The 69,580-nt window shown below is 47.1% G+C and overlaps 6 protein-coding genes across 11 annotated transcripts; 3 read left to right on the plus strand and 3 right to left on the minus strand.

Moving 5' to 3' along the window:
- The first annotated feature begins 7,891 nt into the window (after positions 1-7,891).
- On the plus strand, positions 7,892-13,508 carry LOC125536764 (54S ribosomal protein L24, mitochondrial-like). Of its 2 annotated transcripts, XM_048700019.1 has the most exons (3): positions 7,893-8,223; positions 12,024-12,488; positions 13,155-13,508. In XM_048700019.1, the coding sequence occupies exons 1-2, from the start codon at positions 8,024-8,026 to the stop codon at positions 12,460-12,462; spliced, it is 639 nt and encodes a 212-aa protein (XP_048555976.1). In that variant the 5' UTR covers positions 7,893-8,023; the 3' UTR covers positions 12,463-12,488; positions 13,155-13,508. The 2 variants fall into 2 exon arrangements, with proteins under 2 accessions (XP_048555977.1, XP_048555976.1); XM_048700020.1 differs by lacking the exon at positions 13,155-13,508 and having other exon boundaries at positions 7,892-8,223; positions 12,024-12,742.
- Positions 13,509-13,924: 416 nt separating this feature from the next.
- LOC125536765 (oxygen-evolving enhancer protein 3, chloroplastic-like) lies at positions 13,925-15,044 on the minus strand. Its single transcript, XM_048700021.1, has 3 exons — positions 14,723-15,044; positions 14,305-14,603; positions 13,925-14,155 (listed from the first exon to the last, which is right to left on the minus strand). Exons 1-3 carry the CDS (start codon positions 14,967-14,969, stop codon positions 14,057-14,059), a joined length of 645 nt encoding a protein of 214 aa, XP_048555978.1. The 5' UTR covers positions 14,970-15,044; the 3' UTR covers positions 13,925-14,056.
- Positions 15,045-17,158: 2,114 nt separating this feature from the next.
- LOC125536768 (protein MAINTENANCE OF MERISTEMS-like) lies at positions 17,159-28,254 on the plus strand. 5 transcript variants are annotated; one of them, XR_007295218.1, is made up of 7 exons: positions 17,159-17,522; positions 18,330-18,360; positions 19,071-19,945; positions 20,117-20,353; positions 26,919-27,016; positions 27,521-27,590; positions 27,671-28,197. XR_007295218.1 is itself a non-coding variant. In XM_048700023.1 (4 exons), exons 3-4 carry the CDS (start codon positions 27,522-27,524, stop codon positions 28,235-28,237), a joined length of 636 nt encoding a protein of 211 aa, XP_048555980.1. In that variant the 5' UTR covers positions 20,144-20,353; positions 26,919-27,016; position 27,521; the 3' UTR covers positions 28,238-28,254. The 5 variants fall into 5 exon arrangements, 1 of the variants encoding a protein (XP_048555980.1); XR_007295215.1 differs by lacking the exon at positions 18,330-18,360; XR_007295217.1 differs by lacking the exon at positions 17,159-17,522 and having other exon boundaries at positions 17,529-18,360.
- On the minus strand, positions 18,807-21,899 carry LOC125536766 (beta-amylase Tri a 17). The gene is made up of 7 exons (XM_048700022.1): positions 21,764-21,899; positions 21,201-21,599; positions 20,910-21,074; positions 20,105-20,368; positions 19,687-19,896; positions 19,350-19,589; positions 18,807-19,267 (listed from the first exon to the last, which is right to left on the minus strand). The coding sequence occupies exons 1-7, from the start codon at positions 21,812-21,814 to the stop codon at positions 19,085-19,087; spliced, it is 1,512 nt and encodes a 503-aa protein (XP_048555979.1). The 5' UTR covers positions 21,815-21,899; the 3' UTR covers positions 18,807-19,084.
- An 8,492-nt stretch (positions 28,255-36,746) lies between the features above and the next one.
- Positions 36,747-38,218, plus strand: LOC125535754 (serine/threonine-protein phosphatase 7 long form homolog). The gene is made up of 6 exons (XM_048698829.1): positions 36,747-36,899; positions 36,988-37,248; positions 37,330-37,550; positions 37,627-37,924; positions 38,023-38,124; positions 38,168-38,218. The coding sequence occupies exons 1-6, from the start codon at positions 36,762-36,764 to the stop codon at positions 38,216-38,218; spliced, it is 1,071 nt and encodes a 356-aa protein (XP_048554786.1). The 5' UTR covers positions 36,747-36,761.
- A 7,911-nt stretch (positions 38,219-46,129) lies between these two features.
- On the minus strand, positions 46,130-49,079 carry LOC125536769 (beta-amylase-like). Its single transcript, XM_048700024.1, has 7 exons — positions 48,741-49,079; positions 48,578-48,646; positions 48,096-48,494; positions 47,495-47,659; positions 47,134-47,406; positions 46,612-47,064; positions 46,130-46,512 (listed from the first exon to the last, which is right to left on the minus strand). Exons 1-7 carry the CDS (start codon positions 48,942-48,944, stop codon positions 46,306-46,308), a joined length of 1,770 nt encoding a protein of 589 aa, XP_048555981.1. The 5' UTR covers positions 48,945-49,079; the 3' UTR covers positions 46,130-46,305.
- Positions 49,080-69,580: the final 20,501 nt, after the last annotated feature.

A 69,580-nucleotide genomic window follows, 5' to 3' on the forward strand; every position in this document is an offset into this window, starting at 1 on the left:
TTCAACCTCTGGTCTTCTTGCTCCAGCCGCCCAAACCAGCGTCGGTCGTGCCGCGTGCTCCTGCTTCCCGTGGCCGGCTGTGATGCCGCGGAGGCCTCACCTCCCCCTACTACTCCCACCGCTGGCCAGGCCATCCCTCTACTCACCCACACCCCCTGTTATTCTGCGCCGACAGCAGCCACACACCGCAGTCGAACCAGTGAACCCTCGTACTCCTCTTCGCGTGGGCATCCACTGCTGCGTCTTCCCCGGCTCCGAGTCGTCCCCTTCCTAGTCCTCACCGTCGTCCACCGTCATGGTGCTCTCGGCGTGGCATGGTCAACGTGGTCAAGGAACGACTTCCATCGAACATGGACTGTACGTGGAGAGGCTGACAGTTGGGTCCACGGCCGCAGCAAGGAAGTGCCTCCTTATTACGTGCAAAATAATGATTCCTCCACCTGACAGCGAGGACCCACCGGACGGGCCACCGTGTTTCACGAAAAAATGTTTCCCCCTGACTGCTGGGACCCACCAGCTACATCTTCGCACGCAAGGAAGTGCATCCGGGCAAAGCAAAAATGATTCGCCCCCCTGACTACTGGGACCCACCAGCTACATCTTCGCACGCAAGGAAGTGCGTCCGGGCAAAAAAACGATTCGCCCCCCTGACTGCTGGGACCCACTAGCTACATCTTCGCACGCAAGGAAGTGCCTGACAGTCAGGACCCACCTGGTCGAAGCGTATGTAGCGTTGTCATTCTGGTCGCGAACGTGTATGTACATATATACTGGTGGATGTAGAGGCATGCACGTGTCGTAGTAGAGGCGCGTACGTGTCGTAGTAGAGGCACGTACGTGTCGTAGTAGAGGCGCGCATGTAGCATGTACACGTACGTACAACGGCCAGGGTGCAAGAAAGAAAATACAGCCACGTATGTGTACATACGGGCGGGGTCTCGAACGCCTACTCGTGCATATGTATGGCCAGGGCTCGTGTACATGGCTGGGTCGGAATGGAGAAACAACATCGTCGTCGTGTTCATGAGGAGGCAACGGAATGCGTCGTGTTCATGGGGAGGCAACATAATGCGTCGTGTTCATCGAGAGGGAACGGAACGCGTGGGAGCCAACCGGCTGGGTCGAAACGGAATGCGTGGTCGTGTTCATCGGGAGGGCTTGGACGGAACAGGCGATGAAAACGAGGTCTGGCATACCGCAAAACGGAGGAAACGGCCTTGTGTTCGACCGGCCACGTTCGAAACGGGATCCTGTTCATCGGGAGGGGTCTGGTGTACCGCAAAACGGAGGAAACGGACCTCCTACGGTCGAAACGGGGGTCCTGTTGATCGGGAGGGGTGTGGCGTACCGCAAAACGGAGGAAACGGACCTCCTACGGTCGAAACGGGGGTCTTGTTGATCGGGAGGGGTGTGGCGTACCGCAAAACGGATGAAACAGACTTGTGTTGGAGCGCTACGGTCGAAACGGGGGTCCTGTTCATCCGGAGGGGTGTGGCGTTCCGCAAAACGGGACTCCACGGGATACTGTTCATCTCCACCGTCGACCTCCTCCAGCCTCCACGGGCTACCATCTACCTCCTCTAGCCTCCACGGGCTCCTGTTCATCCAACCTCCACCGCGCGCTACTCCACCGGCTGCTGTTCAACCACCCCTCCACGGGCACCCCTCCACCGTCTACTGTTCATCCAGCCCTCCACCACACCACGGGGTCCTGTTCATCCAGAGGCAACACCACCGCTCACTGTTCATCCCAGAGGCAGCATCGATCGGCTTCAGTTAGCAGCAGTAGCGAAGGAATCGCTTGATCGGGTTCAGTTAACATCCATCGATCGATCGCTCGAGTTCAGTAACGCGTAGCCTGCAGTGCAATCGCTCGGGTTCACTTAGAAACCAACGCCTCGCTCGGGTTTAATTAGAGCCAACGCTTCGCACACAAGTGCGTACGTGTACGAGAGAAACGCGCATCGCTCGGCCCCCGACCTCCCACCGTAACAGGAAACTCCCCGAAATTTTCCTCCCCCTCGCTTCTACCACGGTTTTTCCGTCATGGACGGCCTAAAGAATGTCATGCGGCTGCGTCTCCGGCCCGCCCAGGACGAAAAGCCCATTTTCTGTCATGATTTTTTGTCATAGAAGTAGGAGCCCACCACATCTATGATGATACCGGGTTTTGTCACAATTATCGTCATAGAAGTGTCATATGTATGACAGAAATTTTTTTCGTTCGGCCCAAAATGTCACGGATGTGTCTTTTTTTTGTAGTGAGTGCTATGTCCATGGCTCACGCTCATGTATTGCGTGAAGATTGAAAAAGTTTGAGAACATCAAAAGTATGAAACAATTACTTGGATTGTCATCAGGGTTGTGCATGATTTAAACATTTTGTGTGATGAAGATAGAGCATAGCCAGACTATATGATTTTGTAGGGATAGCTTTCTTTAGCCATGTTATTTTGAGAAGACATAACTGCTTGGTTAGTATGCTTGAAGTATTATTATTATTATTATTATTATTATTATTATTATTATTATATTAAACTTTTATCTTGAATCTTATGGATCTGAATATTCTTGCCACAATAAAGAGAACTACATGGATAAATATGTTAGGTAGCATTCCACATCAAAAAATCTGTTTTTATCATTTACCTACTCGAGGACGAGCATGAATTAAGCTTGGAGATGCTTGATACGTCTCCAACGTATCTATAATTTTTGATTGTTCCATGCTATTATATTATCTGTTTTGGATGTTTATGGGCTTTATTATACACTTTTATATTATTTTTGGGACTAACTATTAACCGGAGGCCCAGCCCAAATTGTTGTTTTCTTGCCTATTTCAGTGTTTCGAAAAAAAGGAATATCAAACGGAGTCCAAACGGAATGAAACCTTCGGGAAAGTTATTTTTGGAACGGAAGCAATCCAGGAGACTTGGAGTAGACGTCAGGGAAGCTTTGAGGTGGCCACGAGGCAAGAAGGCGTGCCTGCCCCCTGGGCGCGCCCCCACCCTCATGGGCCCCTCGTGGCTCCCCTGACTGACTTCTTTCGCCTATATATATATATATCAATATACCCTAAAAACATCGGGGAGCAGAATAGATCGGGAGTTCTGCCGCCAGAAGCCTCCGTAGCCACCGAAAACCAATCTAGACCCGTTCCGGCACCCTGCCAGAGGGGGGAATCCCTCTCCGGTGGCCATCTTCATCATCCTGACGCTCTCCATGACGAGGAGGGAGTAGTTCACCCTCAGGGCTGAGGGTACGTACTAGTAGCTATGTGTTTGATCTCTCTCTCGTGTTCTTGAGGTGGTCCGATCTTGATGTATCGCAAGCTTTGCTATTATGGTTGGATCTTATAATGTTTCTCCCCCTCTACTCTCTTGTGATGAATTGAGTTTTCCCTTTAAAGTTATCTTATCGGATTGAGTCTTTAAGGATTTGAGAACACTTGATGTATGTCTTGCATGTGCTTATCTGTGGTGACAATGGGATATCACGTGATCCACTTGATGTATGTTTTGGTGATCAACTTGCGAGTTCCGTGACCTCGTGAACTTATGCATAGGGGTTGGCACACGTTTTCGTCTTGACTCTCCAGTAGAAACTTTGGGGCACTCTTTGAAGTTCTTTGTGTTGGTTGAATAGATGAATATGAGATTGTGTGATGCATATCGTATAATCATACCCACAGATACTTGAGGTGACATTGGAGTATCTAGGTGACATTAGGGTTTTGGTTGATTTGTGTCTTAAGGTGTTATTCTAGTACGAACTCTAGGATAGATTGAACGGAAAGAATAGCTTCGCGTTATTTTACTACGAACTCTTGAATAGATCGATCAGAAAGGATAACTTTGAGGTGGTTTCGTACCCTACCATAATATCTTTGTTTGTTCTCTGCTATTAGTGACTTTAGAGTGACTCTTTGTTGCATGTTGAGGAATAGTTATATGATCCAATTATGTTATTATTGTTGAGAGAACTTGCACTAGTGAAAGTATGAACCATAGACCTTGTTTCAATGCATTGCAATACCGTTTACGCTCATTTTTATCATTAGTTACCTTGCTGTTTTTATATTTTCAGATTATAAAAACCTATACCTACCATCCATATTGCACTTGTATCACCATCTCTTTGCCGAACTAGTGCACCTATACAATTTGCCATTGTATTGGGTGTGTTGGGGAAACCAGAGACTCTTTGTTATTTGGTTGCAGGGTTGTTTGAGAGAGACCATCTTCAACCTATGCCTCCCACGGATTGATAAACCTTAGGTCATCCACTTGAGGGAAATTTGCTATTGTCCTACAAACCTCTGCACTTGGAGGCCCAACAACGTCTACAAGAAGAAGGTTGCGTAGTAGACATCAATGCATTGCAGCACCATTGCGAACTGCTGGCGGCGAGCTGCGTTGTAGCGCGCCTTCGACCTCCTCCCCCTTGGGTGCTGCATTGCAGCACCAGTGCGAGCTACCGACAGTGGGTTGCGTTGCAGCACCGACATGGTGCAGCCCCAACTCTGGCCTGCCTCTTCCTGCTGCGTTGCAGCACCGACGCGTGCGGTGGCAGCCGTCGTTCCTCTCGAATTGCAGCAGCGATGGCATGGTGGTCGATGTCTCCTCTCCTAACACTGATGGTTATCCATCACAGCAGCAATGGCAGCAGAGGAAAAAAATCAAGGCCATGGCGAGCAACCGTACGAGAGAAAGCCACGGAGAAGAAAGGGGATTGCGTTGTGAAAGGATAGGGATGGGTGGTTCGCGTGCGATAGGAAAACGATCGTAATCAACCGACTGATTTTCAACTCGTGTAAACTGCTCCCTACACGCGCCACACATCCTTTCACTCTTTCCTTACCACATGCAAACCACCCATCACTCTTTCCTTATCCATGCAGCAGGAAGAGGGAGGCCGGAGTTAGGGCTGCACCCTGCCAGTGGTGCAACGCGGCTCACTGCCGGCAGCTCGCGGTGGTGCTACAACACATCACCCAAGGGAGAGGAGGTCGAAGGCGCGCTGCAACGCAGCTCGCCATCAGCAGTTCGCAACAGTGCTGCATCGCATCACACAAGGAAGAGGAGGCCGGAGGCGTCGGTGCTACAACCCAGCTCGCCGTCGGTGCTGCAAGTGCTGTGACCATGCATCTCGCCGACGACAGAGCTGCCGGTGGTGGAGCTGCAATGTAATGCATGGGGTGTTGCGAGCCTGCGACCAACGGATCTCGCTGGCGGTGAAGCTTCACTTCAATGCCCAAGTTTTTTTCTGCGTGGTGGAGTGGCAACTGCGAGTTAGACGGCGATACATACGACGACGACGGACACGTTGCGTTTGCTGCTGCAAGTGTCCAGAGGTCAGAGGAGAACGAGGCAGAGGCCAGATCGATGCGTTGAGAGCAGATCGAAGCGGCACTGCGTTGACCCATCCAACAGGAACGAGGGACGGATCCGACAGTTCGCTACCCGATTGATTTCCTGGAGAAATCAGTCGGCTGGTTTGTAGCACTCGCCTTTGATAAATCGCAATTACCTAATCATGCGCGCGCTTGTTGGCTAAAACGAGCGGACGCCCTCACAGTCACAGGCATGCATGGAAAAAGATTTGTCTGATAGCGCATGCATGGTGTAGCATTAAATGCGTTTGTACTAGTCACTTTGACTTAGAGAAAACAGATTTACATGCATTTATTTTGGGTTTCTGAATGTTTAAAAAGTCATATATTTCAAACCGTGCATCCGAATTTAGATCCGTTTTCACCATTGGAATCTCCGTGATGAGATCTTTTAAAAGAGATCCCGCATGAGTATGTTTCGACGATTTTTTATACCGACTTTATTGCTATATGGTGTAACTCTGTTACTACACGGTGCATCTTTAGTATTGCATGGTGCAATTTCTTATAAAACCAATTTTTAGAGTTGCATGATCCATTTTCCTATGTGGTTGCAACCTAGCAACCATGGCAACCAACTTTTTGAGTCATGCAACTAGTTTATTGTCCCATCCAACTACCTAGTAGTCGATGTGCAACTCTCCTTCCTACTCATGGATGTGTACTATTTCACTATCTGCACATCCTGCCCCACCCTAGCCTACCAACGATATGTGCAAGTTAGTCTGTTGTTGCAGCCAACTACCTAGTAGTCAATGTGCAACCTTTTTCCCTTCCTACTTGTGAATGTGTAGTTTTAGTTGGCAGTGGAACAGACTAAGTTGCACATAGTCTGCAAGACAGTTGGCCGGGACAATAGGCGAAGTTGCACATCTCACTAGCAGGGATTTGTTGGATGGTAAAAAACTACACATCCATAAGAGAAAAGAAAAGTTGCCTATATGCAGGCCATAAAGTTGGACATCTCACTAACAAGGGGTGATTGGGACTAGGTGCTTGCAGTGAAAACTACACTTCCGTGAGGTACGAGAGAAAATTGCAAGACGACTGTTAGGCAGTTGGTCGTGGTAGCATCCAAAGTTGCACATCCAGTACTAGGTTGTTGGCCAAGGCAACAATAGTGAAAACTACACATTTACAGGTAGGGGAAAAGTTGCACATCAACTACTAGCTAGTTGGACGGGGCAGTAGACGAAGTTGCACATCTCAATGGTAGAGGATATTTTAGGGTGGATGTGGCATTAGTGAAAACTGCATGTCCACGGGGCAGAGGGAAAGTTGCACATCGAGTGTCAGTTAGTTGCACATCAACTACTAGGCACTTGCACCTAACAGGGACTAAATTGCACACAAAAAGTTCGTCGAAACATATCCATACAAGATCTAGTTTTGAAGAGCACGTCACGAGGATGCGTACGGTGAAAGCGAATCTTAATTTTGATGTTCGTTTCAAAATTTATGACTTTTTAAAAAAAATGAAAACCAAAACAAATGTGTTCATACCTGTTTGCATCAGTGAAAAATGCACGCTCACAAGTAGGGGGAGTTGCACATCCACCGCTAGGTAGTTGCACATAGACTACTAGACAGTTGCACGAAACGGAAAATAAATTGCACACACAAAAGTTCGTCGAAACATCACATGCGTGATCTAGTTTTGAAGAGCACGTCGTGAAGATTCCAATGGTGAAAACAGATTGCAATTCCGACGCGCAAATTGAAAGTTATGCCTTTTTAAAATTTTGAAACAAAAAATTAAATGCACAAAAGAATAAAGTGCATGCACCGAAAGATATGGCTATGCTGCTATTTAATACAGTTTTGCTAAAGCACATCTAGATGTGCCATAAGTATTGCACATCTAAGTCATATATCATTGATTTTACGTTGAGATTCGTGTGGGTATTTTTTTTCTTTTTTCTTTTCCTCTTTGTGCTTGATTCACTCACTTAGATGTGCAATAACTAGAGCACATCTAGATGTGTTCTAGACACACCCTATTTAATACGTCACGGGAAAATGACTTAGATGAAAAAGATTTTTTTAATTAGAAAAAGGGACAAAAAGTTTCTTCAAATAACCGACCGCTCACTAACCATACTAGACGGCTGGGCGCCGGCTAGACGCGTCCGGATCTAGCCTCACTAATTTGAGGATTTTTTTTTCTTTTTGAAAATCAGGGGCCTCCCCCGGCTCCAAATTTTCATCATCCAGCGAAAACCACATGGATGGCGTCCGCCTCACGAGGGTTCTTCTGCTGATACTCTAGTGTGCTCCTCCCGCAGTGTGCAGCTCCACGTAGCTTTAGTCCACGACGGGGTCTCCAGCCCTTGCTTGCAGCTCGTTACCCCGGTTCCAGCTCCAGAGGATTTTTTTGTTTTTGTTTTTGGGAACTACGAACAAGGCATCTTGTGTATGGGCCTCGCCTTGTGGACTCGTTCAGACAATGGGCCGTGTGGTCTGGCCCAAAATACTGCGCCTCACATGCCGCAAGATCTCACGGAGCCAAACCACACCCGCACCAGAGTCGTCCCCACCACGCACGGGAAAACCTCGCAGGCAACCGGCCTCCTCCTCCACCGCCGCCGCCGCCGCCGCCGTCGAAGCATCAGAAGCAGCAAGAGTAAGATGTCGTTCCGGGCGCGGGAGATTTACAAGAAGGTGGTGCGCCGCGTGGGCGGGGAGGGGAAGCTGCCGGCGGAGGTGATGGACACAGTGAAGAACATACTCCCGAATAGCAAGGTCGTCATGGGCCGGGCCAAGCGCGGCATCTTCGCCGGCCGCCACATCCAGTTCGGCAACAAGGTCTCCGAGGACGGCGGCAACAAGTATGCAAATTCTCACCCGCCTCTTCCCTCGTGCAATCTCTTCTGATCCATGCGCGCATACATTCCGAACCGTAATGCATATGTTCAGTCGTTGGAATGGGAAAAATGATGCGTTTGACGTTTCTTGAGATCATTTCTATTTGAGTGTGTGTGTGTGTGTGGGGGGGGGGGGGGGGGGGGGGGGGGGTGACGTGACGAGTGTTGCCTATCTTGTTTGGGAATTTGAGTTGCGAAATGCTGCTTTTGTTAGTTCATGTTGCCACAAATCACTATGAAGAATGGAGGAAATGCTGCTGAGGGGGTTATGAGACGAAAGGGAGAGGTGTAGTGAGGCCACCGCTTGTATTCCCTAATAATCATAAGGTGTAGATAGTTAAATCCTACTCCCTCTGTAAACTAATATAAGACGTTTTAGATCATTAAGTAGTGATCTATATTAGTTTACAGAGGTAGTACTAATTGTTCAGTAATAAGGAGTAATATTACATTTTTGATAGGACTGTTCTCTTGGATAGCTTGCACACAAGTTACATTTGCATTAGCATTTCATTCACATGGCTGAGAGCTTTGGACCAATTGGTTTGAATTTTTTATGAATTGATCCAGCTATCTATATCTTCATGTCCACACAAGCACAAATGGACAATCGGAAATTTCCCAATTATTGTTTTGATGCCTGTAGTTTCTACAGTTCTACTTGTATATTTCTCAAGGCACAAATTAATCTAATGTTTGGAGTAAATTCAGCCCTGAGTAAACTCACATTCTTCTATGCCTCATTGTCGCTCATGTTGACCGTGTGGCCGGCTGGCCCTTTCTCCTTCTGGTCCGCGATCTCAGAATCGGCCGGATCGAAACTGCCCTCGTTGATAGGAGGAGGCACGTCGTCGCGTTGAATCCCAGCAGCACATAAACAAACGATCTCACTGTGATGCTAATTGCGTGACTTCTGCCTTTGTTTAGGGGTAGGAGACTTGTGCTAGGTTTCCATGTCCATGGCCTTTTTTCTTCTGATGGTGAGCTTCGGCTTGGGTTTTCTTGGGCCTTTCGGCCTGCTATCTGATTTGGAATCTGATATAGATAGGATAGCCGGTGGCCTGGCAAGTACCCTTTATGTTGCATTAGTGTTACAGGGGGCGGGGGGTAGGCGTGAGAGATGCTAGATTAGCTAGATACGTAATCGCTACCAAGGGTGGGAAAATACGTCAGGGGGGTCTCGCCCCCCCTTGGATCTGTCCCTGATCATATATTAGATTGTTCAGCTCTGTAATTGATGTAGTTTCTTAATCAGCACCGACTTGAGAATTGGATGAGCTGAGGATCAAATCAGGTCTTGTTGGGATTCACTCCATTTTGTACCGGCTTTGATAGTCTTGATCAGAACAAGATGCATGCAATTCTTTGATGATTGGAATGTCAAGAGTCTAGAAGATTAGGCAGGCTTTTATGATGTAACAGCACGCATTATGGTAACACTAGAGTTATATAATTGTCTGCCTTTTTTTTCCTCGAAGAGCATCAAGGATAGAGAGTATGCTCAGCCCCAAGCAACAAATATGGTGGATCGTACGGGTTGATAGCCGCCAATCCCTTGGCGCCAGCCAAAGCGCAGGTTCTGGCCTCCTCCAGAATAGTTTGGATAAGAAGAGTAGAGGAGGGGCGCGTGTTTTCGAAATTACAGGCGTTCCTGTGCTTCCGCAGATGCCATTTGACAAGGACGCCTAGCGAGGCCACACCTTTACACAGAGAAGTTGGAGATGCAGCCTAGAGTCCCACCAGTCATAGAAGCTCTCATCACTCACAGGCAAGAGCGAGGGAAACCTGCAGGCGGCGTATGCCCCATGCCGAACACTATTAGGTCATGAAAACAGAGAAAGGAAGCCCCTTCGTACTCATCAGTGTTATTTCTCAGAAAGCTGGTCAGGGAAGTTAGCAAGCTGTTTACTTGCTTCAGCTACGTTATGCCACACTATTTGGTTCTGTAGCGATAATGACAAATTCAATCAAAGTTCAGTCATATTTAAAATGTGTGAAACAGAAATCGTATAATCTTGCAAAACCTCATTTATCTCCTTCCCGACCTTGCCACCAGGCCCAACACCGTTTTAAGCTGTTAGTGTGGCCTCACGATTCATTTGGTCCTTCATGATCCAATGTTATTAACTTCGCACACCTGTTTTTTGGAAGGAGAAGAGTAGGAGAACGATTCCAGTCACTCGTCTTATTCTTGATACATAAATCCAATTGTTCCTAGCAGGTACTTATTTTGTTGAAAAACTTGCAAACAAGTGTTTGCACATCTTATCATTGAGAGGAGAAGCAAAATAGTTACACTAGTTGGGCAACAAACGCCAAGTCATAGACAGACAACACACATAACATAAACACCCTAGCTACTCATGGCAGTCATGCAGCCGGTAGTTTAAAAGCCCATCGCCACCACTCGGCCTTCTTGATTCCATTGGGCACTGTCAGGATGTCCTTGCTCACCCCTTGGAACACCCTGCTGTTCTGTTCACACCAGATGGACCAAACATTCAGGATGACCATGAAGTTGAAATCCTCTCTTCTAGCTTGGGGGTGCTTGTACATGGTCAGCCACCGTCTCAGGTGGGGTGGCGGAAGTGCGACCTGCCCAGCAGAGGATAAGGCCCCAAAGGTCTGTTGTCCACGAGCAGCTGATTGAGAGATGTTCCGCAGACTCTGATTCCTGTGAGCAGATACTTTTCTTGATGGTGTTACTTGATTCAGTTGTCATGTGGACTAACTCTTAGTTGGTTGATGAACTAAAGCACCGAACCACATTAATTCAGGAACTCCGTGACCTCTGGCCAGTGCAAAGCTGCTAATGATGACTGATCATCCTTGTAACCTTTTGGTTTGCAGCTTTTCATCTTGTCTGTAGCATCACAGTAGGGATGAAAATGGAGTGGAAAGTTTCCGCTTTTCCAGAGGAAAAATGGAAACGGAGAGGAAATATGAAAACGGAAATGGAAATTTGCAAAACGGAAATGGAAATGGAATTTTTTATGCGGAAACGGAAACAAAAACGGATTGGTGTTTTTCTGGTGGGACAGAAGTGGAAATGGAACTTTCCGTTTCCGTCAATATGGAATTTCTGTTTCTACTATGGGCCTATGGCTGCTTTGTAGCCCAACTACCAAACAACACACAATGACACAATGAGTAGAATGAGCAGAATGGATCATTTGGGGGCCAAACACGTACTCAACTTGACCATATACGGAATTGTCATGTACTACTACAATACTATCCTATGTTGCTAACACAACCATATTATTTTGTAGACATGTTAACAATTCCATAATTTGTTTGTTTTTCGTCTATATTTCTCTATTATTCAAGGGTGTTTTAAGTTCTGGTCAGCAAACTGTTTTGTTTCCGTGTCCGCTCTGTATTCGCTCAGTGTCTGTTTCCGTATTCGTTTTCGGGGTTTCTGTATTCGTTTCCGCTTCTACAAAAAAAAATATGAAAACAAATATGATAGCACCCAGTTCCGTCCGTTTCTGCGCCGTTTTCATCCCTGCATCACAGTAGTACTAGCCTACTAGGAGCTGCATTCTTGGATATCTTTAACAAAAGTGATAGTGTTACCATTTATTTTGGATGTCTAATTACGTGCTAGACAACCCAGAAATATCCTGGCAGCTTGCAAATTTTAAACACTGCCTGCTAATTATTTTACCATGTGGCTCAAGCCTTTCTTAAGAATCTCCCTACCTCCTTCCGATCTTTGTATATTGACCACCTTTTGCTTACGGAGCATTTTCTTTGTTCAGGTCAAGGCGAAACTGGAAGCCAAACGTTCAGGAGAAACGTCTTTTCAGTTATATTCATGACCGACACATTAGAGTCAAAGTAACCACTCATGCACTGCGGTGCATTGACAAAGCTGGTGGGATCGATGAATACCTCCTGAAGACACCTTACAACAAAATGGATACTGAGATGGGAATAGCCTGGAAGGCAAAGATTGAGAAGATGTATTCAGAGCTAGCTGGGATGGAAGTTGGCTTCTTCCCTCCTGAGAAAGAGGCTAAGATAGAGCAGGGTTTCGAGGAGATTCGATCGGCCAAGAGAGAGTTCCGCAGCGAATCAAGAAGGGCTTTGGGTGTGGCAAAGCAGAGTCAGCTAGAAGCAACTAAAGCTGATGATGACGAAACAACTGAAGTCGTGGATACAAATGAAGAGGCGTCTGATGTCGCAGAGAAGTCTTAGCTTGGACCTGCGTGCCATTGTTAATGGTAAATGTGGTTCTGTAGCTTTTGTTTCAGGAATAATCATCATCCCTTTGTTGAACTTTACTTTATCCGCCAAATATGCTAACTGTTAGATATTGAAGACTTTGTTGGCATATCGGTGATAAATGACTTGCACAGTTCCACTCTGTTATACCTGAAAGTTTGAAATATGTTACTAGAAAAGGGATGCACAGTTGTTTTATTTAATTTATTTATATTTGACTCATTATTGGTCCATTTGAACCCTCTCCTTGTCATGGCAGACTGAAGTACTTTTAGGATATGCATTGTCTTGATGTCATCTTTCTCTTGTGATTTCAAGTCACATAAGGGCAAAAAATTGTCTGTATAGGTGTTACAACGAATTGTTAAATGTCATTTCCTTCATGCATTTTTTTGTATTGGGTACCTGGGTCTAATTATCTGATTCTCCATAAGACCATCATAAGAAATACTCCCTCTGTTCACTTTTATAAGACCTTGAAGACATTTCAGACAATGTGCAAAACAGCTCATTTTGAGTTGTCTGAAACGACTTACAAAAGTGAACATAGGGAGTACTACATGTTGCACTTATTCACATACGACTACAACTTAAAAAATCAATTTCAGATGGGCCATTTTCTAGCCCAAAGTTATGTTAGAACTGAGATACTCCTTTTCTTGCAGATAAAAAAGGAAGAGAAACATTGATGTCCTTGACAAAACAATGGAAGGTTTTCATTTCATATAAACAGGGGAGAATATCTTGCAAGTCAATGACCCCTTTTTCTCAGAACACTGCAGTGTATCTTAGGCCTAACTGTCAAGGCTACCATCTACCCGGAGCACATCTCGGTGTTGCAATGACTTGTTAATTTCGTGGAAGTTTTGTACAAGCACTGAATTCTTAAGTGTCAGGATTGAGGTGTTCTCTTCTCAAGTCTTTCTAGCCCATTCAACTGAAATGTCGAAATAATATATTCGTGACAGGATAAACACTTATCAGCTGGAGTTGTAGCATTCGGTAGCTGATTTCTGTTACATCTCAAATACTTGGCACGTCATTGTTGTCATTGGTTTGGAACTTGTAGCCCTCTTTTGGAGATGTTGGTAGCTGTGGTTCTAGATTTAAGCCTGGCGGTATGTTTAGCTGGTCTTTGCTGTTCCCGTTGATCAAGCAGTTTGGGATATGTCCCGGATGACTAGGCTGATGCTTGTATGAACTTCTATATGGTTTTCTTAATGAAAATCGTGGGGAAACCCCTCTAAAAAAAAATTTGGCACGGTGTTTACTGACTGGGAATTAATATTAATAACTAAAAAAGCAAAAGAAGATTTGGATGAATTATTTGGTTGGACTAAACTGTGTACTCGTGGCTGTTGAGCTCTAACTGCAAGTTACTATTCGTTGTTACATCGGATTTGTGCGCAGTTTGTCTTAATGTTTACTCTTCATATGACTGATCTCAAGATAGAATCATACTTAAGTGCTTGTTGACATATTATCAACAGGGAAGTTACATTGCCGGCTTCCAAATATGAACAAACATAAAAGGCCTGAAAGCAACACGGCCATTATGCGGATCCATCTAGCCTAGCTTGGCGAGGACATCGCTGAGAACAGTCTTGGTCTCGCCGTAGTACTTCTCGGCCTCGGTGGGGCTCTTGATCTTGGCTGCATGGTCAAGCTGCAAACAAAATGGAGAAGCTCACACCTGTTAGTCCTGCAATTCTTCTTGAGAAAATGTTCAGGTTTGATGCAGTAAGAATTAAGATGGCCATGTTTCTGAAGAGACATAAGGTAATAGCTGAAATTGCGAGATGGTAGGTTTCTTACCCCGTCGAGGGTGGCGAAGAGCTTGCCGGTGAGGTCCTTGAGGTCCTTCTTCTCCTCCTTGGTGGTCTTGGAGGAGATGACGGTCTTGAGGTCGTAGCGCAGGTAGGAGGCCCTGAGGCGGAGGTCGTTCATGACGTACGGCCATTGCTTCTTGTCGATGAGCGGCTTGAGGTTGAGGATGTCCTGGGCCGACTCCTTGGCCCGCACCGCCGCCTCCGCCGGTGGCAGCGGCTGCAGGTAGAACCGGTTCTTCAGGGGCAGGTCGAAGTCCCTTGCCTCGTCCGAGTTGTCCGTTCCGGCTGAACACACACACCCAAATCATCCATCAGATCAGGCGTAAAATTCTACTCCTTGCTATACTATATTATTATTGTGTAAAGCGAGTATAGATGATGTACGAGCGGCTGGAGGCACTCACGGAGTCCACCGGAGAGCGGCGGCGGGGGGCCAACCTTGATGGCCGCGACGGTGCCGGCGTGCACCACCTGAGCGAACGCGCTCCCGACGACTCCGCTGGCCATGAGGCCAAGGACCGCGCGGCGACCGGCGGCCTCGGCCTCCGCCGACGACGCCCTCACGGTGAACCTGCTGGCGCGCCTGCCGGCCGGGCCTGGGAGACGCACGCCCTGCGACAGGCCGGTCATGGACGCCATGGTTTGCGCCATCTCAAGCTTTGCTTCTCTCTTCTCTTCTTGCTCTGTGTTTCTCTCTTATCCCTCTTGAGAAGCTAGCGATCTCTCGATCGACTGCCAAAAATATATGAGGAGGACGTGTAGCGTGTTGCTGTCCTATGCGGCGCGAAACCTTATCTGACTGGATAAGTTCGCGGCCAATGCGCGCGCGCCGTGTGGCACCGGCTTGTGGCATGCTGCGTCGCCTGACCTCCATTTGGATTGCGCCCTGGCCAATGAGTGACAGACATGTGTCGACGGTGCTTGGGCTTCAGTTGGCCAGTAAGATTTCCTTGTTTTGTCACTTTGTTATATCTGGATAATTTCTTTTCCCAGCAAACACCATGGCCGATTTCTTTATCAGCATAGCATTTGAAATTTCACTTCACATCACTGCATTAATCATTGTGATGGATTATAGTAACTCATTAGTCCAACCAAGTTTTATTGAGTTATAAGTTGTTTTAACATATTTTCCCTATATTCAATTGTTGTTTTCTCATGAAAAGACTATAAAAAGTAAGTTTACCACAACACAACTCTAGAGCCGCAGTCTTTTTTGCAGATTTGCGTTGATCTCATCTATGTTTCTCGCCCTATTTCATCGGCGATGTTGCGGACTTGCATCAATCTAATATATCACAATGTGAGCTAGAGAGATCATTCCTCACCCGACTTCCAAAGATTGGCGCCAACACCTGTGCCAATGTCATTGGTATTCTTTTCGCCAGCATCCTATGGGAAAGCTTAGGGTCTTAGGGCTTGCAATGGATTCAACACCAACCTCAGTTGTCTAGGTAGTCATGAAGTTATGGCCTATTAGGGCGCAGTAAGGTAAGAGATTTGTCAACCCGATCAACATTGGCAGGAAGGAGTGAATGAATATGCAATATGTGATAAACAAAACTTTTACGAAATGTTCGGTACAGTGTTAGTCACACAATTGGAAGCAGAGCAGACTAGCGGTGGCTATCAAGAGCATGGTTTTTTGAAATGTGGGTCCAGGCGCACCATTTGTGAACAATAAAATAAAAAATGGTAATTTTTTAAAATAATTCTAAATTACTGCTGACATTGTTCAATCTAGTATCCAAGAATTTATTAAGCTCATCCCGTAAGCACATGTACACATCTTGGTTTTTACCGTTTGAAGATGGAAGAAGATTCGTTCTCTTACCCATTTCAAAGTTAAGCAAGAGATAACTCATAATTTGTTATGCACTCGCACTTGCAGCTTGGGTCACTGAAACTTAATGATAATTACTCACTCCTTCATCCTGAGAAAGGATCCTGGCTATGAAAAAAATGGATCACTAGCTTGCGCAACAAATTGAATGAAACTTCCGTCTGAAGTAAACATTTCAGTCTGGTGTTTGTTATACCATTTAAGGGCACCATCTAAGTTCGAGAACTTTTGATACTTCAAGGCTGCAACACATGCTAAGTGTGACTGAGATTCTTTTTTTTTTCTGACAGGTCCTTTTGTGCTCGAGGTTGAGGTTGAGGATAAACTTTTTCACAAACCACGCTCATGAAAATGCAATACACTTGAATGGTAGATTCTACCACGGAAGTCCATGAATGCTGGCAAATTTGGTTGTAACATACATGACTGCGTGTTCTACTCACGTGTGAAGTTTAACGAAGAAATGACAATTGTGGTATTCTAAAAAAACACCAAAACAAAACTATAAAAAAATCCATGTTTGAACCAATTTGGAGGGCCGATTTTCTTTGTCAAGAATACGACAATTTTCTTTGTCAGGTAGAATGGATAATGTATGTTAACCAAAAATTTAGAATTATTTATTTTTTGCTATTAGATTCTACTATTCAGTTCATCGTATGGTGCCAACCTCAGGTCGAAAGAGCACTGCAATCTGCACATTTTTTAGTAATTATATAAAAAGTCAAACAATTTTAACATTTTTATAGAATCAAATATGATTAAGTATTGTACCGTATAAAATATTTGACCAAGGAATTATTCCTGTTGACTTTAAGGAAAAAAATTATGAGGACAAAGAAGCATAAACAGTACTTGTATATAGCATTTTGATTTGTTTTTTTCTGCCCAAAATAATGTGTACGAGTACAATAATTGATCATATTTAACTTAATTTTTGGGCTTTTTTATAATTACTAAAAAAAATCCGCATATAGGGTGCGCTGGCATCCTGGTTCACCTTGGTATTTCTCACTGCGGAAGCGCCTAAAATCAAACCCTCTGACCCGCCATCAATGGGGGCTCGCCGCGGCCGACGGCGATCTCTCATCTTTCCCTCCGCCACACCGCGTCCTCATTAAGCACACGCGCAAGGTCGCGCCCCCTCGGCATCCAGCAGACGAGCCTCTCTCTCGCCCGCAGGTGCGGCGCCGGCCCATTCCTTCCGCAGTTCCATTCCCACGGGATCTGATCCGGTGACTATTTGCACGCGTCGCCGTCGTCGGGAGCTCGTTCTCGCGGCGCGATTACGATCTTCGGACACCCTTACCCGAGCTTCTCCGCCCGACAACTTCGTCCTCATTCCTCAGCGAGCGCCCTTGGTGAGCTAAATTCTTACTTCAGTCAAACAGAGTTTGCCTGAGCGCGTGTTTCCATCTCATTGCCGGCGAATTTGAGGACTTCTCCTACGCACTTTCTTGGCCAGTTGATTGAAACAGAAGCATGAGAAAGTCACGGATAACTTAACAGCAAGTAGTAATCTCCTAGGAACTCTCATTTTGTTGATTCCTTTCCAAGATTCAAAGAAATGCTGTATTTGGTTGCCTCTTCAGTCTTTGTATACACCTAACTAGATTAACCCGCGGGTTGCTGCAGATGAACTATAAAAAGACTGAAATTGATTGGAGTAGAACCCATAAAGTATACAGGAAAATTAGTTTTGAGGGGATTTTTTCATTGAGTAGAATTCATAAAGTATACAGGAAAGTTAGTTTTGAAGAATCTAAACGGTGTGGCTTTCAAATGAAGAAGATCTGCGGTCCGTTTGGTTTATGCCTCAACTCACCCTACCAAAAAATTGGGCATTCCAAATGCCCTACCACTCAATACACATCAAAATTAAGGTTGAAAACAACAAAGTTGATGTGGCTGAATCATAGAAGAGATAACTAGCAATAACGGCTTTTCAAAAAATAAAATAACTAGCAATAACTGCAGTTAGAGTAGATTAAACTGTATAAGAACATAGGATATGCATGGAAGGAATGTGTCTTGTGTGTATTCATGGGTTTCCGCTTTGATGTTACTTTCCTAGAGTCCAGGGACATCTGTTGCAGCTTTAACCTCGTAGTTTGAGACCGCGGTCTTATCTTTTATGCCGAGTCTTCTCATCACTGCCTTCTTATTAGGGAGCACAGCACATGACGATCCACAGACATGGTATGCCCATAGCCCATTGGAGACATGTTTGATGGTCTCCGCTGGTTGGAAACAGCCTATTTTTTCAGTTATCTGACAGATTTCCATTGTGTTCTGTTAACTACTGCACTACGATTCTCTATTTTTACTGCACCATCACATGAACTGTAGCTATGGGCCATTGTTACTCTGCATCAGAGTAAAACTTAGAAACCAATCATTGTCCAAATCATTTTTCATTTAGGCGCTCTTCGCTTCACCACTCTGATTTTAGGCTCTCATGACATCATTGAATATCAGTTTGTTTAGCTGGATACTTATCTTAATTCCTTTTGTGAATAATTACCGTTTCACAGCTCGCGCTTTCTATTTGTAGTGACCACTCAGTGGATGTAAAATAGTCTGAACGCTTAACAGCAGAAGCCTGGACGGCAGTTCCATTTATACGGCTAAAAACTTCACGATCATTAAGTTACAAGCACAAACTGTTTTATTTATTCACTCAAATACACACAGCAAAGTGGGGCGGAAGTTCCTATGAACTGCAGCTCATCGGAAAAGCATACAACCTCATGTTACCAGTACAATAGTATTGCCACACTATATGGCTATAACATTGTAGCACACAGTTTATTTATCCTCGGCGGCTTATTTCCTGCGCACCTCAATTCTCACAAGTGCCTCTTGACCCTCTCGTAGACTGCATAAGTGATGCACATTATTTTATGAAGGTGGAGAAAGATTTCTACACAGGGGCAAGGAGCACCTCATCCCCGACATCAGTGTGATCTTTAACTGGCAGGTCGGTGTTCTTATCAAAGGGGAATGGCTCCAGTTTTGGCTGCGCTGCTTTCAGGATCATTTCAATTGGCATTTCTGGCTTTGATCTTTCCAAAGGCGCCACTGGATCAACACTTGGGTCATGACCCTGCAAAGAGTTATAGATTATTTAAAATAGGCTTGCAAATGACACATCTGTTTTATTTTAAACATGCATGGGTGGCACTAACCAGGTTAGCATGCATTTTCTCAACAAAAGTTTGGAAAGTGGCATAGTTCTGTCCCTCCAGTAGCTCATTCGATAACCGGAGGTAGGTGAACCCAAACAGTTTGTGCTCAGGAGGGCCATTCTTGTTGATGCCTTTCGGTCTCGCGTTCCTGAGTATTGTGTTGTAAGCAGTGGCATCAAATCGACCGAGTGCGTTTTCGCACGCCACATGTAAACCCTCTCTCCATCCAGCACTCAGCACCTAAGGTTTTTGATGAGAAGTGCTTCAGTGTTTCCGTAAAAGATAATTGTAAATTCCTGAGCCATAAATACTGGGCGGTTGCTAATGCTGTGGTTACCTGTTGGACTAGTTCTTCTGGTGCGCTCTTCGCCTCTTCGCTTTGCTCCGAGTCCCTCATCTCTGCACAAGTGAAGTTCATGCTAGCATGATGCCTTGTGAGCATGCGTGCTATGGTTCTGTAGCCGTCTCTGTCATCTAAGTTGTAGTACCCGGCTGTGAGCTCGGCTGCATGGTTTGGAACCCTGTACCACCAGTGAATGCCAGAGATCTGCAACCAAACATTGGATCATGTCTCATTACATTCTAGATTAAGCAATGTGAGTTGTATATACTTCCTCCTTCCGTAAGCTTATACACTATGTTAGGGTGAATTTGTGCATTTTTTTGTTGTTTATCAGGCACAACTTCTCAACTGAATCATGATTTTTGCAATCTTTTCTACTATAATATACTGAGATCTGTAGGATGGTACTTACTTTTATTGCCAGCTGCACCCTGCATCCCAAGAAGACCTTGTTTGCTTCGTCCAAGACCTTGTCACCGTGCTTGATCAGTTTGTTGGAGTACCATGACAGGAAAAACTTCCCCTTCTCGGTGAGGTATGTTCCGTTGTCCTTGAAGAATTGGGTTTTCTCGGGAGTGTCGTTGTACTCTCCAGCATCGTCTGGCAATTCCCACTCAGGATGGCCAGCCTTTGCCGCTGCTGCTTTGAAGTCTGCTTCCAGGTACTTGTCATAACACTGCAGATTATTATTGTTTTAGTTAAAACAGTTAATTGGAGCCCTTTTGTCTTTACTTGTTATGGTATTATTTTTGCATCCGTTTTAATTCATGCCTGTCTGTTTAGTTGGATGTACATTTGATGTCCACTGCTTTTACCGTTTAATTGTGGGGCCATGGTCTTATGTTTGCTTCTGATACTTTGCTAAAAAAGAGAGCATGATCTCTCAAAAGCCATAAGTTAGTAATGATTTGGAATTGCCATTTTATCCAACATCGCTTATGATCAGAATCACTTTACCACTGGGAGAACCTTTTTCAGTGCAAATCGTCTCTTGGGACAAAGATTAAACTGCCTTTGGTCATCACATGTTACATGTACTCCCTCCGTCCCAAAATTCTTGTCTTAGATTTGTCTAAATATGGATGTATCAAGTCACGTTTTAGTATTAGATACATCCGTATCTAGGCAAATTTAAGACAAGAATTTTGGGACGGAGGAAGTATAAGAGTATTTTGTAAGGACAGAAGAGTATTTGGCAACAAAAAAAAAACACTCACGATGAATTCTCCGACGCCCGGGAAGACCCATCCCTGGCTCTGAGGATAGGATGGGTACCTCATCTCTCCAGCCGGGCCAAGTCCCACTTCAATGTCCACGATGGTACCGGCATCCAAGAACTTTTTCATGTTTTCCCTGAAGCTCGTCATGTAATCAGCATACATCTGTCGCAGCCACAAAGACACACTGGGCCTATCAAAATCATAACTATGCTGTTGCCAAGACTCATCTCAGTCATCTAAATCACCATATATGCAGGAGAACTGGAATGGCGATTTAGCTTAGCTAACCTGGACGGCTGTTCTTCCATGGAAGAGAGGCTGGTCATCCACTCCAAGGGTGAGGTACTCGATGTTCCTCGTCCCGCCGCGGTTGGTGTAGAAAATGTCCGGGTCGGTGGCGCCGACGTCGCGCACCCACTGTGGGATGGGGATGTTGACGATGTCGCCGACGTTGCCACCGCACTGGTGGAACGACATGATGGCCTGCAGCTTGAGCCCGGCCTCGTGCACCAGGTCGAAGACCTGCTTGTAGGCGCTCCAGTCGTACGCCTTGGGGCCCTTGCCCTCCACCAGCCCCCACCAGACGTCTATCATGACGCCGTCCACGCCGGCCTCCGTCAGCTTCTTCAGCTGCGCCCTGGTCTCATCGCCCTTCTCGAACTTGTTGTCGACGCTCACGACGTCCAGCTATTCTCACAGTGGAAGTGAAGACAAGGTTAGTGCAAAATACTGCATCTGAGGTCTCAGATCTTGTTGATAAGTTGGGTATCAGATGCACGATAATCTGAGTTTCTAGATCCTTGCAATGGTTTGTCCGTGCCATGGTGCTTAGCGGGAAGAATGGAGCTTACCGGCAGCATAACGTAGACTTGGACATAGTTGGCTAGCATGTTCCCAGCCATTGCGGCTGCTGGCTACAAACACTGGTTTGCGTGCTCACTCACTCACCGAGCTTGGTTTGCTGGGTGTTGCAGGGGAGCTCGAGGGGTCTATTTATACTGCGAAAGAGGGAGGAGGAGGGCGGGTCCTTCTCCAGCGAGGCGAGGTGAACTGCTTGATTTTGGTTACCGCTCACAGCCCAGCTTCAGGGTTGATATCATATTTTCCTTGTCACTAGGAGAAGATTGGGTATCTGAGTGTTCTGATTCGTTCACGTGTGTTTAGAGCGGCAAGCCAACAGTATGTCAGGTTTAAATACGTTATCCGGGGAAAAAAATACAGGGTCGTCACGTATGTACGACTAGGACAAAGTTCTCATTGTCTCTGGATTATGGCAAAAGCCGAAGCCACGAGCCCATAAAATAGTTCTATGTTTCTTTTTACTTCGCATATAAAATTTGTTTAAAGTCAAATTAAGCAAAATTTGACCAAATTTATCTTTAAAATATCAACATCTACAAAATTATATAGCTTGAAAATTTATTTCATGATGCATCTAATGATATTGACTTCGTATTGTTAATATTGACATTACTTTGTTATAAAGTTGGTCAAACTTTATAAAGTTCAACTTAAGACAAATTGTATATGCAGACTAAAAAGAAATGAAGGGGGTATTCTTTTTGTTTATAAGCCAAGTGCAAAAGTAAAAAAAATAAACTCAACCAAACACCCTCTAATATGTGGTGATTTGAGAGCCATGTGTGGTCGCCCACCTCACCCCCTCCATCGACAGGCGTGCGCTCTGGCGATTGATGACGAAGAGGCGAATCTCGGTGCTCTAGCTAGTAGTTTAGGTTTGGGATTTTTAGAACATCTACAGCCGAACAGGCAAATCCACCCCTCTATATGTTCGTGAACACGCCCGCGCATGCCAGCGGATGTAGCCGGACCGCCTCATATGTTGTGCCTAGCAGTTACATACCTCAAATCTGGACTTTCAAATCCATGCACATCCATCATACACGCCAATGTCGCACGTAAATAACAAATATTGGTAGCAAAACATGTAGTTCTTACATAATTTTTTAAGTGCACAACTCAAACATTAGCTCTTTCGTTTCCATTGTGCGTTCACATATGCTCCACAAGATCACTGAGTAGCTACATGTGCACTGATGATCTCAAAGATTTTGATGCATCTGCAGAAAGTTCATAAGTTGCTTTGCATCTTGATTTTTGGGGATTTGAACTTGTTCTTCAGGCGCTTCAAAATCATTGGTTTGGGCTACGCCATCACCTTCATTCTCGACAATCGTATTGTGCAAAATAATACAACATGTTATTAGTTGCCACAAAGTTTTTGATTCCCACATCATTGCAGTTTCACGAATAATTCCCCAACGAGCTTGAAGCACTCCGAATGCCCTCTCCACATCCTTCCTAGTTGCTTCCTACATTGTTGCAAAGTGGCTTTGTTTGTTGCCTTTTGGTTCAGATATGGTCTTTACAAATGCCACCCACTGAGGATAGATGTCATAGGCAAGATAGTATCCCATGTTGCCATTGACGTGCAGTTGCACGGCGGTGATTCTCCATTACAAAGCCTCCTGAACACAGGAGATCCGTTGAAGCATGTTGATGTCGTTGTGAGAACCCGACATTCCAAAGAAAGCATGCCAATACCATAAGTCATGTGATGTCGCTGCTTCCAGTATGATGGTGGCCTTTATGGTGTGACCTTAATATATTCCCCGTAAACCTTTGGGTAGTTTTTTCATTACCAATGCATGCAATCAATTGATCCGAGCAGTGTTGGAAACCCTTCTCCAATAGCCAACAACTATTATGTGTCCTGCACATTTGGTTCTCTTAGATACTCTGCTCCAAACACCTGCACCACGGCGCGGACAAACCTAACAGTAGTATTCAAGCATGTACTCTCCTCCATCCGGACCATCTCACCAATGGCATCAGCGGTAGTACCAAGTGCAAGCATCCTCAGAGCAGCCGTGCATTTCTGCTTAGCAGAGAAAGAAAGTTGGCCGCAACAATCCCTTGTGAGTTTGAAGTAGTCATTGTGTGCCCCTACTCCCTCCACAACGCGCAAAAAACAATGGTTTGCGCATAAGAAAACGACGATGAAACCATGCATCATCTGAAAAAGTTGGTTCCGGAGCAAAGTAGTCCGTGTGCAGTAGCCGTGCTCCGGAGACCCTCAGGTCACTCTTCTCCCTTTGATCGAGCCCTTTAAGTTGACAATATGCTCCACCTGCCGGTCCATTTCCTCTTGCATGCTCATGCCCACTTCTTCGTCTGAATCCGACGAATCGAAGAACTTATCTTCAATCATTTTATCAAGTTCCGTCGGTCCATACTCCTCGTTCGACGAAGCATCAGAGTCCATCACTTTCCCTGCGAATGAACACAAAAAACTGTGTCGGACAATGTATCGAACACATAGAGCGCAAGGGGCAGCTCGAATAGTTGCCAAACATACCATGGTGGCATCCGGGCCGGCGACAATGTCTGCGGGGGCGAACACGATAGAGAGGAATGTTGTGTCGGTGCTGGCGGCACTGTGGCTCGAAACGACTGTGGAGCAAGGGTGGTGGCGTAGCTATGAAAGGTCCGGCACGGAGGAGGAAGAGGTGAGAGAGAAAATGGATTCGGTAGGTCGAGGAGGTGGATTTGATGCAATTTGTGGTGGGGTAGGCCTATCGGATCCGACGTGGACGCGCCCGGGCTATCTGCCCTGTATTTGGACTGGATTGAGGGGTGGCAGTCAGTGTGGGTGTTTGAGGCGCTCGTCTGGGTCAGTTTTTTGACTAGTCGATGACCGAGGCGTTCACCCGGGCGTTGGGCGGGGGGGGGGGGGGGGGGGGGGGGCGGGGGGGGGGGGGGGGGGGGGGGGGGGGGGGGGGGCTGAGGAGCCCGGTTGTAGATGCTTCTAGTCTTTACCGAGGCCTGAGCAAATGGCAGCGCTTCATCTTTGAATTGGTCTTTTGGGTTTTGATCCTCGAATTCATCTGTCATGACGGAGTCGATGGAACTCCAATGTAGATTCCTACAATCTCTTGGCTGTTAGGTTTTCTCGTCATAAGTGCGCGACAGTATCTGGTGTGGTCGATTCAACAGTCACGACAATGGCTTTAGGGCGTTGATCTTCAAGGACATGTGCACGAAGACTTTTCAGTTATCATTAACAAGGTTAGGCCGGCTCAGGTGTGGGGCAGCTACAATGGTGTGTTAACGGCTCGGTCCGACAGTGGTAGTGGTCGTTCGGTGGTCCACCTTGATGTATTTTTTTAATTATGTTTAGAGTGCTTTGTACCTTCGGTTAACTTTTATAATAAAATTGTGTTTTTTTAAAACAAAAGAAAATGTATTGACATGTGACCGTGTACCATCACACATAATGTACTTTCGATGAACTTTGTATCATCAAACGAAAATATCAACACCCCGTTTCCAAAAAGACTAACACTCCGTCAGACGGTTACACAAATAGACCGATCTTCTCTGCTCAGGTGACTATCTTACGGCTACCCAAAGAACCGCATCTGTTGTTTGTACGTACCTATTTCGTGTGTGAAACTGGGCGCAACCGAATTTTATTCCCCGTGTTGGTCGTGCACTGACACTGCTGCAGCATGTTGCAACTCCGGAAAGCTACTTATTCAAAAAAAAAAAACTCCGGAATGCTACAATCACGGCTGGTGCTGATTGCGAGTTCAGATAAACTTAACTTCAGTTTATCCATGGTTTTTACCTTCTTTTTTTAGCTGGCATGCTTTTTTTAACTTTGCTTTTTACTCTTCAGAAAAAAAAATCTTACATTATAGAACCGAGGAAGTACTTTTAAGCAATTGATTCATCAGCAGCTCTCGTACATGTTTGCCATCACGTTGCTATGCCATATGCTCCGTGCACACCTAGACCTTGTTCGACAATCCACCGACTCCGAAAATCTGCGAAGCGAAAAAACTGCAGCTTCATCCGCTCCGGGAGCGGAGTTGTGGAACATAGCAATTACAAACAGGGCATTAACCGCTGAAAGGCGAGACCGGGGCTCCTCCCGCCCAGGCCACGCCGCGCCTTTTGGATGCGGCCGGCGGTTCTCAACATCTCGACCCGGGCGTTCGATGATCTCTGTCGGGCATTCAGTGCTTCCAGTTGGATTAGCTGGCACGTTGCACATGCGCGGTCACAAATCGCAAGGGCATGGGATCTGTCGTTCTCCGTCAAAACCTTAAAACACACTGTGCTGTACCGTGAGTTTGCCGGCCATAACATTGCAAGATTATTTTGATGCTGATAATCTGTGGTGCCGATCGATGATGCTACCGCAAACAGGAGAAATGATCGTGGGGTCTCTTGCGCTCTTGCACGTAGTCGTGTTGACGAACAGCGTAAGCAGTAAAAAAAGGCGTTGTTATCGTGAAATGCGTAAGGTGGATCGACCAGTCGCCAGCTCTGTCGCGTGCGCAGCGCTTAGGGCTAGTTTGGTTCGCTTCCACGTCGCGGGATGCCTGGCCTGGAGCTTCCCTGAAGTCTGCCTGAACTTCGTTTGGTTGGTGTCCTGAGAATTTTGGTGCGAGCCTGGCCTGAATCGCCCAGGCATGAGATTAGCCTGCCAGGCGTCCCCTTCCATCCGCCTGGACAGCAGGCAACATCAGCCTGACGCTGATCCAGCAGGTTATAGATGAGTTATGGGCTGCTTTTTCAGTTTTATGTTTGTTTATTCCTCCCAGGCCCAGCACACAATTCAAACAGCTACCTCTCTAGGCGGCGAAAATCATATATTTGACCTCAGGGCGAAATCAAATCACAAAATGATCTGCTCTCGAAAAAATTTCACTCTGCTGACCCTTTCGTGTGGCGCCCGACAGCTAGGCGCCACACACCACTGTGCAGCGTCTCTGCCTTAGGCGTCGCACCTCCTGCCAGCGTGGCAGCCCTGGTCCAGTTGCGGCCCCACAGACAGCGGTGCAGCGCCCAAGGGATAGGCGACACACTGTGTAATGTGCAGCGCCTATGGCTTGGGCGCTGCACATTGACTTAAGCCGCATCGGGCCAGCCCCTCCCAGCAGTTCTTCCCCCTCTGAGCAGTTGCTCTGTTTACAGAGAGCGGCGGCAGCGGCGCTCCCTTCGGACCCCCCCCCACACCCCTCTCAGATCTGAAGTTTTGAGGCCCGGATTCGATCTCCAATCCCTCCTACTAGGTAAACTCCTATGTTCCCTTTCTTTTTCTCCGTAAATGAGTTGCAATTTTAGGGATTTGCCCAAGATTAGGTGGAACCTTTGATTTGCTTGGTTTGGATCTTTGTTTGCCCAAGATTAGGTGGAACCTTTGACCCCCCCACACTATATGATTCTTGTTAGTGAAACCTAGATTGTAATTTTTTTTAGATATATATGAGATGCCTAGTTTTGTAGATAATTATGAGATGTTGAGTGTTGTAGCTATATGTGAGATGTTGAATTTTTTTAGATATATATTAAATGTTGAGTTTATTTGAAATATGAGATGTTGATTTACTTGAACACATATGACATACTAGATATATACGAGAATTTACAATCATTTATTCATTGTGTGAGAAGGAGATGTTGAGATTCTTGTAGATGAATACATATGAGATGTTTAGATGAACACATATGAAATGTTGAGTGTTTACCGATATTTGAGATGAACTCATATATGTTTATTGTTTGAACTTTGTAAGGATGGTTTGGCTTCTCGACGATGTCTACGACACGAAACACCGGGCCTACATGATGCGCGAGAAGGAGATGGTAATAACGAGTAATCTAAATATTTTGCCTTAAGTTGAAATTTACATGCCCTAAGATTTGTCATTACTTGTTTTTTGCAGAAGCTTGAACCTTTGAAGATTCGGTATCACGGGGTCTCTGGTCCTGCCATGCCTTACGATGAGCGGTACACACCGTACATCAAGCAGGCAGGACTACTCCCGTGGATTCAGTTGGTCAGCCGGTCCACGCCGAATCTGAACGCTCCACTGGTGTCCGCTCTTGCTGATTGGTGGAGGCCGGAGACGCATAGTTTCCATCTTCGGACTGGGGAGATGACCGTGACGCTCGAGGATGTCTCGTTGATCACCGATCTTGCTATCGACGGGATGCCTCTCTGTATGAGCACCGATTCTGATGGGTGGCGCGAGAAGATGATTGCTCTTATCGGTATGGCTCCTACCGAGGCTGAGGCTGATGTAGAGGAGGGAGAAGAGAAGAAGAAGAAGAAAAGGAAAGCATCCGGAGCTGCTTTCACGTGGATTCAAACTCACTTTGCGACGTGCCCTCCGGATACCACTGATGACATGATCCAGACACTGTTGGAAATATGCCCTAGAGGCAATAATAAATTGGTTATTATTATATATTTCCTTGTTCATGATAATCGTTTATTATCCATGCTATAATTGTATTGATAGGAAACTCAGATACATGTGTGGATACATAGACAACACCATGTCCCTAGTAAGCCGCTAGTTGACTAGCTCGTTGATCAATAAATGGTTACGGTTTCCTGACCATGGACATTGGATGTCATTGATAACGGGATCACGTCATTAGGAGAATGATGTGATGGACAAAGACCCAATCCTAAGCCTAGCACAAAGATCGTGTAGTTCGTATGCTAAAGCTTTTCTAATGTCAAGTATCATTTCCTTAGACCATGAGATTGTGCAACTCCCGGATACCGTAGGAGTGCTTTGGGTGTGCCAAACGTCACAACGTAACTGGGTGGCTATAAAGGTACATTACAGGTATCTCCGAAAGTGTCTGTTGGGTTGGCACGAATCGAGACTGGGATTTGTCACTCCGTGTAAACGGAAAGGTATCTCTGGGCCCACTCGGTAGGACATCATCATATGCGCAATGTGACCAAGGAGTTGATCACGGGATGATGTGTTACGGAACGAGTAAAGAGACTTGCCGGTAACGAGATTGAACAAGGTATAGGGATACCGACGATCGAATCTCGGGCAAGTACAATACCGCTAGACAAAGGGAATTGTATACGGGATTGATTGAGTCCTTGACATCGTGGTTCATCCGATGAGATCATCGTGGAACATGTGGGAGCCAACATGGGTATCCAGATCCCGCTGTTGGTTATTGACCGGAGAACGTCTCGGTCATGTCTGCATGTCTCCCGAACCCGTAGGGTCTACACACTTAAGGTTCGATGACGCTAGGGTTATAAAGGAAGCTTGTATGTGGTTACCGAATGTTGTTCGGAGTCCCAGATGAGATCCCGGACGTCACGAGGAGTTCCGGAATGGTCCGGAGGTAAAGATTTATATATAGGAAGTCCTATTTCGGCCATCGGGGCAAGTTTCGGGGTCATCGGTATTGTACCGGGACCACCAGAAGGGTCCCGGGGGCCCACCGGGTGGGGCCACCTATCCCGAAGGGTCCCATGGGCTGAAGTGAGAAGGGATCCAGCCCAAAGTGGGCTGGGGCACCACTTCCCCTAGGGCCCATGCGCCTAGGGTGAAAGGGGAACCCTAAGGAAGAGTCCCAAGGAGGGAAGGCACCTCCTAGGTGCCTTGGGGGGGAGGGAAACCTCCCCTGGCCGCCGCCCCCTAGGAGATTGGATCTCCTAGGGATGGCGCACCCCCCCTTTGGGATCCCTATATATAGTGAGGGTAGGAGGGCCTCTTGACACACCCCTTATGCCTTTGGTGCAGCCCTCCCTCTCTCCCAAGTTCTTCTCCTCTCCCGTGGTGCTTGGCGAAGCCCTGCAGGATTGCCACGCTCCTCCATCACCACCACGCCGTTGTGCTGCTGCTGGATGGAGTCTTCCTCAACCTCTCCCTCTCTCCTTGCTGGATCAAGGCGTGGGAGACGTCACCGGGATGTACGTGTGTTGAACGCGGAGGTGCCGTCCGTTCGGCACTAGGATCATCGGTGATCTGAATCACGACGAGTACGACTCCATCAACCCCGTTCACTTGAACGCTTCCGCTTAGCGATCTACAAGGGTATGTAGATGCACTCTCCTTCCCCTCGTTGCTGGTCTCTCCATAGATAGATCTTGGTGACACGTAGGAAATTTTTTGAATTTCTGCTACGTTCCCCAACAGTGGCATCATGAGCTAGGTCTATGCGTAGTTACTATGCACGAGTAGAACACAACACAAAGTAGTTGTGGGCGTTGATTTTGTTCAATATGCTTACCGTTACTAGTCATATCTTGATTCGGCGGCATTGTGGGATGAAGCGGCCCGGACCAACCTTACACGTACTCTTGCGTGAGACCGGTTCCACCGACAAACATGCACTAGTTGCATAAGGTGGCTGGCGGGTGTCTGTCTCTCCCACTTTAGTCGGATCGGATTCGATGAAAAGGGTCCTTATGAAGGGGTAAATAGCAATTGGCATATCACGTTGTGGTATTTGCGTAGGTAAGAACCGTTCTTGCTAGAAACCCATAGCAGCCACGTAAAACATGCAAACAACAATTAGAGGATGTCTAACTTGTTTTTGCAGGGTATGCCATGTGATGTGATATGGCAAAAGGATGTGATGAACGATATATGTGATGTATGAGATTGATCATGTTCTTGTCAAGGGAATCACGACTTGCATGTCGATGACGAGACAACTTCAAGAAGACACGATGATGGAGATCATGATGATGGAGATCATGGTGTCATACCGGTGACAAGATGATCATGGAGCCCAAGATGGAGATCAAAGGAGCTATATGATATTGGCCATATCATGTCACTATTATTTGATTGCATATGATGTTTATCATATTTATACATCTTATTTGCTTAGAACGACGGTAGTAAATAAGATGATCCCTTACAACAATTTCAAGAAGTGTTCTCCCCTAACTGTGCACCGTTGCTACAGTTCGTCGTTTCTAAGCACCACGTGTTAATCGGGTGTGATGGATCCTTACGTTCACATACAACGGGTGTAAGACAGTTTTACACATGCAAAAACACTTAGGGTTAACTTGACGAGCCTAGCATGTACAGACATGGCCTCGGAACACAGAAGACCGAAAGGTCGAGCATGAGTCGTATAGAAGATACGATCAACATAAAGATGTTCACCGACGTTGACTAGTCCGTCTCACGCACAGATCGGACACCCTAGTTGACTCGGATCATGTAATCACTTAGATGACTAGAGGGATGTCTATCTAAGTGGGAGTTCACAAGATGAACTTAATTATCCTGAACATAGTCAAAAGGTCTTCGCAAATTATGTCGTAGCTCGCGCTTCAGTTCTACTGTTTAGATATGTTCCTAGAGAAAATTTAGTTAAAAGTTGATAGTAGTAATCATGTGGACTAGGTCCGTAAACTGAGGTTTGTCCTCATTGCTTCATATAAGGCTTATGTCCTTAATGCACCGCTGAGTGTGCTAACCTCGAACGTTGTCTGTGGATGTTGCGAACATCTGACATACACGTTTTGATAACTACATGATAGTTCAGTTAAACGGTATAGAGTTGAGGCACCAAAGACGTTTTGGAAACGTCGCAAAACATATGAGATGTTTTGAGGGCTGAAATTGGGATTTCAAGCTCGTGCCCACGTCAAGAGGTATAAGACCTCCGATGATTTTCTTAGCCTGCAAACTAAGGGAGAAAAGCTCGATTGTTGAGCTTGTGCTCAGATTGTCTGAGTACAACAATCGCTTGAATCAAGTGGGAGTTGATCTTCCAGATGAGATAGTGATGTTTCTCCGAAGCCATTACCACCAAGCTGCTAGAGCTTCGTGATAAACTATAATATATCAGGGACATATATGATGATCCTTGAGATATTCGCGATGTTTGACACCACAAAAGTAGAAATCAAGAAGGAACATCAATCGTTGATGGTTGGTGAAACCACTAGTTTCAAGAAGGGCAAGGGAACAAAGGGATACTTCATGAAACGGCAATTCAGCTGCTGCTCTAGTGAAGAAACCCAAGGTTGAACCCAAACCCGAGACTAAGTGCTTCTGTAATAAGGGGAACAGCCACTGGAGCAGAATTACCCTAGATACTTGGTAGATGAGAAGGCTGGCAAGGTCGATAGAAGTATATTGGATATACATTGTGTTGATGTGTACTTTACTAGTACTCCTAGTAGCACCAGGGTATTAGATACCGGTTCGGTTGCTAAGTGTTAGTAACTCGAAATAAAAGCTACGAAATAAACGGAGACTAGCTAAAGGTGAGCTGACGATATGTGTTGGAAGTGTTTCCAATGTTGATATGATCAAGCAACGCACGCTCCCTCTACCATCGAGATTGGTGTTAAACCTAAATAATTGTTATTTGGTGTTTGCGTTAAGCATAGACATGATTGGATTATGCCTATTGCAATACGATTATTCATTTAAGAAGATTAATGGTTACTCTGTTTATTTGAATAATACCTTCAAATGGTCTTACACCTGAAATGAATGGTTTATTGAATCTCGATCGTAGTGATACACATGTTCATGCCAAAAGATAGTAATGATAGTACCACCTACTTGTGGTACTGCCACTTAAGTCATATTGGTATAAAACGCATGAAGAAGCTCCATGTTGATGGATCTTTGGGCTCACTCGTTTTTGAAAAGTTTGAGACATGCGAACCATGTCTGTTGGTATATATGCATGAAGAAACTCCATGCAAATGGACCGTTTTGTACTCACTTGATTTTGAATCACTTGAGACATGCAAATCATACCACATGGGCAAGATGACTGAAAGCCTCGTTTTTCAGTAAAATGGAACTAGAAAGCAGCTTGTTGGAAGTAATACATTTTGATGTGTGCAGTCCAATGAGTGCTGAGGCGTGTAGTGAATATCGTTATGTTCTTACTTCACAGATGATTTGAGTAGATGTTGAGTACATTTATTTGATAAATCACGAGTCTGAATTATTGAAAGGTTCAAGTAATTTCAGGGTGAAGTTGAAAGATCGTCGTAACAAGAGGATAAAAGATCTATGATATGATCATAGAGATGAATATCTGAATTACGAGTTTGGCACAGAATTAAGACATTGTGGAAATTGTTTCACAACTAATACAGCCTGCAACACCATAGTGTGATGGTGTGTCCGAACATCATAACTGCACCCTATTGGATATGATGCATACCATGATGTCTCTTATCGAATTACCACAATAGTTTATGGGTTAAGCATTAGAGACAACCACATTCACTTTAAATAGGGCACCACGTAATTCCGATGAGATGACACCGTATGAACTATGGTTTAGAGAAACCTAAGCTGTCATTTCTTAAAAAATTTGGGGCTGCGACGCTTATGTGGAAAAGTTTCAGGCCGATAAGCTCGAACCCAAAGCGGATAAATGCATCTTCATAGGACAACCCAAAAACAGTTGGGTATACCTCCTGTCTCAGATCCGAAAGCAATAAAGGATTGTTTCTAGAATCGGGTCCTTTCTCGAGGAAAAGTTTCTCGCGAAAGAATTGAGTGGGAGGATGGTGGAGACTTGATGAGGTTATTGAACCGTCACTTCAACTAGTGTATAGCAGGGCACAAAGAGTTGTTCCTGTGGCACCTACACCAATTGAAGTGGAAGCTTATGATATTGATCATGAGACTTCGGATCAAGTCACTCCCAAACCTCGTGGGATGACAAGGATGCGCACTACTTCAGAGTGGTACGTAATCCTGTCTTGGAAGTCACGTTGCTAGACAATAATGAACCTACGAGCTATGGAGAAGCGATGGTGGGCCCGGATTCCGATAAATGGCTCGAGGCCATAAAATCCGAGAGAGGATCCATGTATGAAAACAAAGTGTAGACTTTGGAAGAACTACTTGATGGTCGTAAGGCTGTTGAGTGTAGATGGATTTTAAAAGGAAGACGGACAATGATGGTAAATGTCACCATTAAGAAAGCTCGACTTGTCGTTAAGATGTTTTCTGACAAATTCAAGGAGTTGACTACGGTGAGATTTTCTCACTCGTAGCGATGCTAAGAGTCTGTTGGAATTATATTAGCAGTCACTGCATTATTTATGAAATCTTGCAGATAGGATGTCAAAACATTGTTTCCTCGACGATTTTCTTGAGGAAAGGTTGTATGTGATACAACCGAAAGGTTTTGTCAATCCTGAAAAGATGCTAATAAGGATGCAAGGCTCCAGCAATCCTTCTGAGGACTGGAGTGAGCATCTCGGAGTTGGAATGTACACTTTGATGAGATGATCAAAGATTTTGAGTTTATACAAAGTTTATGAGAAACTTGTATTTCCAAAGAAGTGAGTGGGAGCACTATAGAATTTCTGATGAGTATATGTTTTAACATATTGTTGATCGGAAATGACGTAGAATTTCTGGAAAGCATATAGGGTTATTTGGAAAGTGTTTTCAATGGAAAACCTGGATTAAGCTATTTGAACATTGAGCATCAAGATCTATAAGGATAGATCAAAACGCTTAATGGTACTTTCAAATGAGCACATACCTTGACATGATCTTGAAGGTGTTCAAGATGGATCAGTCAAAGAAGGAGTTCTTGCCTGAGTTATAAGGTATGAAGTTAAGACTTAAAGCTCGACCACGGCAGAATAGAGAGAAAAGACGAAGGTCGTCTCCTATGCTTAAGACGTAGGCTCTACAGTATGCTATGCTGTGTACCGCACCTGAAGTGTGCCTTGCCATGAGTCAGTCAAGGGGTACAAGAGTGATCCATGAATGGATCACAGTACAACGGTCAAAGTTATCCTTAGTAACTAATGGACTAAGGAATTTTTCTCGATTATGGAGGTGGTAAAAGAGTTCGTCGTAAAGGGTTACGTCGATGCAAGCTTGACACCTATCCGGATAGCTCCGATAGAGATACCGGATACGTATAATGCAGCAACAATTTAGAATAACTCCAAGTAGAACAGTTATTTGGAATAGCTCCAAATAGAACGTGGTAACTACATCTAGGAGATGACATAGAGATTCGTAAAGCACACACGGATCTGAAAGATTCAGACCCGTTGACTAAAACCTCTCTCACAAGCAACATGATCAAACCCAGAACTCATTGAGTGTTAATCACATAGTGATGTGAACTAGATTATTGACTCTAGTAAACTCTTTGGATGTTGGTCACATGGCGATGTGACCTGTGAATGTTAATCACATGGCGATGTGAACTAGATTATTGACTCTAGTGCAAGTGGGAGACTGTTGGAAATATGCCCTAGAGGCAATAATAAATTGGTTATTATTATATATTTCCTTGTTCATGATAATCGTTTATTATCCATGCTATAATTGTATTGATAGGAAACTCAGATACATGTGTGGATACATAGACAACACCGTGTCCCTAGTAAGCCTCTAGTTGACTAGCTCGTTGATCAATAGATGGTTACGGTTTCCTGACCATGGACATTGGATGTCATTGATAACGGGATCACGTCATTAGGAGAATGATGTGATGGACAAAGACCCAATCCTAAGCCTAGCACAAAGATCGTGTAGTTCGTATGCTAAAGCTTTTCTAATGTCAAGTATCATTTCCTTAGACCATGAGATTGTGCAACTCCCGGATACCGTAGAAGTGCTTTGGGTGTGCCAAACGTCACAACGTAACTGGGTGGCTATAAAGGTACATTACAGGTATCTCCGAAAGTGTCTGTTGGGGTTGGCACGAATCGAGACTGGGATTTGTCACTTCGTGTACAGGAGAGGTATCTCTGGGCCCACTCGGTAGGACATCATCATAATGTGCACAATGTGATCAAGGAGTTGATCACGGGATGATGTGTTACGGAACGAGTAAAGAACTTGCCGGTAACGAGATTGAACAAGGTATCGGATATCCGACGATCGAATCTTCGGGCAAGTACAATACCGCTAGACAAAGGGAATTGTATACGGGATTGATTAAGTCCTTGACATCGTGGTTCATCCGATGAGATCATCGTGGAACATGTGGGAAGCCAACATGGTATCCAGATCCCGCTGTTGGTTATTGACCGGAGAACGTCTCGGTCATGTCTGCATGTCTCCCGAACCCGTAGGGTCTACACACTTAAGGTTCGATGACGCTAGGGTTATAAAAAGGAAGCTTGTATGTGGTTACCGAATGTTGTTCGGAGTCCCGGATGAGATCCCGGACGTCACGAGGAGTTCCGGAATGGTCCGGAGGTAAAGATTTATATATAGGAAGTCCTATTTCGGCCATCGGGACAAGTTTCGGGGTCATCGGTATTGTACCGGGACCACCGGAAGGGTCCCGGGGGCCCACCGGGTGGGGCCACCTATCCCGGAGGGTCCCATGGGCTGAAGTGAAGGGATCCAGCCCAAAGTGGGCTGGGGCGCCACTTCCCCTAGGGCCCATGCGCCTAGGGTGAAAGGGGAACCCTAAGGAAGAGTCCCAAGGAGGGAAGGCACCTCCTAGGTGCCTTGGGGGGGAGGGAAACCTCCCCTGGCCGCCGCCCCCTAGGAGATTGGATCTCCTAGGGCTGGCGCACCCCCCCCTTGGGTCTCCCTATATATAGTGAGGGTAGGAGGGCCTCTTGACACACCCCTTATGCCTTTGGTGCAGCCCTCCCTCTCTCCCAAGTTCTTCTCCTCTCCCGTGGTGCTTGGCGAAGCCCTGCAGGATTGCCACGCTCCTCCATCACCACCACGCCGTTGTGCTGCTGCTGGATGGAGTCTTCCTCAACCTCTCCCTCTCTCCTTGCTGGATCAAGGCGTGGGAGACGTCACCGGGATGTACGTGTGTTGAACGCGGAGGTGCCGTCCGTTCGGCACTAGGATCATCGGTGATCTGAATCACGACGAGTACGACTCCATCAACCCCGTTCACTTGAACGCTTCCGCTTAGCGATCTACAAGGGTATGTAGATGCACTCTCCTTCCCCTCGTTGCTGGTCTCTCCATAGATAAATCTTGGTGACACGTAGGAAATTTTTTGAATTTCTGCTACGTTCCCCAACAGACACATGCTCGTGTCTACATGTGGTATGTTGTGTCGAGGACTTTGTTTCCTGACTCCACTGGCAAGAACGCTCCATGGATGTGGCTGAAGGCGTTGATCGTCTTCGATAGCAAATGGAGCTGGGGTTCAGCGACTCTTGCCTACTTGTACCGACAGGTAGTTGGTCTGTTTTGTGATCAACTCATTTCTTCATTAGCAATGCAAGCTTGCTGTCAAGTTAACATTGTTTTTCTTTCATATGCAGCTGGACGATGCGTGTTGCAGGATCACAGATAGTGCAGGCATTGGTGGTAATATGCTTCTACTTTCTGTATGGAGCTGGGAGCGTCTGCCTGTTGGACGCCCGAAGAGCGTCAGGTTTAATCCTTGGTATGAAGATGAAGATGACGAATTACGGCGCCCCACTTGGGCTTACAAGTGGGATGTGGTTTCCGAGATGACGAACGATGTCAATCTCATGTACCAGAAGTACGTTGCCGAGTTGGACACGATTACGCCTGAGCAGGTAACGAGGTCATTACTTCAGTCATTTCTCATGTTTGCCTAAAAAAATTCACCAATTTTGCATTGTTGCCCTATTTCATAGGTGGAATGGCAGCCATATGGCGCCGATGACAGACTTGGGTACACCCCGGAGTTTACCATCAACCCGATGTGCTTGCGGGATAGGGATCTCTGGCGTATGCGGTGCCCACTGATATGCAACTGGGCTATTGAGTTTCATTTGCCACATCGCGTGTCTCGTCAGTTTGGTCTGTTCCAGCCTCACCCGCCGGAATGGGTGGATACGGACAAAGCACTTCATAGGTAAGACAGCATGAACCGTATTGACTAAGCATCGTCACTCCTTGATTTTGCTAATGTTTGGTTTTGTACCATGCAGGTTGGACAGGAGAAGGCAGCGGAAGATAAAGGACTGGGACAAGCATCATGCTTCGTATGTTACCCGCTTCCAGCTTTGTGTGGAGGAAGCTCGTAGCAGTGCACGCGCCAAGCTTCGTGAGCATTGTCCACTTGCTTTTGATAACTACATACGATGGCTTCTTGAAAATACTCGAGTTGAGATATGCCCGCCGGCATATAGTGAGGATATTCTTGAAGAACCCGTAAACTTTGAGGATCTATCAAAGGGGAAGTACAACAGAGATGTCAGGGTAGGGCACGGAGTCCCTGCTGTTCTGGTGATTAACTATGTGGTAAAGTGTTTCTTCTTTACTTTCCCGTTGGCCGTATTACACATGTTTGAATGGCTAACGTGTTCATTCTTTCTCATCCGCAGCGCACCGAGATCAAGAAAGCAGCTGATGAGAGCCAGTCTATTCTGGAGGAAACACCGGTTGGAGAAGGCAATGATGATGGTCCACTACGAGCATTCCTCAAGGTACAAATCACATTCACTATGAGAGGTAGTCTATGTTGCGGAGTTTCATATCTTCCACACTTGTTCATGTTACAGCGTCAGGCCAGGAAGTTAAGGCGGTTATCGAATCTTCTCAGTTGCCGTGATCCCGAAATTGATGAACCATCTGCCTCTAGGTCTGGTACACCATCAGACCCCTCATCTCACCATCAGAGGGACGATGTGAGTTCCTCATATGCTTATCAGGATGATGAGGGTGCGGTCACCCAAGAGGTATGACTAATCCTTTAGATGTGATTCTCACTTGATTACGACGTCGGTCTTCACCATATTGCTTGATTGTGTGATAGGGCGATGAGCTTGATGATGACATGACTTTGGCGGACGCTCAACTTCGGTCCCCATATGTGTTCAAGCCTAGGCAGCCCAGACGCCGGTACACGCCCAACGACTTTGACAACAGAGGCAACCTAAAGGTGGTCGTAGGGACCTCGCGGATAGCTAGCTTGGATCATGAGGCGGAGGCGGAGGCGGAGGAGGAAGTGCAGGAAGAGGAGGCTCGTCCATCCAGGAAGAAGAAGATTGCCTGCAGGCGTGGCACCAGGAACACGCGCGGAAGGCATTAGTGTTTGTTACTATGGAAGTGCTCTCTTGTAGCCGTTTCGTTAGGTTGATGAACTTGTTTGGTTATGTTATATGTTGGTGAACTCTTACTATTGTGGTATATGTGTTGTCCTAAAAGATATGATGTTCAAATTATTATGGTATTGTGGTATTTATTCAGTTGAATTGTTCAGTATTTGTGGTATTGTGGTATTTGTTCAGTTGAATTGTTCAATATTTGTATTTGCCAAAATGGAATCTGTTTCTGCAGTTTGGCAGTTAACAGCACTGCAGCGCCTGACAGTCAGGCGCTGCACTGTACAATGCAGCGCCCAAAGCCTAGGCGCTGCACCTCACAGTGCAGCGCCCAAAGCCCAGGCGCTGCACCTTACTGCAAAAACAGAGTTGACAGCACATTCATTTCACTGGAACATCATAATACTTACAATGACTGCATCATCACAACAATTTGAACAAACAAAATTTTTATGCCGACGAGTTCATAACTTAAGACAATTCGAACTACGACATGGTTCACGACACATTCATTACAAATGACAAATGGTAGCTTGCCCTAGAAAATAGTTCACCAACATCTTACATGCCCTCACAAGTTCACGACTCGTGCACCGAACCGAAGTCCCTACTAAGTAGAGCGAGGCCATTTCCCCTTCTTGTCACGGGCCGAGTCCTCCTCTTGCGCCTCGCGAGCCTTTGCAAGCTTTCTTGCCCTCTCCTCCTCACGAGCAAGTTTCGCTTGGCGTGCCCTCTCCTCGTCTCGTTTCTTCCGCTCCATCCTCTCCTTCTGACGACGCTCTTCCTCCAAGCCTCTTCGAAACGATTCTTCGAACCGCCGTTGCTGCCTAAGACAATCTTGGTATTGGTCCTTTTTGACATCTTCTGGCACTTCAAGATCTATCCACGTGAAGTACTTGCATAGAGGAGGCGGTGACTGCATACAAAATTTTTGTTAGTGTTGACACATATTTGATAGTAACATTTTACTTCTTGAGCTTACCGGTGGTTGGTCATAGGCGTTAGTTGGAAGTGCACGATCATAAGCATAGTTCGGGCATACAAAATATCTCCGGCCTTCCGTCCATGATTTATTTCGGTCGGTGGATATCTTCACCTTGCAAACATCTCCACACCAACATGGCGGGATGTTGGCATCTTTCTCCTTCACCTTGTTCAAAGATGCGTCCTCCCACTTGTTCGGCATGTCTTCTTGGTTAGCACACGGTGGCCTCGTCATGGAACCGGATGAAGCCATGCCTACAAAACCGATAATTCTTGGTTAACCCTAACCCCCACTTAACAATAACACAATCCTAACCATAGCATAACCCTAACACCAACATCAAACACACATACCCCTAACCCTAGCATACCACGAAAGCCTAACCAACCCAAATTAGCAAAGAAACTTAACATCATTCAACAAATATTTGCAAATCCAATCCAATCCCCAAAGTAGCAAGATTTCAGCAAATGTGACAATTCCTATGGATGAAAACGAGGGGAACGGAGGAGATTACCTTAAGGGAGGGTTTGGCTTCGAAATCCACGATCAAATACTCCGGATCTGAGGAGGATTTGAGAAGGGGAGAGAGGAGGGCAGAAGGGAGGCACTGAGCTTCGGGTTTGTGTGGGGGTGGGGATGTGTGGGGGGGGGGGGGGGGGGGGGGGGGTGAGTGCAGCAAATAGATGTCCAGCCGTGCAGCGCCTAAGGGAGAGGCGCCACACACCATAGTGCAGCGCCTACTCTTTAGGCGCTGCACTTCTGGACATCCCAGTCCAGAGAGCAACAGAAGCTTCCAGTATGTTTTCTGCCCAAAAAAATGCTAAGTGAGTGTGCAACGCCCAAGGGATAGGCGCTGCTCTGTACTGTGCAGCGCCCAGGCGTGAGGCGCTGCATATTATAGTGCAGCGCCCCTCCCTTAGGCGCTGCACTATCTGCTGTTTTCATATACAAAGTGATTTTTATGTTTTGTGATTCACATAGATGGCACATAATCATATCCAAATCACATGTAGTAGTCCAAATCACATACTCATACACACATAGCAATAGAGGTGTCCAATCAGATAGTCATACATAAACATTTAGCCAAAAAGACATAGTCATTTACGTCTCATATCACATAGTAGCACACATTTTGGTTCATAGAAAAAGTCATGGTCCTTGTCCCTTCTTCTTCCTCTCTTCTTCTTCTTCTTCTTCTTCTTCTTCTCCCTCCTCCGACCACCAAGGGAGCTCACCTTTCGCCTCCGTGTCCTCCACCCCCTTCATTGTTTCCATACCTATGAAAATGTCAATATAATAGTTAGTCACACAATGCAAAATGACAACACAAGCATTGAGCCAAAAGAACAAGATCATAGTAAGTGACATACGGCAATGGTCCATTGAGCCAAGTGAACATTCCTCCACCACGGCCGCCGCCAAGGCCAAGATCACCACCATTGCCTCTACCACCACCACGGCCTAGACCACCACCACGGCCTCTACCGCCACCATGGCCTCTACCGCCACCATGGCCTAGACCACCACCACGGCCTCTGCCACCACCACGGCCAAGACCATCACCACGACCTAGGCCTTCACCACAGCCAAGACCATCACCACGGCCTAGGCCTTCACCACGGCCTCTACCACCACCACCACGGCCTAGACCATCACCACGGCCTAGGCCTTCACCACGGCAAAGACCATCCCCACGGCCTAGGCCATCACCACGGCCTCTACCACCACCACGGCCTCTACCACCACCACGACCTCTTTGTTGCCTAGTGCCTCGTTGGCTTGTTTGACTTGGTTGGCTACTCCTTGGTTGACTTGGTTGGCTATCATTTGCTTGGCTTGTGCTTGCATCATTTTTCTTTGATCTTTTTCTTGATTTGGGACAAGTTCTTGTGTTGTGTCCCCCATGACTGCAGTCCCCACAACAGGATTGCTCACGAGGCTCTTGGAATTGGCCGGTGCCGTATTCTCCACCGCCACCACGGCCCCATCTGTCCATGTCACCTCTAAGACGCTTTGTCTTACGTCTTCCCCGTCTAACGACCTTCAATTCCGGGTCCGGCCATAGTTGAACTCCATGATACTCCGGCCATTGTGATTGGTCCAAGTATGGCTGAAACCGGGGAGCCCATGTATTCTTTACCGTCATGATTGAGAACTCGGACTCCCTCACAGTAAGAGGGTGATTGACGTCCACATTCCTAACACGGGCTGCATTTAACAAGTGCGAGCATGGGAGATGAAGCAACGATGGCCTCATGCAGCTGCAATCACACCGTGTTAGGGAGACCTTGAAAGCGCGGCCTCCGTGTTGGTGGCCATCATTTCTGGTTCCTCCAGGCTCTTTCACCTCATACTTCCACTCGTTGTCGTCATATAGTACAGCTTCTTGGGAGTCTGCCTTTCGTGATTGAAAGTCCAACCATTCTTCAACCTTTGGTGGGAAATAGTATTTGTGCTTATCCTTGTTCTCACCAGCAATCTGCTTATCCGTCTCCATTGAATACTTCAAAAAGTATCCATTCATCTTGTCAAATGTGTATTGAACTATTGCCGTCACAGGTAATGCACGTACACCCTTGAGCACCTTATTGAAGCATTCTGCCATATTGCTTGTCATTTGACCGTACCTCCGGCCATCTTCATCGAAAGCACGTGCCCACATATTCCTTTCGACAATGTTCTTACTGAGAAATTCATGACCACCGGGGTCAAGTTTCTTGTGTCTGAGCAATGCATTGAACAATGTGGCAAACCGCTTGTTGGTGAAAGCGAGACAACAATCTTGAAGATCATCGGCCAACTCCTTGATACCACATGCCCTATAGAAGTTTGCACAAAAGTGCCTCATGCACCATCGATGATGCAACTTTCTATGTCCGGGAATGTCAACCACCACCTCATTGAGAATTCCTGGATGGCGATCCGATATGACACAAATTTCCCTTTCAGCCGGTAATACCCTTGTTCTCAATTGACGCAAGAACCACTCCCAGTTATCATTGTTCTCCACCTCAACCAAAGCGAAAGCCAAAGGCAACACCTGGTTATTGGCATCACTTGCTATTGCAACCAATAAAGTGCCCTTGTATTGTCCGGTCAAGAACGTGCCATCAATGGCGATGACGGGCCGACAATGCTCAAAAGCCCTCATGCATTGCTCAAAGGCCCAAAATGCACGGCCAAATACTCAGACAGTCCTCCCGTTGTGAATCAATGTTTGGTGCCCATGAGGCTCAACCACGTGAACCATGCCTGGGTTTGTAGTGGCCATAGCTAACAACAACCTAGGGAGTCGGTTGTATGCTTCCTCCCAATTGCCATACAACATCTTGAATGCGGCTTGCTTTGCCTTCCATGCCTTGCCGTACTTCACCTTATAATGAAAGATGGCTTTCACAAGGTCAATGACACTCTTGATGCTCATTGTTGGAAGTGTGGATATTTGGTTGGAAAGCCTATAAGCGATGAACTCGGACGTGAGTTGTCTGTGTTGTTGGTACACAAGCTTGCCATCCGCATTCTTGTGCCGGCACATGTGATTTGGTAGACAACTCACTATGCGCCAAGTGGGACCTCCTTTCCATGGCCTTGCACGCACAATTCATGGACAACTTGGCACTTCACATTTGACCGTGTAACGCACATTGACGTCCGAGTTGGCCAATTTTATGTGGACGATAATGCGTAACCGAGTAGTTGTCGAGTCACATCTTCAATTCCAAGAAGGATTGAAACTCACAACCGGGATATATCCCGTTCTTGCTGTCTTCCAAATCACGGTGAGAACTTGGCCTAGCTCCAAGAGATATGCATTTGCCACCATCCACAACGGCTTCATCCGCGAGACTAAGATCCTTGAACAATGGTGTCTTGTGATCCCGCCCGAATACCTTCTTGAATGCTTGGGCCTCCTTCGGTGTGAACCCCTCCTCATCAACTTCTTCATCGGGACCATCGTCATCCGAGTCCGATGCATATGCACGGGAAAAAGGGATGGATTGGTCCATTGTCTCTTGCACATGATATTGGTCGAGATCACCCACATTGTTGTCATGGAGATCAACTTCGTTGTCATCCTCCTCGTACTCATCATTCTCCTCTTCAAAACCTTCATTTTGGTTGTTTGGAGTCGGGCTCAATGTTGGCCAATCTTGTTGCGTGAAATGAGGTTCACTCATTTGATCTTGGTTCATGGGTGGTGGAGTGCTAGCAACCAACGGGGAGGGGTTCCGGTTCAAGTCCAAATTCAAAGTAGACTCAACCTTCTTGGAGGCAAATAACTCAAGAGCCTTGTCTAGAGATTCGGCAACCGTCTTCTTGTATGCAACCCAACGTTGCTCGGAGTTCACACGCATTGTCTTTCAACGGATGTGCATTCCAAAACCAACATTATGCCTTCCCACGAACTCAACAACGTCACTTGGGTCCATCCAATTCAAATCCTTCCTCACTTGGTCCAAGAGCTCCGCATAGCTTGGACTACTCTCAAACACCATGTCAAGCTCATCCGGGTCCGGCTCAACATTGCCTTTCAAAAAGGCCTCTTTATCCACATGATGAACATAAACACATGTTCTCCCCATCCCTACAATAATAAAAAACACACATATATCAAGTAAGTACTTAACAAAAAATATTTGCACAAAATACATATGCCATAACATATATATGAATTAATAACCCTAACCCCCACTTAACAATAACCACAACCCTAACCATAGCATAACCCTAACACCAACATGAAACACACATAACTCTAACCCTAGCATATTATGAAAGCCTAACCAACCCAAATTAGCAAAGAAACATAACATGATTCAATACAAATTTACAAATTCAAGCCAAAACTAGGGTTTCCCCAAAGTAGCAATATTTGAGCAAATGTGACAATTCCTATGGATGAAAACGAGGGGATCGAAGGAGATTACCTTAAGGGAGGGGTTGGCTTCGAAATCGACAGTCAAATACTTCGGATTTGCAAGATTTGAGAAGGATTTGAGAGGGGGAGAGGGGAAGAGAGGAGAGGCGCAAGGCTAAGGGTTTGGGGGGGGGGGGTTTGGGGGGGGGGGGGGGGGAGGGGAGAGAGGGTGGGGCCAGTCTAAATGGAACACAGACTGTGCAGCGCCCAAGAGCTAGGCGCTGCACATTACAAGTGTGGCGCCTAAGTCTGAGGCGCTGCAGTGCTGTCTGTGGGGCCGCAACTGGACCAGGGCTGCCACGCTGGCAGGAGGTGCGACGCCTAAGGCAGAGGCGCTGCATAGTGATGTGTGGCGCCTAGCTGTCGGACGCCACATAAAAAGGTCAGCAGAGTGAAATTTTTTTAAAACAAGGTCAGTTTGTGATTTAATTTGGACCTTAGGTCAAATATATGATTTCTGCCTCTCTAGGCTGCCTGACCAGGCTAGAAAATTAAAAATCTCAGGCACATACCAGGCAGCAGCTTTGCCCAGGCATGCGGCCCAGGCTTGCAACCGCACCGACCGCCCAGGCTCGGAGGCCACGATGCCGATCGATCAGCTACCTACCCAAAGGGATCAGGGCATGTCATGTCAGTACGTACGTCGATGCGCTGCGACGGAGCGCCTCCCCGCCGCTAGAAAATCTCGCACTAATCGATCGACGCGAGCCGTCCAACGGCCACCGTTACTGCTCTCTCTTATGCACGTTTCCAAAACCCCCCATCGGTCGGCGTCACGCGGTACCACTCGTACCATTGCTGCTCCGTCCATCTGGGCGGGTTCACGTGCTTTTCGTCAAATCATTTTGGAAAGGCCACTACACAACAAGTCACATTTAGCAATATATTTTCCATTTTTCTTGCGTGGGACCAGTGTGGTTGTCAAACTTTACGATCGACGGGCATGATGCATGCACTGAATGCAACGCAGGGTACGGGCACGTACGCGCGCACATGCACCGGTGGTGTGTCGTGGAATCGCATTTCGTTGCTGTTCTGATCAGTCCCGCGAGTCCGTAACCGTTACATTTCTGTTCTTCTGTTTTGTTTGCCCGACAGCACATAAATCGTGCAATAAACAATGCGTGCTTCTTGCAAATTCACTTAGTTTCCCCCAGATTGAAGCAGAGTCGGACTCCACAACGGTGATAGAATCATGTGATGGTCAATCTAGATGGTGGGATGAAGCAGCTGCTATTTTTACCAAGTGTGTGGATCTTTCTTCCTTGATCAGGAAGGTCAAATTTCAGTGTTGCCCACGTCCTTGTAACCAAGCAGCGCATGTGCTAACTAACTACAGTTATTGTATCAACTCAAAAAAAAACTACAGTTATTGTAATAAGATTTTTCTTAGTTGGACGGATGAGCCTTTAGGCTTTCTCGTTTCAAACCTTGTGGACAATGTAATTCCTATTTTCAATCAATAAAACTAGTCATGATGGTCTTTTCTAAAAAAACAATGCATGCTTCTTGTATTAGTATCCCACGAATGGATTATTCTTTTTCGTGGACATATTGCTGAGAGACGTCCGGTACTACTAATTGGCCTACTAGTTACGGCAAGGGTGCGTGTATCGACCCGATTTGCCTGGGTGGGGTACAAAGAGCGGCATTTTCAACCGAATATCCATTCGATCTTGTCGAACGCCCAGTCGATGAGCTCCGCGAGGTCGCCGCCGACGCTCATGTCCGTCTCGGGATCGAACGGGTATGGCTCCTCCGGCGACGTCGCGTCCAGCAGCTGGTCCATGGGTACCGCCGGCCTCGACCGCTCCAGAGGCTTCAGGGGCCGGTGGTACTGGGCCGGATCGGCACAGTAATCCTGGAACAAAAAAACCGAACGTCACACACACACAGCTCAGAGCACGTCGTAAGAAGTCACAGGCTCATAGCCCGCCAAAGGCGCTAAAACTGGGCTTGCCTGATCGGCGTGCATTTTCCTGACGAAGGTTTTGAAGGCCCGGTACTTGTTCCCGGCCAGGAGTTGGTCCGTGAGCCTGAGGTACGTCACCGCGGCGAGGCGGCGCGCCGGGACGCCGCCGAGGTCGACGCCGTTGGGACGCGCGTTCTTCAGCATCTGGTTGTACGCCCGCCGGTCGTACCTGGGCAGCGCGTTCTCGCACGCCACCTCGGTCCCCTCCCTCCACCCGGCGCTCAGCACCTGCTGGACGAGCTCCTCCGGGGCGCTCATGGCCTCCTCGGCCTGCTCCGAGTTCCGCATCTCCGCGCAGGTGAAGTTGAGGACGGCGCCGTCGTGCCGCGCCAGCATGCGCGCGATCGCCCGGTAGCCGTCCCGCCCGTCGACGTTGTAGTACCCGGCGGTGAGCTCCGCCGCGTGGCTCGGGTGCCTGTACCACCAGTGTATCCCCGACACCTGCAAAATCAGGCTCGTCGTTTTCTTCAGCAATTTCTTTCTCGCTGCAGATGTCAGTGCGAGACGTACCTTTGCGGCGAGCTTGACGGTGCAGCCCAGGAAGACCCTGTTGGCTTCGTCCAAGATCCTGTCGCCGTGCTCGATCAGCTTGCTGGAGTACCATGTGAGGAAGAACCTCCCCTTCTCGGTGAGGTACGTCGCGCCGGCGCCGTCCGCCGTGAAGAAGCGCGTGTCGTCAGGGGCGTCGTTGTACTCCCCGGCGTCGTCGGGGAGCTCCCACTCCGGGTGTCCGGCGTCCGTCGCTGCCGCTCTGAAATCCTCCTCTAGGTACTTGTCGTAGCACTGCAGGAACGACTCGTTTTTTGAGCAACTTGAACCAGCCGTGACAGAGTACTAGAGTAGTTCTGAATATCTCGGGATTCGAGCGTACTTGGAACTGCCCGATGCCGGGGAACGCCCACCCCTGGCTCTCCGGGTAGGATGGGTACCTCAGCTCGCCGGCAGGGCCAAGCCCAACCTCTATGTCCACGATCAGGCCACACTCCAACAAGTCCGCCATGTTCTCTCTGAAGCTCTCCATGAAATCCGCGTAGAGCTGGAATTGCAGCGGCTCACAAATAAGTAACCGGTTGATTAATTTGTGTTAGAGCATCTTCAACAGCCGCCCAATGCGCGGCGCCCAAAAATAGGTTTACAGCGCGCAAGTAAATTTTTTTAGGACGCTAGAAGACGTTTGCTCCAACAAGCGCTGCAAAATATGCTGCGCGCGCGAGTCCAACGGTCCCATCTGCAGCAGCCCAGAGTTTGCAGTCCGCGCGACCGGGCGCACTAAATATGCTGCGTGCGATGCCTTTTTGATGCGCGCGCTGCATTAGTTACAGCGCACGCGCACTTTTTATGCGGCTGCTGAAGATTCCAAACCGGATCCGCACATGCTAAAAACAGTTTTTATACCGTGCGGCACTCATATAGCGCTTCTGTTGGAGATGCTCTCAGTCTGATACAGCGAGGGTCGTGCGGCCGTGCTGTACCTGGATGGCGGTTCTGCCGTGGAACAAGGGCCGATCGTCCACGCCGATGGTGAGGTACTCCTGGTTCCTGGCCCCGCCGGGGCTAGTGTAGTACACGTCCGGGTCCGCCTCGCCGACGTCGCGCACCCACGCCGGTATCGGGATGTTCACGGCGTCGCCGACGTTGCCGCCGCACGCGTGGAACGACATGATGACCTGCAGCTTCAGTCCTTCCTCCTGCGCCAACCGGAAGAGCTCCCTGTACGCGCGCCACTCGTACCGCCCCGGCCCGGCGCCCTCCACGATGCCCCACCACACGTCCGCCATGACGCCGTCGACGCCCGCCTCCCTCAGCCGCCGCAGCTTCAGCCTCAGCCCCTCCGCGTCCTTCACCTTGTTCTCGGCGGTGATCGCTTCTAGCTGTTACGGTGTCGGTCGATCGTGTGAGAAGCATTGCCACCAAAGCTTGCAAAAACACATGAATTTGCTCCTTCGGTTCTTACGGGGAGCATGACGAACACCGGGACGTAGTTGGCCAGCATCTTCTCCTCGTCAACATCCAACGGCGGAGGCTGCGCGAGCAATCGCCAACGATACAAGAACTCAGTTCATGGCGCAAGAAACACTTCTCTGCTACTCCTACTATGCATGCATGTGTCGATGTACCTGTGGCTGTGGCGCACGAGAGGTCTGCGCGCTCTGGGAGGCGACAGCTCGTAGAGGAAGAGGGGAGGGAAGCGTCCTCCCGGAATCGACGACGATCCGTCCGGTGGCCGTCGGTGGAAGAAGAGCAGGTGATGCCGCCCTTCTCCGGCAACTCCCCCATGGCTGTAACTTGACCCCCGACGACGACGGCGTGGTCGCGAGCATGGTGTGCACACGGTTCTTGATTTTCTTTCCCGTACTTGTTTCTGCTGCGACCAATAGTTTTGTGGTCTTGGCGTCGCTGTATACTTATGTAAGTGGCCATTCCCCGTTGCCATGGAATCCGCGTGACACACGAATTCGTTCCTTTTTGGTGATGCGCAGCCATGGGAGGAGCCTGCCTGCTTGCCGGTATCCACCAAGGTGTGGTCTGCGTGAGCTGTGGTTCTGCGCGTGTGCGCATGTGGTTTTCGTTGACGTCCTCTTCGTTCTGCTCGACTTGTCTGTAGCATTTCCTGTTTCGTTATCTCGCGGCGCGGCGAATGTTGGGTCTGTAGAGAGGCTGGGTGTTTGTTATTTTGTCTCTTTGGTTTTGGCAGTGTGCAGTGATAGCTCCAGCGTAGCTACGCTGTAGATTCAACATGTGGACAGGCTCAAGTTTAGAGGCCAGGAAGAAAGGCGGAGCTTCTTTTGGCTAACAACTAGACCAACTATGCCCTTGTGAAAGATTGTGACACGAAACGTTTTTTTTTTGCGACGATGTAACGCCAAACGTTAAGAACTAACTTTATCCGCGCTATAGAGAAAAATGTGATTCCTTTTTAAAAAAATTAAACAAAATTTGAATGTCCACGGATTTGAGAAAACATAACGAAAAAGAAAAAAAGTTCATCAAAAAAATATATCAACGATTTTCAAAAAGGTTCACAAATTTGAAAATCCTTCATAGATTTTGAAAAACAAGTTCACTGACTTTGCAAAAAGTTCATCAATTTTAAATAAAGTTCACAAATTTTAAAAAATGTTCACCGATTTTGAAAAAAAGTTCATCGAATTTAGAAATAGTTCATTGAATTTGGAAAAGGTTCATTGATTTTGAAAAAAATTTCATCAGAGTTGTACAAAGTTCATCGAATTTGAAAAAAAATCATTGAAGTTGAAAAATTTCATTGAATTTCAAAAGAAGTTCATCGAATTGAAAAAAAACTTCATGAATTTGAGAAGGAAATTCATGTATTTTAATTTTTTTAGCAAAAAGACCATTCTAAAAACAATAGAAATAAAACTCAAACAAAACCATTCGAGCAAAAAAAGAAAATAAAGAAAGATTATAAGAAGGTAAAAGCTATAAATAATCACGTCAAGTCGGTTGGCTGGTTGGTTGTGTTAACGAACAATAAGCCAGGAGATCGCATGTTCGATTCACCTCTTTAAACAAAACAAAAAAGTAACATGGTCCGGCCCTGCACGGAGAATGGGATGTGGGTCCTGTACGGTTAAGCCTGTAACGGATGATGCCTATGGGCCGCCCATTAACATGCGTGCTCGTTCGGGTTTGATCGTTGTTGCATTTGTTCAGTTTTTATTTATTTTTTCTTCCCTACTTCTTCGGTTTACTCTAGTTTATTTGTTTAATTCTTGTTTTTTTCTTTTTTCACTGATTTTTCTCTCTTTTCTTTTTTGCACTGTTTTTTCTTTGATTTTCTTTCAATGTAAATTGGCTCATTTTGTATGGTCAGTCATCTAAATTTTTCGAAAAGAGGTGCTTTATGACTTAAATTTTTTAAGCATTACACTCAGCCTCTGCATAATTAAGATGCACACAGCCAAACAAAGTCCTTTCGTACAAACGAAAAATGAAAAGGCGGAATACAAAGAAACATGTAGAGTCCGTATAACTCCTAAAGCGAAGGTGAGCCAATCCTAAGATCATACTGCCACCCATGTTGGGTAAAAGTATCGCTTGCCGTATCCTCGAATCATGTACAACCTCCGTAAATAGATCTCAATTCTCCACGCGTTGCAGAGAGGATCATAAACGAAGAGTCTCAGTACATCTGTAGATAACCTGCATTAGAGAAGTACTTGTTAAAAACCTTATCATTTCTACACAGGCAAACTGACCAAATAACGGCACGCGCTCTCACCCTAAGAAGAGTTCTAAACATGTGATCAATCCCATGTAACCAGTTGCCAAATATATTAGCAACACTACAAGGAGGATACAAGCTAGAAGCTATCTAGATGACTGACCATATAGACCGAGCCAATTTGCATTGGAAGAATAAATATTTTATTATCTCATCATGATGACAAAAACACATTGTGGACTTTTATGCCAATTCCTCTTGATAAGGTTATCTTTAGTAAGACTGACTCTGCGACGAAGATACCATGCAAATATTTTATTCTTAAAAGGTATACTCATCTTCCAGATCTTCTTGTTATTATCAACTGGCACATCAGACCGGATTAACGCTCTATACATTGACTCCAGTGAGAATTGTCCATTCCCATGTAGGTTCGATCAAAATACATCAGACCCATGTGACAATTGCACCATAGACAACCGTTGGAGCAGGATGTACCACGATTGGAGTCTGGGTCCAATTAAATTTCTTCTAAACGTCACATTTGGCGAAAACGATTCTATTACCGTGGCAATAGTATCACCCTTGTGACACACAATGTTGTATACAGCCAGATATTGTTCCCGGAGTGTGGCATTTCCTAGCCACTTGTCCTCCCAGAATCTAATTTTCGAGCCATCCTTAGAGCATCTCCAACAGGCGCGCTAAATAGGCGTCGCGCCGCAAAATCGCCCGTTTTAGCGCGCGCAACCCGGCGGATGGCTCCAGCGGGCGCGCAATAGCCGCGCGTGCGGTATAAGCAGTTGGGCGCGCGCGTGGAAGCGGTACCTCGCGCGGTGTATTTGCGGCGCCCGCTTTCGCGCGCGGTACACTCGACGGTCGTGCTGCGCGCTCTTCTTCTCCCCCTCCAAAGCCCCGCGCGCGCCGGCGCCGGTGACCCGCACCCATGGACGCACGCGCCGGCACCCCGCTCACCCCGTCCTATAGCCATGACCCCCCCGCCACCGCCGCCACAAACCCTAGCCCGGGTGGCGTTGGCCTCGCCGCCGCCGGAGCTCCTCCGACGAGCGGCCTCGCGCACGGTCTCTTCATGCCGCCGCGGATGACCTCGGCGGCGGGTGGCGTCGCGCCGGCGCCGGCCCAAGCCGCCGCCTCCTCCTCCTCAAAGCTCCCCAATGCGGCGCGGCTAAAGAAGGGCAAGACATCGGCGAAGAAAAACAAGGCGGCGGACGGCTCCGGCACCTCCAAGGCGAAGAGGAAGAAGCTTGCGGGGCGTGCGACGGGCGCGGCGGCTGCCGAAGCGCCGGCAAGCTCACTCGTTGAGCCGGCGGCCGGCGCGCACAACATGTTCGACGAAATGCCTCCAAGGTAAAAAAATCTAACTTTTCATTTTTTTGTTCTTTTTTGAATGCATTCGTCACATATAGATAGCTTATTTGCATTGTGCAAAAAAATTTGTAGTCTCAATGATGATGCATACATGTCAACGATGGGTGTTGGCTCCAACAATTCGCATTGGTCTCAAACCAATGACATGCATTTTGAAGACCATGAGTTCAAGGTGGACGAGGAGGGTGAGGGCATTGTCCACGCACCGAAAGGAAGAGCGGGCAATTACACCAACACCGATGACATCTTACTATGCAGTACTTGGTTGCAAGTGTCGAGGGATCCATCCGTTGGAGGCGATCAAAGTAGAGATGCTTATTGGAACCGGATGAAGGAACACTTTGATGCTCGCAACGTGAGTGGAATTGACCGCTCCAACCGATCACTTAGGTCCCGGTGGTCGACAATCAACTCGGATTGTCAAAAGTGGGCGGCTTGTCAAAAGGCGGTTGACAAGTTGAACCCAAGTGGCACAAATGAGGACGATAGAGTAAGTGCCATTTCATCTTACATGTTGGTGCTAAACTTGCTTTGTTTTGCTTGTTGTTGGTGCTAACTTGCTTTGTTTTCATGTAGTTCAACATTGCGCAAAACTTGTTCAAAGAAGAGGAGAGGAAAACCAAGAAGGGGAAGATTAAGAAAGGAAGGGTTTTTACTTTGCCTCATTGATATGATGTGTTGAAGGATGATGAGAAATGGAAGAAGCGTGAAGATTTGGATGATTTGCATTTGAGCGACAAACGGAAGCGGACAATTAAGTTGGATGATGATGAGGAGGAGGATGATGCATCAAGTGATGACGGCAAGAGAAGCCCTACACCCAACTCGATTTCATACTCGAAGCCAAAGCGACCGGATGGGTGCAAGAAAGACCAAACCCAAAAGAAGAAGAGAAAAGGAGATGATGAGCTCAAACATGCTATGGAAGCTATTGTGAAGGCAAGAAAAGAAGCCAACGAGGTGAGGAAAATGGCAAGGACCCAAGATGCCGCGGCCGAGGAGAGAAGGTTGGCGGCCGAGGAGAGGAGGGTGGCGGCCGAGGAGAGGAAGGTGGCTTTGGAGGAGAGGAAGGTGAACATGAGGAGCGAACTAGGTTGTTCGGATGGGAGAATCACTTATTCTTCTTGGACACAAGTAACCTCAATGCGGTGCAAAAGGAGTATGTCAATCTTGCCCAACAAGAAGTCTTGATCCAAAAAAGAGCCATGGTTCGTGCAATGGATGGCGGTGGCCTCGGCGCCATGGGTGCCATGGGTGGCCTCGGAGGTACCGTGGGCGGTTTAGGTGCAATGGGAGGCATGGCTGGCTTTGGAGCACCCCCCGATGCTATGGTCACGATGGGAGGCATGAGTTTTGCTTCTCTCATGGGAGGCATGGGTGCACCTCCGGCCGCCATGGGCGGAATGTCTTTCGATGAGCCTCCTCGCACACATTCCCATGAAGATGCCGTTGAAGATCTTGCCAACACCGTCGGAGCTTCACGTGATGCGGTGCGCGAGAGGGAGGAAGATTCATCTTCGTAGGCGGAAGAATCGTCTTCCGAAGATAAGGACGAGGACGAAGACGAGGACGATGACGAGGAATGATGTGTCTTTTCTTTGTGTATTGAACTTGATTTGCATTTTGAACTTGGTTGGATGAACTTGTGGGCATGATTTTAAACTTGTGGGCATGAACTTCATCAACTTGTTTGTGTGAAATTTTTATTGTGTTGAAAATGTTCATCATTTTGTGTTGAAAAATGCCATATGCAATGCACCGGCGGGTCCGCGCGCTGCATTTTGGCGCGCTGCTGGAGCGACGCGCGCGCGCTGCATTTTAGCGCAGCCGTTGGAGCCAGCGCTGCGCGCCGCGCCAAACCAGCCGATGCGCGCACGGCATATGTGTTTTTTGCGCGCGGCGCGACCGGCGCCTGTTGGAGATGCTCTTAATCGAGAAGGATCCATAGGAGAAGAAATATTTCTTCGTAGCCATTAGATCCGCTTTGTAGTGTTCTCAAATATATTTGGCAACTGGTTACGTAGGATTGATCACAGGTTTAAAACTTTTCTCGGGATGGGAGAGCTTATCGTTGTTTGGTCGATTTGACTATGTAAAAATGATATGGTTTTTAACGGTAAAGTACTTCTTTTATGCATGTTATCTACAGATGTACCTGGCTACTTCGTTTATGGTCGTCTCTAAAACGTGTCGAGAATCGATACCTATTTACAGAGGCGTGTACACGATTATACGCTACGGGGAGAAATACTTTTACCCAACATGAATGACAACGTGATCTCAGGATTGACCCCTCTCCAGTTTAGGAATTATAGAAATGTTTACTTGTATTTCACCGGTTTTTATAATGTTTTTCAGAGTGGACTTTGTTGGATTGTGTAGATCCTAATAATGTAGAGACTGGGTGTAATGCTTAAACCTTTTATAAGTAAATAAAATCCTTTTATCGATTTTTTTTGCAGAAACACAGAGGCGCCGGTGATGCCTTTCTATTCATCTCTCGTTGTTCCCCCTGTGTAGATGATGCTCCCACGTGCTAGTCATGTCCAAACGAAAAGTGTTTTCTCTACAAAAAAATATGGATTAATTATGATAAAAGTTTCTATACAACTTGGCCAACGATTTGGGTGCAAACCGATGGTGATTTTCGTCAATCAAATCAGTCGCTTGCTTTATTTTCTTGTTGTCTTTAATGACTTAAACTTAACTAATTTTACCAGGTTTGTTATACTTGTACAATGTGTTGCATGTATGTTCAATGCAGAGGCTGAGAGTTTTGAAACCTCTCGTGTTTTTGAAAGCACCCAAGTAATTCATTTCGCTGATAAAAAATCAAGTTACACAACCAATCACATGTGGAAACTACAAGACTGACCAGAACAACACGATTGTCCTGAAAACTTTGCAGATAGAACCCTAAAACTAAAAAAATATACAAAACTATTTGTAGAGTTTCCTGCACTTGCTAAAGACCGCCGCCTAAATTTGGTGTCGCTAATGCGCACGCTAGAAGAGACGCCGAGCCTCCATCATTGCTAGACCCAAATAAGCATCATCACCAACGAGGCTGTGAGTCGATGAACAGACCCGCTGCAACCAGGGAGGCACATGTCGTTGTGGCACGTCGATCAGGGATGTTCCCATGCTACCTTGGACCCAGATCCGCTGCATTCCATCGACGAGGTCAGGGAAGAACGATAGATCCACCACCATCTGACCAACCTCCTCGCTCCAAAGCATCAATCTTGCCCTAGCCGCCAACGCCGCTGCGAATAGCGTCAAACGCCAGCGACACACCGAGTGACTAATCTCACAAGATCTGAAGAGCGACGAGAGGACCAAGCCACCTGCTTCATGCCGCCGCCGTTTAGAGCACCGCCAAGATGGGGGAGAAGCAGGGGCACCTTATTCCGGCATGGCGCCATCCCCGCAACTAATGCGATGCGCCTGAAGAAACTAGGCCAATCCTAACTACTCACCAAGGTCAAAATGCCGAAGGTAGGGGGCAAAGTGGGGGTCGCCGCCGCCTGTAAAAAGAGACCGTGCGTGGGCTTTGGGCGTTTAGGCCATCCGTGTTTGCAATCTCTCGTGGTTATACCATCTAGATACACCACGAAGAATCTCTTGAAAGAAAAGTTTTATCTCAAGGACCCACAAAAACTTTCTACCTCTCTAAGAAGAGAGATGAAAAGCACAGAGAAGCTCTCAGTCAATTGATCGAGTCACGTTTGATTTAGAATAATTGTTTTCAATGTTTTTCCCAAGAGCTGGAATTGGGTAACTTTTTATTTTGGGTTTAGTAGCTAGCTCTGTAAATAGTATTCTATATTAATGAAAATCACAGTAGAATAATTTGTTATACGGTTCTCGGTTAAAAGAGAAGATGGAATAAAAAGACACAGTTTAAAGGCAGAGGTGGGGGAGGGGGGCATATATTGTACAAGAGGAAAACGACATAAGCCAAGATAGGAAACTAGCTTTAGACGTGTGATCAAGCACCAAAATGGAAAACACTACCCTGTCCAGCGATCGCCAAATACAGGCTCGCAGGGAAAAAAGTGGTGCAATTATTTTGATCGACATTGAAATGATAGTGATAGCTGGACGAATAAAGTTTAAGTTCAGTCCAATTCTGGAGTCTCGTAGCTTTCATTGGTTTAATTAGCTCCGATCTTAGTAAATTTGAGGCTTTCCATCAGGTTTAATTAGCACCCACAGTTTGACGCAACGTCGGCATTACCTTAGCCAGCTGCTAGCTGCACGCCCGCACTGCACCACACCGTCCCGGCCCTTTGCTCTCGTTTCGTTTGCCACTCCTCAGTCTCCTCTGCTCTCCGCTGTCGGCGCCGCCTCCGCTCGTCGCCGTCTGTTCGTGCTGCCCTGTGACAGGTTAGTCCGCATAACCGGCCATCTCCTGCGCGATGCACGCCAGGCGCTAGTCATCGAAGGAATTCCCGGGCGGGCGCGGGCAGGCTTTGCTGCATGCATGGCTTCCAAGCCGACGCCTTGAGAGATTTGTGTGACCGGAGTTAATCAGTAGGCGAATCGGTCCGGGGCTTTGCGAGACCACGAGTTCAGGCGGTGCAACGATCGGTTAGTTCGTTGGCTAGGTGTATGATCTCAGCTAGATTCTGCTCGAACAGTGAAGATATTATTCCCCTTGGTAGTCGGATTGGAGTGAATTGCAAGAAACCACCACATTTGAGGCTTCTCTTGCAGAAAACAACCTGATCGCTAATCTTTTGCAAAAATCACCGCGCATTCAGTAAAAGTTTTGCAGATTGCACTGAACCTGTCATTTGGCGCGGCTAAGGGCGTTTCCGACAGGTGGGGCCCAATTTGGGTGACGTGTCCTAACGGACGCGCGGACGGCGCCGTTACCTTAAGACCGGCGCGGTCGGGTCGCGAGAGACAGACTGTCCGCGCCCGACCACATCTCGCTCGCTCTCTCTGCTCTCATGCTCGCTCGCTCCCCTCCCTCTTGCTCCTCTCCTCTCCGGTCGCCGCCGGCCGCCATGGTGTCTTGGAGCGACAGCGAGAGCACTGAGGGCTCCGCCGCGCAGTACATCTCCTCCGACGACTCCCCTGTCAAGGTTAGAACCTTCTATTGCTCATTTGTGTTATATGGTTTCTAGGGTTCAACATTTGCTTGATTTGAACAACTTTTTGTTGGATTTCTCAGATCCCAGCTACAATTGATGAGCCGTCGTTCGAGGGTCTTGCTGACGACTTGAATGTGATTTGTGAGCATGGGAATTTAGGGAGGAAATATGTTGCATTTGAGGGGATAAGCACTGGGAGGAGGTTCATTGCCTGTGCCACGGAAGTAAGTTTCAAGTTGTGTCTTTGCATCATTCCAATTCTTGTTCTAGGGTTTGTAGGTACCGTTCATGTTCTAGGGTTCATAGTTACTGTTCATGTTCTAGGGTTCATAGTTACTATTCATGTTATAGGGTTCATAGTTACTGAATTTAGTTGTACGGTTCATAGTTACTGAATTTAGTTCTAGGGTTCATAGATACTGTTCTTAGTCGTAGTTTTCATAATTAGTCATCATTAAATGAATCTGATTCTGAATCAGCTATTTAACTGAATTTGTAAGTAATGTCTGTAATTTTAAACTGACATTTTCTGTTGTAGGCTGTTGCAAATTGTGGATTAGTGCAGTGGGTAGATGAGCATTGGCCAGAGCATCTGCAGAATGCTATTCATAAGCTATGCCTTATGTATGAGGATAGCCAGCATAATAACATGATGGCATGCCTGGAGCATTCATGCACTATACACAATCTGACACAACAGAAAAAAGAGTTGCAGAAGACATATGAGAAGCTTGTTGAAGATGTTAACAACCTCTTGGATTATAAGGATAGCCAGCCTGAGGTAAACCAAAAGAATGATGCTGAGAACATTTCAGTGAGTGTGGAAAGCAGCATGACAAAGGATGCTGAGATCAAAAAATTGAAGGCTGTGGTTGACCAGTTAAAGCAAATTCATGTAGCTCAAGCCACTGTCATTAGGAATTTGAAGTTCAACCATCTTAAAGAGAAGGAAAAGTTGAGCTCTGATAAGAGGACTTTGGAGATTTGCTATGCTGACCTGAAGAAAAAGAAGGATGACCTGAAGAAAGAGAAGGATAAGCTGGATTGTTGCATTGCTGAGCTGATGAAACTGAAGGAGAAGTTGATCATGGAGAAGAGTACTCTTGCTTCCTGCATTGTTGAGCTCAAGACAGCAGGTGATAGCAACAAGAGGAAGCTTAACCAGATTAAGGCTATTTGTGATGAGGACTAAGTTGTGTTGTTGCCTGACCATGTGTGTCAATGATGTCTTTTGTAGTAACTATGGAGGAAAGTTTGTAATGTGTTAAGCTTTATTGTGGTGAACTCTACTATTTCTGTAGCAATGAACCTTGGATTGTATGTTGTTTGTCATGAATTATCAGTTTCAATTATCAGGTTTAATTAAGTTCAGTTTGTGATGACAGCACTGACATACTTGGAAATGATAACACTGACAGCAAGTAGATAGCAACCATAACTGAACATAGATATCAAGTACATAGCAAGTAGATAGCAAGCAGAACTTAACATAGGTAGCAAGTACATAGCAAGTAGATAGTGAACATAGATAGCAAGTTCATACTGCTGGCATACATAGATATTACCTGCATAGATAGTCTGACATAGATAGAACTGACATAGATAGAACAGGCATACTAACATACTAACAAAACTGAACTTTTTCTTCTACTGAGGAAACTGATGACAACATGTCACTCCTCCTTCTTCAGCATCTTCAGGTGTTGGGAGTGCCGCACGTCATTGTTGTTCACCGCCGCCCTCTTCTTCTTGGCCGGCGCTGGCTCCACCACATCTTCACCGCCGCCCTCCTCTTCTTGCTTCATGACGACGAGCTCTGGGTTGTCGGCGACCTCTGGCAGCTTATCCACTTCAATTGGGATGTTCTTTTGCCCCTCCACGGCGTCGAGGACGGGCGCCAGGAGCTGCACATCAGGCTCGTCATCGGAGGAGAGTACGACGACCTCGTCCACCTCGTCGTCAGAGGAGTAGTAGTCAGACTCGTCAGCGTTGTAGTCGTCAGAGGACTCGGCGTCAGAGTCGTCGTCTGGCCCGAGGACCCATGGATTGTGCCTCTCCTAGTAGGCGTTGTTGATGGGGGCTGGGAGAGCGAGGACGGCGTCGGTGATGTCATCCGCGGCGGCCGGCAGCGTGGTGGATGAGTGGTACATCCACCAACGTGCGCGCTGCCTGGGGTCGGGGGAGCGCTGCACCTCGCGCATCGCCCACGGGAGAATGGTCGCCGGCGGGATGGTGCAGCCGGTAGGGAAGGCACGCTGCCTTTCGGCAGGTGTCATCACCTTCACCAGGCCGCGGGCATGGTTCCTCAGCATCGCCGGACTGGGGAACCAGCGCGCGATCTCCCTGTACTGCGCGTGCAGTTCCTTGTTGTTGTCGGCGAGCTCTTCGATGCCCAGCTGCCAGTCCATGGCGACGGGGGTGGGGGTGGCTGTCGGCGGTGGTTTTGATAGGAGAGAGGGGGAAGAGGAGTGGGCGGTGCGGGCGACGAGTGGGCGAGTGATCGGAGAGAGCGGTGGGTGGACACGTATTAAAGGCTGAGAAACCGAAACGACGAGTTATACTAAACGCCCGCTCACCATTGGTATTGAACGCATGGTTACTACCCACTGGTCCTGGGTTCGAGCCCGAGGCCAGACTATTTTTTTGCAATTTTTTTGGTTTTCTAAAATTAATATGTTAGTAACTTCTAAAAATTTTGTGCAATTTTTTTTGGTTTTCTAAAATTAATATGTCAGTAACTTCTAATTTTTTTGGTTCAACATTTTCTCGATTTGAACAATTTTTTTTTGGTTTTCTAAAATGCCCAAGTGCTACCATTTAGGGTTTTGTTGACGACGAGGCACCCTAAATGCCCAAGTGGATCCATTTAGGGTTTTGTCGATGCCGAGGCACCAAAAATGCCCAAGTGCTACCATTTAGGGTTTTGTCGACGCCGAGGCACCCTAAATGCCCAAAGTGGACCCATTTAGGGTTTTGTCGACGCCGAGGCACCCTAAATGCCCAAGTGGATCCATTTAGGGTTTTGTCGACGCCGAGGCACCATAAATGCCCAAGTGGGTTCCATTTAGGGTTTTGTCGACGCCGAGGCACCCTAAATGCCCAAAGTGGACCCATTTAGGGTTTTGTCGACGCCGAGGCACCCTAAATGCCCAAGTGGATCCATTTAGGGTTTTGTTGACGTCGAGGCACCAAAAATGCCCAAGTGCTACCATTTAGGGTTTTGTCGACGCCGAGGCACCCTAAATGCCCAAGTGGATCGATTTACGGTTTTGTCGACGCCGAGGCACCCTAAATGCCCAAAGTGGACCCATTTAGGGTTTTGTCGACGCCGATGCACCCTAAATGCCCAAGTGGATCCATTTAGGGTTTTGTCGACTATGATCAACATCATATGAACTATGAAAACTATGATCACCAACATATCAACACCATGAAAACTAAGATCATCATCATATCAACTATGAAACTATGATCATCATCACAACAACAGAATGAGAACTTCTTGAAAACATCATAACTAATAAGTTCATCATCATAACCAGAGTACCATAGTGCATCACAACCATTAGGTACATTACATAGTCCACCACTTGGATTAGAACTAACTGGTTTCAACGTGAAATTCTTAATATTCTTCATCACAAACTAGCCAAAATAGGCTGAATTAAACATGTTTCAACATGACATCACTTCCTGCTGCCTTGAGAACAATTGAACCATTCAGACATCTTGTATGATGGCTTTCTCACTCTTCCAGTACCTGACACTCTTGGTGGTATGAATGTTCTCTTTGCCCTTGACCTAGCAGCAGTAGCAGAAGATGAACTAAGCCTATCAGCAGCAGCAGAAGATGAACTTGGCCTTGTTGGAGCAGGAGCAGAAGGAGTTTCCCTAGGTGCAGCCCTAGTTGCAGTTGGAGCTGATGGAGTTGTCCTTGGTGTTGCACTGGTTGCAGCAGGAGCTCTTGCCCTTGCTGCTGGTGGAGCAGATGGAGCTGCCATTGGTGCGTCAACTCTCCTGTTTTCCTGCGGTGACAACATATAGACAGATTACAACATAGTATTAAATATACACAAGATTTAACCTGGTGTTGGTTCCTTCTCATTGCTATGGCTGGCTTCAGATTTTTGTGGCAGCTAGTGTACCTATGACCTTTCAAGTTGCAATTGCTGCAGGTTATTGTTGCCATCCTTGAAGTATCCTTGGGAGCTGGCTTCTCAAACTGATTCCTTCTCCTCTTAGTCTGCTTCTTTCCTGGCTTGTCTCTGAAAACTGGTGGTTCTATGTCAGGGGTCCCAGTATTTGGCCATAGGTCAGGCCCAGACACAGGATACACAATTGGATTGTAGGCTTCTTGGTACATTGGTTTCTTGAAGAAATCACTAACAAAATCTTCTGGATGAAGTTTTGCCTTGTTAATTGCAGAAACACCATGCTTGCAAGGAACACCAGTCATGTCCCATTTGCTACACCCACATGTGTGCACTTGCAGATTTACTGCATATGTGCTTTCTCCACTGCTAACCTGGTATAGATCAGATGGACTGACATTATCTAGCATGGTGTTTTGCTTCTTCTAGCTTTTCAGCATATGTTGGGCATATTTGCCACTTGTCTGTCTCAGTCTTGGTCCTGTTTGCGTTGAACTTAACTAGCAATTTAGTTATGATGCCATAAACCATGGTTTTAATTGGTTTCCCTCTCACATCAAGTATCATTTTGTTGAAAACTTCACTAATATTGTTAACAACCAAATCAGTTTTATAATTTTTGTCCATGGCATGTCTAGCCCATGTATGCTTGCGTATCTTTCTAAGCCATTTCCAAGCTGCCTCACACTCTCTTTTCATGCCTTCCATTGCTTGATCAAAACCATGCTCAGTATATGAATAACTAGCCTGATCCATATACTTCTTTAACTCTTGTGACGCCCGGGTAATCATGCTACAGTAATTCCACGCTAATGATGCCACGTCACCTCGGTTACTGTTATTAATCTCGCAATGGTTCAAAAACGGTTCGAATTCAAATTTAAAATCAAGTCAAACGATTAAAGTTTTCAAAAGTCAAAACTAAAATGTTCTTAATGTGACAAATAAATCATGGATATTATTGGTGGAGTAAAAACATCTTTATAAAATATTTAAATACCCTGAAGTGATTAAAACAACATCAAAACAATTAGTTATACTCCTAAAATAGGTTACCAAATACTAAACTATTTTTATTCTGAGGTAAAACTTCTTAGAACAGTGGATTAATTTGACACACTATTTTTGGAGCTATTTTCATATTTTACTAAACCAAAAATATAGTTACAACTAAAATAAAAAGAGAAATGAATAAAAGGTAAAACAAAAAAAATAAAATAAAGAGAAAGCATTCACCCCCGGGGCTCCGACCCAGCAGGCCACCGGCCCAACTGGGCCACGACCCACCAGGCCGGCCCAACCGGCCACCCTCACTCCCCATATCCCCCACCACCAAACACTTAACCCACCCCCGTCGCCCCACTCCCCCCACGACGCCACCTCTCCCACCTCCCGATCCAGATTGGATCAGGATCGAACCACCCCGCCTCCCTGACGACGCCCGCCGCCGCCGGACCTCCACCACGTCTAACGCCGCCCCTGCCTCCTCCCAGGCGCCCCCCACTCGACTGGATCGGGGAGGGGCCAGATCCCGCGCCGGCCGAACGCACCTCGACGCCGGCGCCCATCCCCTGCGTCTTCGCCCGTCGTCGCCGGCCTGCCTCCCCATCGCCGCCTCATCTCCGACCCCCGCCCCACGCCCCACTGCCCGGTGCCCTGCAACCCCTTGTGAGGCCCCCTCCTTCCCCTTTTCCCCGCAGCCACCGCCGTGCGCTCGCGCTCCGCCACGCCGTGGCTCCGCTCACCGCGGCCCCGCTCCTCCTCCGCGTGCGCGCTCGCGCTCGCCGCGCGCAGACCACGTCCGCCCGTGCCCTGCCTTGCTGAGGCCTCGTTGGCCGCGTCCCGGATACGCCCTGTGCGTGCGCCGCCCGCGCCTTGCCTCCCTCCCGCATGCGTGTTGCTGCTTCTGTCGCGCGCCCGCCTGCCTTTGGCCGCGGCCACCCATGCCGTCCGCACGCCCAGCTGCCTCCCCTGCCGCCCTGCCCTGCACCGCCGTTCCCCCTGGCCGCAAGCTGTCGGCGGCCACTTGGCCGGAGGTGCCACCGGCGGTGCCGTGGCCTCTCCCCTTCCAGGCGGTAGCCCGCTAAACCCGAACCCGCTGTGGCCCTTTGGCCCAATGAAAGTGGGCCCCCTGCCCAAGATGTTTATTAAAAAAGGAAATTATAAATAAATAAAATATTAATTATTATTAAGTTAATTAATTATATTAGATTAACCTAATCACTAATTACCCTAATTAACTGTAGTTAATTAAAACAGAGTATGACGAACGGGACCCACCTGTCAGGTTGACCAAGTCAACTACTGACGTCATGCTGACGTCATGATGACGTCAGCAGACACTATTCTGGATAATGTTGATTAAATTAATTAATTAAATACTTAAAATGTTTTAAATCTTTTAAAATCAATATAAAATAAACCGTAGCTCGGATGGAAAAACTTTGTACATGAAAGTTGCTCAGAACGACGAGACGAACCCGGATACGCAGCCCGTTCGTCCTCCACGCATCCCTAACCTATCCAACTCGCAACTTTCCCCCTCCGGCTCCTCTGCACGAAAACGTGAAACGCCGGGGATACTTTCCCGGATGTTTCCCCCCTTCACTGGTACCCCCTCGTACCGCGTTAGGGCACACCTAGCACCACGCTTTGTCATGTCATGCATCATCATGCATTTGTTTGCATTATATTTATTGTTTCTTCCCCCTCTTCTCTCGCTAGACACCGAGACCGACGCCGCTGCTACCCAGTATGACTACGGTGTTGACGACCACTCTCTCTTGCCAGAGCAACCAGGCAAGCCCCCCCTTTGATCACCAGATATCGCCTACTCTTCTCTATACTGCTTGCATTAGAGTAGTGTAGCATGTTACTGCTTTCCGTTACTCCTATCCTGATGCATAGCCTGTCCTTGCTACTACTGTTGTTACCATTACCTGCTATCCTAAATGTTTAGTATAGGATGCTAGTGTTCCATCAGTGGCCCTACACTCTTGTTCGTCTGCTGTGCTATACTATCGGGCCGTGATCACTCGCGAGGTGATCACGGGTATATACTATATACTTCATACATGATACAAGTGGTGACTAAAGTCGGGTCGGCTTGTGGAGCACCCGCGAGTGATTCACGGATTGGGGGCTGAAAGGACCTTTGTCCCAACGGCCCTCTGTGTGGATCTTTGTGGCAAAGCGACAGGGTAGGTTGTGACTACCTAGGAGAGAGGTGGGCCTGGCCCTGGTTGGCGTTCGCGGATACTTAACACGTTTAACGAGATCTTGATATTTGATCTGAGTCTGGCCATTTGGTCTATACGCACTAACCATCTACGCGGGAGTAGTTATGGGTATCCCGGCGTCGTGGTATCAGCCGAAGCCTTCGTGACGTCTGCGACGGAGTGGCGCGCGCCGGATTGGACTGGAACGCCACTAGGCTAGGTCTGCTTTCGGCCGCGTACGCAACGTGCAGGTGTGCTAAGGGCGATGGGCCCAGACCCCTGTGCGCATAGGTTTAGACCGGCGTGCTGACCTCTCTGTTGTGCCTAGGTGGGGCTGCGACGTGTTGATCTTCCGAGGCCGGGCATGACCCAGGAAAGTGTGTCCGGCCAAATGGGATCGAGCGTGTTGGGGAATGTGGTGCACCCCTGCAGGGAAGTTAATCTATTCGAATAGCCGTGATCTTCGGTAACAGGACGACTTGGAGTTGTACCTTGACCTTATGACAACTAGAACCGGATACTTAATAAAACACACCCTCCCAAGTGCCAGATACCACCGGTGATCGCTCTCTCACAGGGCGACGAGGGGAGGATCATCGGTTAGGATTATGCTATACGATGCTACTTGGAGGACTTCAGTCTACTCTCTTCTACATGCTGCAAGACGGAGGCTGCCAGAAGCGTAGTCTTCGACAGGATTAGTTATCCCCCTCTTATTCTGGCATTCTGCAGTTCAGTCCACATATGATACCCTTTTTCCATTTGATACCCATGCATATGTAGTGTAGCTCCTTGCTTGCGAGTACTTTGGATGAGTACTCACGGTTGCTTTCTCCCTCTTTTCCCCCTTTCTATACCCGATTGTTGTGACCAGATGAAGGAGTCTAGGAGCCGGACGCCACCATCGACGATGACTCCTACTACACTGGAGGTGCCTACTACTATGTGCAGGCCACTGACGATGGCCAGGAGTAGTTTAGGAGGATCCCAGGCAGGAGGCGTGCGCCTCTTTCGATCTGTATCCCAGTTTGTGCTAGCCTTCTTAAGGCAAACTTGTTTAACTTATGTCTATACTCAGATATTGTTGCTTCCGCTAACTCGTCTATGATCGAGCTCTTGTATTCGAGCCCTCGAGGCCCCTAGCTTGTAATATGATGCTTGTATGACTTATTTTTATTTGTAGAGTTGTGTTGTGATATCTTCCCATGAGTCCCTGATCTTGATCGTACACGCTTGCGTGTATGATTAGTGTACGATTGAATCGGGGGCATCACAAGTTGGTATCAGAGCCGACTGCCTGTAGGAATCCCCCTTCCACACTCCTTGGCTGAAGTCGAGTCTAGACATTACAAAACTTTTTACTAACATGGTTGTGTGTCTTACGGGCCCATGCCGCCATTTGGGTGGTATTAGGATCTTTTACTCCTTGATCCTTACTCTGGGACTCTAGACTCTCTTCTACTCGGGTTAAACGAATTTACTAACTCTAACATTAGGATCCCGTGACCGTGTTCACCCCAAAGTTGATTAAGCCCTAGCTATTCCTTAGAGTAATATATTGAACATTATCCATACTGTCATTTGACTCCTTTGAAACATCTTTGTTTTCAGATGGAACCCACGAGATAGGTCGTGCGCCACACGATGGCCATTGGTGCCTCAGGATCACCTGCTGTGTTGTTCGAGATGATGACCTATCTGGATTATCACTGGCACCCTGAGTACACCGTGTACGAGGAGTATCAGGACTTTAACCAAGAGCAGTACCGTGCCATCGTTCACCTATACTCTCGGGAGTATGACTCCACTACCATGCTACACACTGCTCATGGTGTTGGAGTGACTATCGACATGGCGGTCCACGATGCTGCTTATGCTGCTCTGACACGTCTTCGTGGAGAGTATCGGGAGTTGTACACCTCCCCTTTCAGGCACATTGCTATCGCATCCGATGTTGGTGCGGAGGGATACTACACTGCTGCCTACTCCACTGTCACCCGAGAGCCCTTCTACCATTAGAACCTGGTTCTGCATGCTGATGGGCTGGATAGAGCTAACCGAGCTCTTCGCCACGAGTTGTACACCACTCGTCAGCACCTGTATCATGCTCTGACGCTGTTGCACCCCTCTGTCCGATCTGGTGCTCTGTCGCGTTCTGTGATCTACCCTGCCAGGACCGTGATGCCCCAGGGCGTCGGCTGGCCAGATGTGGGAGGTTACTCACCCGCACTTGGTCCTCTTCTACCACCTGTGTGTCGGGTTCCGCACCAGAGTATCCGCGGACCCCAGGCTACTCACGTGGAGGACTTTCCGTCACGTCACTACCAGCTGTCAGGCTATACCTACCGCCACAGTTCCTTCTGGGACTGATGTAGGCTTGCTTGTTAGTGTTAGATGCATTCACCGCGAGCGTGCGTGCCGCCTATGATGTTCTTAGCCTATGTATTAAACTCTGTGTACCGAACTCCATGCATGATCTCTTTTGTAAGATATGCCAACTACTATGTAGCATCTATCGTGTTCCTTTCATTATGCATGTTTCATCATGAATGATTCTTGTCCTTGCAATTTCTCAATGCTGAACTACCCCTATTATATATTAGCAGGATGGTTAGACTAGGTGGTCATGGTCATGGTGGCCATGCACCACCACCGCCTGAGTACATGGCTGGTATGATCCAACAGTTCGAGCTGAACCGCCAATTCATGGAAAATATGATGGCTCAGTTTCCTCGCCCCAATATGAACCATCAGCTAGCCCAAGTAACTCTGCAGGATTTCATGCGCCTCAACCCAACTGTGTATCGCAGCTCAACTCAGCCTATGGATGCTGATGACTAGCTCTGTGACATCACCTATGAGATGGAGTGTGCTGATGTAGCCCCTGCCAGCTATGTCACCTTTGCTTCCTTCTTCCTGAAAGGACCCACTGCTCAATGGTGGGACAGCCACAGGCGTACTCTACCAGTTGGAACAATCATCACCTGGCCAGAATTACAAGCTGCTTTCCGTGCCCGCTTCATTCCTCAAGGAGTCATGGACCGGAAGAAGCGCGAGTTCCGCAATCTCACCCAGGGCAACAAAACTGTTGAAGCTTATCAGCGGTAGTTTCTGGACTTGTCTCGCTATGCTGAAGAAGACATTGCAATTGATGCACGCAGACAAGAGAAGTTCCGTGATGGCCTTCAAGCTGACATCAAGCTCGCACTTCTAGTGCATGACTTTGCTAATTTCACCACCTTGGTGAACAAGGCCATCAATGTCGAAACTGGTCTGCAGAAACACCAGAGCTCTCACAGGCGCAACCGTGACACGGGCTCATCTTCGGGCCCGTCCTCGCAGAAGTGTAGGATATGGATTCCGAACAGCATGTTCCAGCCTACTGCACCTGCTCCAAGGCAGTCCTATGCTGCACCGCATCTGCCTCCCCCACCAACTAGGCAGCCGAGACTTCCAACTCCACCACTCGAGCTCATGTTCCCACTCCCAATAATGGTCTGTGCTACAAGTGTGGCCAACCAGGTCACCTTGCTAGGAACTGCTATCAGAATCCGAACCAGAATCAACTGGCCCTTCCCACAGCTGGCCGTGGAAGCAACCAGCCTCGCAACAACAATGCCAGGTCTTATGGGCGTGTTCATGCCAACCACGTTGATCTCAATGAAGCTCAAGACCAGCCTGCTACTGTGATGGGTACACTCCTCGTAAATTTAGTACCTGCATCTATTTTATTTGATACCTGTGCATCACATTCATTCATGTTAGAGGATTTTGCATTCATGCATGGCATTAAAAGCGAGGACATGAACACTTCGCTATTAGTACACACTCCCGCGGGCCAATGTCGGACCTCCATGATTTGCAACGACGCCCGTTGAAATCGAAGGACTGGAATTCCTTGTCTCTCCCATCGTATTGAAGTCCTGTAGCATTGATCTTATTCTGGGAATGGATTGGTTGAAAGCGCATACTGCTTCTATAGTTTGCGCCACTAAGACCGTCCATCTGCTACACCCTTCTGATGAAATAATTGCTTACCAAGCTCATCTAGTTCAAAACACCGAGGCACGGCTTTATGCCTTGAATGCGTTGAATGCTGCACCACTCGAGGGCATTGAAAACATTCCCATCATTCGTGAATTCCAAGACAACTTTCTAGAAGAACTTCCAGGGATTCCCCTGCTAGAGATGTCGAAAATTCATCATCGACTTGAAACCAGGCACCACTCCTATAGCCAAACGACCCTACAAGATGCCGCCGCATGAACTCATTAAGCTTAAGGAGGAAATCAACAAATCTCTTAGGAAAGGTTTCATTCGCCCAAGTTGCCCTCCTTGGGGAGCACCTTCTCTCTTTGTTAAGAAGAAGGATGGGACGAACTGATTAGTCCAAGACTACCATCCTATAAACCAAGCTACCATTCAGAATAAATACCCTCTTCCTCGGATCAATGATCTTTATGATCAACTGGCTGGCTCACCAGTGTTCTCCAAACTCGGCTTGAGGTTGGGTTACCGCCAGATCCGTGTTCGTGAATAGGATATCCCAAAGACCGCCTTTGTGACTCGGTATGGATCATACGAGTACACCATCATGTCATTCGGCTTAACGAATGCTCCGGCCACTTTCTCTCGTCTGATGAACTACATATTCATGTATTACCTCGACAAGTTCTTCGTGGTTTATCTGGATGATATCCTCGTATTTTCCAAGAACAAGGAAGAACATGCTGAACATCTTCGTCCTGTGCTGTAAAAGCTTTGAGAGCATCAACTCTATGCTAAGTATTCCAAGTGTGAATTCTAGCTCCCCGAAGTAACCTATATTGGGCATGTCATCTCCAAGGATGGTATTGCCGTCAACCCTGAACGAGTTCAGGCTATTCTCGATTGGACTCCTCCGAAGAATAT

The sequence above is a fragment of the Triticum urartu genome, chromosome 2, assembly GCF_003073215.2.
Source record: "Triticum urartu cultivar G1812 chromosome 2, Tu2.1, whole genome shotgun sequence".
Taxonomy (NCBI): domain Eukaryota; kingdom Viridiplantae; phylum Streptophyta; class Magnoliopsida; order Poales; family Poaceae; genus Triticum; species Triticum urartu.

Excerpts from the sequence above, each read along its gene's own strand:
- LOC125536764 (XM_048700020.1), top strand. The coding sequence starts at position 8,024 with ATGTCGTTCCGGGCGCGGGAGATTTACAAGAAGGTGGTGCGCCGCGTG. Across the intron at positions 8,224-12,023 it reads TCCGAGGACGGCGGCAACAA|GTCAAGGCGAAACTGGAAGC; the intron begins GTATGCAAATTC and ends TTCTTTGTTCAG.
- LOC125536765 (XM_048700021.1), bottom strand. The coding sequence starts at position 14,969 with ATGGCGCAAACCATGGCGTCCATGACCGGCCTGTCGCAGGGCGTGCGT. Across the intron at positions 14,604-14,722 it reads GCCGCTCTCCGGTGGACTCC|CCGGAACGGACAACTCGGAC; the intron begins GTGAGTGCCTCC and ends GTGTGTGTTCAG. Across the intron at positions 14,156-14,304 it reads TCTTCGCCACCCTCGACGGG|CTTGACCATGCAGCCAAGAT; the intron begins GTAAGAAACCTA and ends TTTTGTTTGCAG.
- LOC125536766 (XM_048700022.1), bottom strand. The coding sequence starts at position 21,814 with ATGGCTGGGAACATGCTAGCCAACTATGTCCAAGTCTACGTTATGCTG. Across the intron at positions 21,075-21,200 it reads ATGGAAGAACAGCCGTCCAG|ATGTATGCTGATTACATGAC; the intron begins GTTAGCTAAGCT and ends TGGCTGCGACAG. Across the intron at positions 20,369-20,909 it reads CGGGCGTCGGAGAATTCATC|TGTTATGACAAGTACCTGGA; the intron begins GTGAGTGTTTTT and ends AATAATCTGCAG.
- LOC125536768 (XM_048700023.1), top strand. The coding sequence starts at position 27,522 with ATGGTTTGGCTTCTCGACGATGTCTACGACACGAAACACCGGGCCTAC. Across the intron at positions 27,591-27,670 it reads TGATGCGCGAGAAGGAGATG|AAGCTTGAACCTTTGAAGAT; the intron begins GTAATAACGAGT and ends TGTTTTTTGCAG.
- LOC125535754 (XM_048698829.1), top strand. The coding sequence starts at position 36,762 with ATGTGGTATGTTGTGTCGAGGACTTTGTTTCCTGACTCCACTGGCAAG. Across the intron at positions 37,249-37,329 it reads ACACGATTACGCCTGAGCAG|GTGGAATGGCAGCCATATGG; the intron begins GTAACGAGGTCA and ends CCTATTTCATAG. Across the intron at positions 38,125-38,167 it reads CACTACGAGCATTCCTCAAG|TTTCATATCTTCCACACTTG; the intron begins GTACAAATCACA and ends TATGTTGCGGAG.
- LOC125536769 (XM_048700024.1), bottom strand. The coding sequence starts at position 48,944 with ATGCTCGCGACCACGCCGTCGTCGTCGGGGGTCAAGTTACAGCCATGG. Across the intron at positions 48,495-48,577 it reads CGGTGTTCGTCATGCTCCCC|CTAGAAGCGATCACCGCCGA; the intron begins GTAAGAACCGAA and ends ACACCGTAACAG. Across the intron at positions 47,660-48,095 it reads ACGGCAGAACCGCCATCCAG|CTCTACGCGGATTTCATGGA; the intron begins GTACAGCACGGC and ends CTGCAATTCCAG.